This window comes from Thamnophis elegans, chromosome 1, assembly GCF_009769535.1.
Source record: "Thamnophis elegans isolate rThaEle1 chromosome 1, rThaEle1.pri, whole genome shotgun sequence".
Lineage (NCBI taxonomy): Eukaryota > Metazoa > Chordata > Lepidosauria > Squamata > Colubridae > Thamnophis > Thamnophis elegans.
Genome location: NC_045541.1, coordinates 67,945,404 through 68,003,485, shown reverse-complemented (window position 1 = coordinate 68,003,485; position 58,082 = coordinate 67,945,404). Strand labels below are relative to the sequence as shown.

The window sequence follows — 58,082 nt, the reverse complement described above, 5'->3', positions numbered from 1 at the left end:
GCATCATGAAAACCTCATCTAGAAGAACCTTGCATGTTTTTCAGAACCATCTCTTCATTTACCCCTTATACTTCTAAATAACCAAGTTCTTCTCTTCAGCAGAGTTTATCCATTGCACAGTGCCAAGGTTTATTTAATCAAGAGTTGTTGAAAAAGCTGTAATTGGCACTAAGTTGTAAATCACAGCAGTTGAGTATATGCAATATGCTGAGCCAAGACCAATGAAACTACACGTTGCCTTAATCTGATGGAATAGTAATCATACACTATATCAACCAGCTAGTTAGATCTTCTAAATGTTTAGCTGAGGCTTACTCATAGGTACAGTGGATTTGTATCTTTCCAAATGTTTTATTGTAATGTGCAACTTTATTCTGAGTAAACATAAGATTGAGATGTTTGGATGTTTTTCCTGCATACCCATTATGTGCGCGTTCTTAAATGTTGGACATTGAATTGGCTTCATTGTACAGCTGCTTTTAATCTCTTTCAAAATTAAATGTATGCATTGTCATTCTTAACCTACTTTGAATCTAAGCTGGCCATCTGTTTGTCTGGACAGATTGTGCATCAAGAGCTGAAGTCCAAAACAGTCCAGGTTTGGTGTGGAGGGGAAGAGAGGAATACAAGAAAGTGAAAGATTCTAGATCAGAGTGCATACTGCTTTTGATGTTACATTTTTATATCTTTCCCTTATTTAGGTGACCTCTATGTGACCCCAAGCATGAGGGTTTCTTTTTTTTACTTAATCGTGTTTATAAGGCTTTCAAATGCTGGTTGCTTCAGAGAAAAAGCCATTCCCTATTGCACATTCAAAATTTATTTAAACTGAAGTTCTCATTATGTTGTCTAACTATTATCTTCTGTGGAATTGATAATATATACAGTACTGTAAACTGTTATTACAAGAGCTACTTTTCAAACTAGAAACTAATGAAGTCACAGCTTCAGCCATACAAGCAGTTCAAAATATACCTAATTGTTTCTATAGAATTACTAATTTGGGACTATTTTGAAATATGATTTTGTCAGTTTGGGTATTTTGGTTTTAATTTAAAGTCAGTTTGGCTAACACAGTGGGCATGCTTGTTTATATCTATGTTACTTAATATGGTATTAATTAGTTCTCTGAATTAATATGTTTTCTGCCTAATATAATTTTAATGTGCAAACCGAAAGCAGATTCATGTATTCTAATAGTCTAGATGTGTACACCACCAATATAGAAAAGTACATGTTCTTTTAGAAGTTAACGACAGAATCTGCAAAACCTCTGAATAATATCCCAGCTAAGCACTCCTTTTCCAGATTGTCAAACAAATTATTACATTTGTTTGACTATAGCAATAATTTAGTGGGTTCTCTAGACCATGCTTACTATGCCCCACAACTGATTGATTCTTTACCCTTCCCAGCTAAACTGAGAAATTTCTATGATGGGCTTTTGCACACATGTGGTTTCCGTTGGCAGAACTTTCATCTGAACTTTGTTAAAAATCTGTTTAGTCTGATTTTTGTAAATAGTTCTTTTTGCCAATCTACTTGAAATACACACACACACGCACAATACACACACACACACACACAAGGTTCAGCAGACCACAACCCTTCTAAAGGCAGGACAAACTGGCTTTCAGGACACCAACTGATGACCTGGGTGTAGATAGAAAGGATTCTTGTTGCAGTCCACAGGAATCAATTAGAATGCAAATCTTTCATACCATTAAATAAAACACAGTAGGTGAACCAGAGAGCACTCCTTGAACTACCCCAATTTTTTTTTAAAGTTACATTTGATGCAGCAGAAAAAGATGTCTCCCTGCTTAGTTGGGGTCCTCAGAGTCGCCTGAACTGTGAGATGGCCAGCCAATAAACTTGATAAATAAAAAAGAAGAAAGCATCCTGTGTTCCTGACTCCAGGAGAATTTGGGGTTATCATTAAGAGAGCTGAGGTGGTGCAGTGGTTAAATGCAGCACTGCAGGCTACTTCAGCTGACTGCAGTTCTGCAGTTCGGCTGTTCAAATCTCACCGGCTCAGGGTTGACTCAGCCTTCCTTCCGAGGTGGGTAAAATGAGGGCCCGGTTTGTTGTTGGGGGCAATATGCTGACTCTGTAAACCGCTTAGAGAGGGCTGAAAGCCCTAGGAAGTGGTATATGTCTAACTGCTATTGCTATTAGATGCTGGGGCAAACTCTTCATGTGGTTTAGCTCTATACATAACCCATTGACTCATAATGGAATTAACAAATGATGCTTTGAAGCAATAGAAAGAAAAAAAGGTAGAAACAGGCAATAATTCCAGCTTTTTCTGGCCAAATTCCACAAAATCCAAACTAAAAAGCTTTAGTTTACCTTTTTCTGTTCTTGAAAGAGGCTAGTGAAGAGCACAGAGTCTGGAATAGCCTCAAGATACATTGTTTTGACATTTCTCCCACAAAACATCATGACTGCAAAACCCTAGTAAACTATTTACTTTGATTAGAAGCTAGCTCTTTCCATCAGCTGTAAACATTACATCCTTTTTTTCCACCCCTCCCTTCCACATTCTGGAATTTGGATTGATTTTTGCAGATGACACATGAATATATCTTTTTTAATTTCAAATCACTACTGTGTTTCCCCAAAAATAAGACAGGCTCATTTTCTTTTGACCCCCTAAATAAGCACTTGGTCTTATTTTGGGGGAGGTCTTATTATTTTTGAGGTGCAGGAGGCAGTGAGTGTGGTCACCTCATGGCTGCTGCTGCTGTGTTGCAGGGCTTATTTTAGCCCATGCAGTCAAAAGCCTGATTGAGCTTATTATCCGGGGAGATCTTATTTTGGGGGAAACAGGATAATTGTGAGAATACTGTTTTTTTAAGAGGACACCTGCTTAATTTTAAACATCTTCTGAATCTATCTGAATCATCCTCATCTAATTCTGGAAATAATTGAATCCACTGTGTACTTCTACTGCTCTGTATTTCTGCTTCTCTCGAAGCGAACATTTGGTGTCATGGATCAGTCTGCTGAAAGGACACTTCAAAACTCACAATGGACATGGTCAATGGAAGAATCCATACCTATTCTGTACAGTGAGAGTCCTGAGGCCATTTGGGAGACCAAAGAGCAAAAGAAAGCTAGAAAAGCTGGACCAGAAGCAGTACTGAGACTTGCAGGAATCTATACTGGTATTGTGGAGAAGAACCAGTTTCTCCATGTTTGCAAGCAAAAAAGTGTCAAGTTCAATGGCAGGGTTTTTTTCCCCCCCAGGGAAAGACCCATATTTTAAAATATTGGAAACTTATTGCTTGTCAGTGTGCAGTATGATTGAACAAGCTAGAAAGCTGTTTTCTGTATTCCTTTTGGATATCTGAGACTTAGATGCAGGACTCTGCTTTCTTTTGCTTTTATCTTTGTAAATCAAACAGAAGCCTGTGTGGAATTAGGGAATCTGTAACAACAGGGCCTGGGAACAAAGGCAAATGTCTGAATATTTACAAGATATATTAGCCATTTTTCCCTAGAGCCTGCCAGTTTGCAACGCAATGGAAAATTCAAAGCTCTTCTTCCCCATATGGCTTGTTTTCCTTCTCTACAGGGCAGTGTGTCATCTGATATAACTGAAAATGACCATTTGCCCCAGTGTGTGTGTGTGTGTGTGTGTGTGTATTTGTATGTCTGTGATTACAAATAGCAGCAGTTCATCCCAGCTGCCTCATTGATTTTTCTTAGGAGTGCAAGTTACACACTTTATATACAATTTGTTTTGGTTTATTAGCTGCTGCCTAGAACTTTCCTGGATTATGATTTCTTCAATTAATACATAGAGTGTATTAATATTTTGTTCAGATTTTACAATAGTCTCATTTTAGTAAATGGGTTAGTAACAGCTTTTGGTATTCCCCACGGCTTTCCAGAAGTCTGAAGAAGCAATGGGCTCTTCTGATTTTATAAGACATGACAGGTATTTGGTTAAGATGAGGAAAAAGACAAAGTGGGAAGAATAACAAGCACTTGATAAAAGAGTAAAAAGAAAGAAAAAAGTACCGTAAGCCATATCCTGAACCATAGGTTTTGAAAAGAAGACTCAAAGTGAAGGCTATATCGCAAGGCAATGTCCATGCAGGTGACCAGCACAGAGAATTTATTTGTGTCTGCTTCAAAGTTCCTATTTATTAGAGCCCAATTGAGTAGGCCCCTGAATCAGTTGATTGCTTCTCCTCACAACGGCCTCCCAACATATGGTCACTTCGATACGTAGAGCTTCTAGGAATGTTGGGACGCAGAACCGTCTCTGATACCTAGTAAGAAGGACATTGAGACCTGTTAAAGCTGATCAAATCTGAGCGTTTGTACCTTGCTTATTTTACCTGAATTTTACCTGAACCCCATAAATTTCTGACATTTGGACTTATTTGACCTTAATAGCTCATCCTTCCTCCAAAATGTTCAGGATAGTACATGTGCTTTTTCCACAATTCTTCCCCCCCTCCTTTTTCAAGTACCTTTTGAGTTGGTTTGGGATCAGGGACACTTGTCTCCATAGGGCAAAACAAGGATTTTAACCTGTTTCTCCCACTTCCTACTTTGATTTTTTTTTCAACTCTATGTTGCACGGAATTTTGAAAGACAGATCAAGGAGGTACCAGGTTATGGAGAACTACTCTAACCACTATGGAAAGTTCCCCCTTTTTATTTTGTATTTCATACATTTTGTTTGAAATTTAATAAAGTGGAAAATAGATTTAAGAAGACAAGGTCACACAAATCTTTTACTAAGGAAAGGGAGGCTTATTTTTTTTTACTTTTTTACCTACTTTTTATTTAAGTTCTTATGCAGATTCTTTGCTTCCTCTTATGAAGCAGAATAATTTTACATAATTCTCAACAAATTCAATGATTTAGCAGTGTTGGAAATTCTTGGAAAGGGGAAGCACTGCTTTAAATAGATTATGGTAAACTAAGCTGTCTTCTTGTGTCATCTGAAATTCTTTGGAGGAAGTATATGGAATGCTTTATGTATCTTATTTTTTCTTATCCTAACTAAATCTCCTCATTTAAAGATATTTCTTTCTGTTTTTTAAAGTAGTTTTATTATACTGAACCAATCAATAAAAGAAAGATTCCCTCTACACGATTCCTCTAAAAAATAACATGTTCTGTTAATATATTCAGTGTAATCCTGCATGTCTAATCAGATGTGAGATTTGCTTACTTAAGTAGCACTTACTCTCTGATAAATGAGTATAAAACTGTAATTTCCCCCTTGAATCTGTTCCTCTCTGATTTCTAATTCCATAAGAATTCAGCTATTGAATAATTCAGCATAAAGATTCGGTAAATATTTCTGAAAGGGTGTCTGATGGGAAGTTTTGTGATAAGATATATTTTGAAGGCATTTTTGCTTGCCTGAATTTGAAAGTTCCCATGCCCATTTCCTCCCTCATGTGACTTTTTTATTTTATTAAATGTTTAATTTCAAAGCTTAGGAACTGTTATGAAAAAGTACCAGTCTTCAGTAATATTTTTGTAAAGTTAAGCAAGGGCAAAGTCAAACAAAGACAACAGAATGCAGTAGCATTCTGTTAAATTGGTCCTTTCTAAGGGACGGTATATTCCAGGAGGTATGATACGTGAATGGCTCAAGCTTTGCAGCATCCCTGCCCAGAACAGGACCTCACTAGATCGCAAACATGGAGGATCCTTACTCTAGATTAAGAAAAATGGCATATGGTACTAGGCTTCCAAGCCTAAACTAGCTCATCATCTCTTGGTTTTCTACATTTGACAACTAATGGCAACAGGCTTTTTTTAGAGCATCCAGATCTGTTTTTTCTCACTATTATAGAAACTGGAATTAAGGATAGAACTGCAGGTGTTCTACTTAAATTAGGTTGCTTTGTGGAACACAGTGGAATGCAAACGAGAGACTCTCAGAAGCTGGTGCAAAACTCCAACTTTGATCCCTCAGAAGGTGCTGCCAAACTGAAAATTCTGCCGTGACTAGAGAAGAGATCATTTCGCACAGGGGGAACAACTATAAGTATAATGATCCTTTGTAATTTAATTTTAATTAGAGCTAAATGTCTGTTAAATGAAAGAAAGTGTCTAGTAGTTTTCACCTTGTCCACATTTACAGTATCCCTGGCACATCGTTCAAATGTTTTAATTGTTATTTCTAACAGCATTTTCGTTGCTATTCTCATTCTTATGCTTTGAGAGCCATTATGATAAGAAGCAGACATACATACAATGCATAAATGCCTAATCAGAACTGCCTCTGGCAGGAAGAGAGGGGAAATAGCCAAAGTAGGAAATGATGAGGAATTAATTAATTGGAAAAGAAAAAAAATTCCCCTTCGTGGAGAATAATTCTAGAGGAGGGACTGTCTTGCATACAGGAAGACGGGAATAGAAGATTTTTTTTGGTTAAATAAATAAAGGCAGAATATTTCGTCTTCAGTTGCTTGGCTGGGCTTCTTTATTGGATATCCTTGAAACTTTATTATGAGACTGCCAAAAATCCAAGTGGGAGCTTGGATAATGGCTGCTCATCAAGAGGATTACAGTTCCAAGTGTCTGAAATACGCCAAATTGCTTTCTTCTATAATAGCAGAATGAATTATAATAATAGCCTCAAGTGCACATTTCAGTTTAAAGGTTCCCCACACACACAAGTCTGGACTGGAGATGTTGTTGTGCCACATGCTGCCTCTTGTTTGCAGAGAGACCCCAGCAAGCCTAATGGTATATTTTGCATAGATTTACCTCTTCAAATTTCTTGGCCTTATACTGATCGGCACCTTTCAGGAAATTGAGGAGAATGATGTCACATAGGACTGTCCCCTGGGATGAGAAGGAAACAGGTAATATGGTTAGCCTAACTGCTATAGTGGAAGGTATAACTCTGATGTACGTGCTGATATTATACATTTTTTACACTTTGTAAAATGTTAAATTTCCTAAAAGTCAGAATACTTTCTGCCTAGGAAGAAATCCAATTATGTTGAGGGTTCTGCCAAAGCATGTTCTTTAATGCCCTACACAAAATTTATGGTGCAATCAGGATAAAAGATATATATGCATGCCAGAAAGATGCCAGAGCTGTAGTAAACTATTTTTAAAAGTTGGTTGCATAATTTGTTATTAATTTTTATCTATCTATGTATTTATTAAACTTCAATGCTGCGCAAAATATACATTGCAACGCTTATTGCAAAGCCTCTCAACTATCAAACGACAACCCGGCCTTCACGTGGTGCTCCCCGTTCCTACCAATCGGGCTCTGTCGACCCTTGGGACTGGCGTCCCCTTGGGTATATCCAGCCGAAACAGCTTCCATGGATCGCCGTATAATTTCCATGGAAGTCACCTATACCCACGATGGGTGAAGAGGCGTCAAGTACAAGTACAAGTACCATCTCACTGGAACAGTATTTCTGAACATCTAATATGTTATGTCACATGTTTAACTTCAAGGTATCAATGGATGCAAGTATAGGTAGTCCTCAACTTGCAACCACAATTAAGCCCAAAATTTATGTCGCTAAGTGAGTTTTGCCTCATTTTACAACTTTTCTGGCCACATTTTTATTTTGTTTATTTATTTATTATAAAATTTATATTGCCGCCTATTTGCACATAGTAACTCAAGGTGATGTACAGGGATTTAAAAACATCATATAAAAAAACCAATAAAAGAAAATAATAAAGTAATATATTAGCCCCCACCCCCACCCCATTCCGGTGACAACCCATCACACAAGCCATTTAATGGGCTCCCTCCAGCTCTGGGTTCCCCAGGCCCGCTGGCAGAACCAGGCCTTCAGCACCTTCCAGAAGAGTACTAGAGCGGGGGCCATTCTAATTTCTGGGGGAATAATGTTCCAGAGAGAGAGGGAGCCACCACGGAAAAGGCTCTTCTGGGTCCGACCAGGGTGTATCTCCCTAGGTGATGACGCATTTCTTGCCTCCCCACTTTAGTGGGTCGGGTAAATGTGACCGGCAGGAGACAGTCCCTTAGATAACCTGGTCCCAAGCCATGAAGGGCTTTAAATGTTTGTTAAATGATTCACTGTAGTTGTTAAATTACGTGAATCTGGTTTTCCCATTGACTTTGCTTGTCAAAAGATTGCAAATCGTGATCACATGACTACTCCCCCCCCCCGGACACCGCAGCTCTCATAAATGTGAGTCAGTTGTCAAGCATCCAAATGTAAATTATGTGACCATGGGGATGCTGCAATGATGTTAAGTGTAAAAATTGGTCACAGATCACTTTTTTCAGTGCCTTTGTAACTTCAAATGGTCACTAAGCAAAGTATTGTAAGTGGAGAACTACCCATAATCAGAAAGTTAGTACTGATTATTTTTAGTTCTAATGACTTAAGAATTCAGAAATAACAATAGCGCTTTAAACCACTTAGAGAGGGCTGGAAAGCACTGTGAACAAGCTGTTCAAGTGGCTGACACCACTTCTAGTGGTCTCCTCTTTTAGTTGATACTGATGAGCCAGCTGCCACTCACCAGGTTTGTTGGTCCACGGGAGGTATTTGATTCCCTCCAACCCACCATTACAGCATAAAAGCCATACTGGGTAGGGCTCCCCAATCCGCCACTCAGGGATGCACTCTGTGGCTGTTCCAGGCTCCCCCTAAGAGGATTCATAGACACTCAATCTTCACAGTGCTTTCCAGCCACTCTGTTGCATTGAGTACATTCTTTATATGTAAAGTCATTCCAAGTAGCAAATGCCCAAACATCCCCCCCCCCCAAGTTGTGTTTTCTCAAGGTTTAAGGAAACTTTCTTGGAGATGCCTGCTTAGCTTTGAAAATCAGACTCAGTTTAACAGTGGGATTTTCTGATCCGAACTTATGGAATAAACAACGGAGAGAAAAAGCTGAGTTAGACCAAAACACTTACCACCCCGACAGACGTGAAAGCAGCCACACAGTTGATTAGTGTTGGTATGATATTAAACTTTCCAGCCTGAGGGAAGATAAGGCAGAGTAAGCAAATAGAAACAGGTTCACTTAAGTGAATGGGGGATGGGAGTGCAGGGGATAAGGGAGTTGATAAGCAACTGTGGCTGAATACTGCCTCTTGTTCTGTCTTTTGTGAAATGGCTTTTCTGTCCAGTCATGGAAATACAGGTAATCCTCGGCTTACAACCATTTCTTTAGTGGCTGCTCAAAGTTCTAACAGCACTGAAAAAAGTGGCTTAGGACCAGTTTTTCACCCTTAACGACCATTGCAACATCCCCAAGGTCACATGATCAAAATTTGGGTACTTGGCAACTGGCATATATTTACCATGCCAAGGTCATGGGGCTGCCATTGCAACCTTACCAGATAGCTTCTGATAAGCAAAGTCAATGGGCTAAGATGGATTTGCTTAACAACCATGTGGTGTGCTTAATAATCATGACAGGAAAGGTCATAAAATCGGGCACCACTCATTTAACAATCACCCTCTGGAACGAGCTCCCCGTGGAGATCCGGACCCTTACTATCCTCCCGGCCTTCCGTAAAGCCACTAAGTCCTGGCTGTTCCGGCAGGCCGGGGGCTGTTGAAGTATCCAGCCCCACTGTAACTATGAATGCTGTTGTATTTTAAATTGTTGTATTGTCTTATTTATCCCCTTTCCCTTTTTATTCTAAGCCGCCCAGAGTCCTTCGGGAGTGGGCGGCATACAAAACTAATAAACTAAACTAAACTAAACTAAACCTTGCTTAGCAATGGAAATTCAGCCCTCTATGATCATAAGCTGAGGACGACCTGTATTTCCAGATTGCCAGGAAATGGCACTCATTTCCTATTACTCCTCAATAATCTACCCTTTGTAAATAGCAGAATCGTTTTGTGCTGTGAGGGAAGTGTTCATTTCCTTCTGAACCTGCAATTAGGAGACTGGAAAGCCTATCTTCTTACAAAGATTGTCAGTTAATCCCACTGCAAGATGATAACTCCCACATGCAGGTGATATGGTCCTAGTGCTTGTAAGGTGCTGTCATATTTCAGAACACAAACAAGTCCAGTGTCTGACTATCTGCAAAAAAAAGCAGTTTTTTTCCTTTTCCCTTTACTCAAGAAACCCCAAGATCATTTTTCTTTTGCAAGACATCGATTTGGGGTATTAGCCTTGATGGCTGATTTTTGTCATGAAACTGTTTACCACGATTGCAATGGATGCCTTTCTGCAAGGATGAAATCATGATTCTTTCCTTGGAACAGAGTTATGGCAACATAGGTGACTGTTTTCAGAAAGTAAGTTTGGATTCACAGTAATTCAGCAGCACGGATTTCTTATGAAATCCGTGGAACCAGAAATTAGAAGTTATGACATATTAATTTTTATAGCACTTTAGATCTAGACGTAAACCGTAAACCTTTTGTGTAAATCAAATTCTTTAAGTCTTCCTCTGATGAGGAATCCGGCCACCCATGATCAGGGAAGATTGTGGCTGGGCATGCCCACTTGAAGGTGAATTCTGCAGTGGAGAATATCAGTCTACAACTTGGATTGCCCAGGCAAATTCTTAATGATGAAACTTATGGATATTAAATTAATTTATCTCATTGAGATATTTTGCCTTGCTAAGGTGCCTCGCTTGGTTTGATGAAGCAGAAGGCTCTTGCAGAAGGAGATGCTCAGTCTATCTGTTAGATATAGGGAGGATGAACTTACTTATTAGGGTCTACAATGGAAATAAGGGATGCGGTGGCTCAGTGGCTAAGAAGCTGAACTTGTCGATCAGAAAGGTCGGCAGTTCCGTGGTTTGAATCCCTAGTGTCGCGTAATGGAGTGAGCTCCCGTTACTTGTCCCAGCTTCTGCCAACCTAGCAGTTTGAAAGCACATAAAAATGCAAGTAGAAAAATAGGGAGCACGTTTGGTGGGAAGGTAACAGTGTTCTGTGTGCCTTCAGCATTTAGTCTTCCCAGCCACATGACCATGGAAACATCTTCAGACAGCGCTGGCTCTTCAGCTTTGAAACGGAGATGACCCCCCCCCTAATGTTGGGAACGACTAGCACATATGTGCGAAGGGAATGTTTACCTTTACGTTTACAATGGAAATAGCACCTGTGAAAATAAGCTCTGCCATATTCCATGGCTTAAAAGTGAACATAGTGCTTTGTGGAAAACTTTTGATGGGAGAATGTCTATGGAGATTCTCAATCATCCAAGTCATGGTTGTCCCAAAGATGCTGTTTAAAAGGCAACTGGACTTTCTTGAAAGCATTTCACTTCTCATCCAAGAGGAGGAGGAGGAGGAGGAGGAGGAGGTGGTCAGAACCAACTAATGTGTCATATATGATGAAGGAGGCAGGCCCAGTGAGGGTGGCTCTACATTTCACATACATGGTTCTAATGCTTTGCAATCTAGGACACTCAAGAACAAACACCTTTCCAAAAGCCAAAGAACCAGGACTTCTTCCGCCTCCAGATATTTCCTAATTCCCTCTTTTATGTTTGCATTCCTCCCCCACTAGATTTCAGCAGCCCCATGATCCAAGATGTGCAGGTCTGACCTGCCTCACTTACATTTCCATATACTAGAACATCAAAGCGAATGCCGTATGCCTTCATCAGGGTGCGAAACTCTGTGCCATTCTCTTGCTTGTAATATTTAGCATATCTGTGGGCGAGGAAAAGGGTGTGTGTGTGCATGTATATACAGTACGTACAAACAGAAATATACACAAAGACCTGGCCTAGGTGCTCTGAGAACAACCATGGGCACATTTGCCATGCAACAGAATGGCAATGAAGAAATTTTACAAGTGACTATGGCTTGGGAAGGTACACGTATCCAGCTTTGGCATAATAATCAGGGAGGAAAAATGGAGCTTTCTGTCATGTTAGCTTTGTGACAATTGGGCTGACTCAGGGCTGGGCTGCTGCGGGTTCGCAGGGATTTGGGAGAACCTCTAACTAAGATTGTGTGCAGTTTGGAGAACCCCCAAATCCCACTCCTGGCTGGCTCTGCCCATCATGCCCCTCCCCTTTCAGGAGGCCCCACACAGCCCGTTTTGGATGCAGGTAAGTGCAGGGCGCACACTGAGACTTGGGGAGGGTGAAAAACAGGCCTACCGCAAGTTCAGGAAGTCTGGAAACGGGTCTGTTTCTGGCCTCCAGAGAGCCTTCGGAGCCTGGAGAAGCTGTTTTCGCCCTTCCAGAGGCTCAAGGAAAGCCTCTGGAGCCCGGGAAGGGCAAAAATGACCCTCTACCATGGTGCAGGAGGCCGACTAGGCCACACCCATGCAGCAACCGGGCAGAGAACCCCTTGCTAAAACTTTTGAACCCCACCCCTGGGCTGACTGGATACCTGAATATCTTAGAGTGCTGCAAGGAAACCACCAGTATATCAGAAAGGAATTAATGAAAAGCTCCTAGGCCCAAAGTACACTAAATCAACCCATTAGTCCATAAGTCCAGGAACATTCTGCTTATCAGAGATCCTTCGGACCTTCAGGCTGGAAAAATTTCCCTACAAGGGTGTTTCCCCCCCCCCCCCTAGAAATGTCCCAAGACTGAATGGGAAAAGCAAATGGTCCAGGCCTAAACAAGCCACTCTCCCATACATTCCCTGTTTCTGGATAGAAGACAGGTCTTTTTATGTTGTGCAGCTTATTTTATGTTTTGCCTATTGTGAAAAATGGCCTCCTTGTAAGAAATGTCTCTGGGGTATCTACACAGAAGAAAAACTTGTTGGTAGATGGGATCTGAAGGCTCGTATATTTGTAAATCAAAAGCTACTTCAACGGCAGAGAGAAATCTTAGTTCATCAATACTGGAAAGGGAGGATTTCTGTCTATTGCTTCTCTACAGGACTTGCCTGAAATTGTAGCCACTTGAAACTTTGCTCTTTTCGGAGACGCTGTCGAGCCGGCTGAAAGAATAACTGGGAATGCAGTGCTCCCAAGAATGATCCAGATCACACACCCATCCAATCTTGATCCCTATTATCCCACCCTGCATAGAAAAGCACAGCTTTAGGAGAAATCTCAGGAGATCCTAGCAATTAAGCCAAAGAAAAAAAATCAGAGCTGCTTCGAAAGGTACAATTTACTCATTAATCACTTTCTAATCCACTGACCGTTTGATCAAACAATCCAGGTCAGTGGCAAATAGAAAAAGGGACATTTCCTCTAAGATGTGGGGTTATGCTTCTTACTAATAACTGGTTAAGAATGGGGGGTAATTATTTCACACCAATTAAGGCAACATACACTTCTGTATATTAAAAAAATTATCTATGGCTTCCCATATAATCCTGTTTTATCTGCCATCTCTAATTGCAATGCTATTCTCTTGGTCTCATTTTGGTACATGGCTCTCCTATTTCACTATTTATATCAGTGATAATTGCATTTATACTACTAAATTACCATAGAGATTAGAGACTAGTATTTTAGAATTTCAACCATCCTGTCATTTTAGCCTGACAATGACTTTTCAAGAACCCCAAGCAATCTCTATAGCTAACAGGGGATTTGAAAACAAATTTCCAGGCAAATAAATAAAACCCAAATGTTGCTGGCTGGTCCAGTATGATCACTGTGCAACTGGCATTCTCACCGTCTTTGCCAGTGATGTAAAATTTTGCCCTGCAAATTTTACAATGTCCCCAAGGCGCAGGATTGGACAGAAGGGTTGCTTTAAAGGATGGAAGTGGCATTTCTGGATATCTTCTGCTGTGATGTTGGGTAGCAGGTTTCCCCTGTGAAAGAAGCAAAGAAAACTATCCCAAGAGCAAACCATCCATCTCCAAAGAAGTGGTTGTGGCCAGAGGGTAGGGTCGAGAATGACAATTCTGAACTTGGCACAATGCATTTTATGTTATGGTGTTTTCAAGGCCACCTCCTTATCTAGACTCAATTAGAGATAATGCAAAAGTTAAGAGCTACAGCTATTAAAAAGTACCAGCAGCTGCTTGATATTTGCTAGAAGAATGCATAAACTTGTTTTCTGGTTCACTTATAAGTAACATGTTGGTGAGAAGTATTGGAAGAGTAGATCACCTCATTTGGGGGAGAAGCAGGTCAAAAAAGACTGGTGTAAACAATTAGGATTCCACATCAGAGTGAATTTGTGGTTGCTTTCTGTCTCTTTACACAAAGACACATAACCATATACACACATGCCCATTATCCAACAACTGATAGGTATGTTGGCGCATGCTATTTACTGATTTTATGGTCCGAGGGACTTGTGGAAGTCAGTCTCTATCCATGTTTCTTTATCAAGGGACCTCCTGAAATTCACAAGGCCAGGTGGTATTGATCAGGCAAAATCTCTGCATTAGGGAAGTAATTCTCAATTCAAGTCCACCTAATATGTATTGAGAAGTAAGTTCCAAGGTGCAACCTTGGTCTGGGTTGATGTTACCTTACTCACTTTTCAAAATCAAACAGTGGAAAGCGAATACTATTCTTAATGAAGAGAGTGAAGTTTTCAGCTTCTAGCATTACAGGTCTGCAGAAAGAAAAATACCCACTGAAATCAAATTGAAATCAGGAGTGAATTAAAGAAAGGAAGAAAAACAATTAAAGAATCATTTGCCAACCTCTGGAAATCTGTATCAAACTGGAGAACCATAAACAGGAAAATCTTAATTTCTCTTTTTGGTAAAATATGTGGATTGAAAGCAAAGAGTTAATACTCCTTTTGGAGAGGGAATTCCCCTCCCTCTTTACCAAGACTCTCATTTCAGATCTTTGAACTTCCCCACTTTCTGAACTTATATTGTCCTGTCTTCTTCTAACTTAGCATCAATCATTTGTGATGCTAACTTAGCATCAATCAATGACCGAGATGTCATTGTAGAGGTCCATGGTCCTTACTGACAAGTAAGAGGGACAATAGACAGGCATACAAATCCAACAACAGAATAGGAGGGAGGACCTTTGGCAATACTGAACTTGATTCCTGTTTCAAACCTTTAGTTTTCTTCAGAAGAGAACCTGATGTATTGAATGAGGATCTATCGTCTGTGTGATGGCCTACATAAAACTCAACACAGATACAGTTGACTCTTCAAAATTAAAAAAAAATCTTCAAGCAAAATCATCATTTTTGCCCAAAAAGTATTGACACATGATTAACTCTATATAATTTTTACAACTAGCTATTGCATTCCACAATTTGTCCAGTCACATATCAATAACATCAACTTTCAACTTTTAATAAGATTTGTATGCCGCCCACTCCCTTGGGACTCTGGGCGGCTCACAACAAAAGTAAAAACATCCCCTTAGTGATAGATAACAATGCTAATGTCCCATCCATAGCTTTCCATGTGCATAGGCCATTACCACCCAAGTCCCTTAAAAAAAAAAAAAACTAATAAAACCTATAAATCAACCCTTCCAAAAGGAACTCTAGATTTCGTCAACTAATTTTGCATTCTGGAACTATGTTCCCAACTACAGTATGCCTATGTTCCCTTCCTGTGAAATAACATAGACTGCTATAGGTAAGTGCTTACACATCCACATTGTCCATTTCTGATGGGCACCAGCCCTGGATCTGACAGGTCCGAAAAGTAGCATTGAAATTGACACATCGGCCTGTTAATATTCCTGCAGAAGAAGAAAAACCCCATCATTTCAATCACTAGAAGCCCAATTCAGCCCAACTCTTGGGATTCATTTTGACAGGTTATCTGGGGGCAATTCTGCTTCTGTCTGCCTCATCAGTAGAAGTTAAAAGACTTATAATTTTTATGCCCTTTTTTCCCCTAGACAAAGCACCCCAGCAAAAGGGCAATAATATAGCAATAGCATTTAAGGCTTACATACTACTTCACAGTGCTTTACGGCACTCTCTAAACAGTTTACAGAATCAGCCTATTGCCCCAAACAATCTGGGTTTCATTTTACTGACCTTGGAAGAATGGAAGACTGAGTCAACCTTGAACCAGTAGAGATCGAACTGCCGACAGTCAGCAGAATTAGCCTGCAATACTGCATTCTAACCACTGCACCACCATAGTTCTCATATATCCGTATACTCATCAATAGTGGTACCCAGAAGCCATATTTTTTCTGCACAATTTAATTTTCGTTTCTATCAGATTTATCTTTCACCAATATAATGATAACATCACCCAGGTTTTGGAAAATAAATTGTGCCAGAGAGAGAGACAATGGAGGAGACAATTTGAAGCCAAAATAGAATTGGATTGGAAGGGAATTCTGTACATTAGCTTATTGTGGATCAGGTGCCTTCTGGATGCATAGAGAGAATATAGTCTGCAGCCCTTAGGAATCAGAGGGTAAAGATGGGCCACACACCCTCTTAAAATCCCTGAATACTCCTAATGGTCATTTTCTTTTGCTGGCTGAAAAAATATCAAATTGCCATGATCTTGATGCTATTTCAGTGTTCTTTCTGTACCAATGCAACAATCTTAGAGCTCTGTTGTCTTTAGTCTCTTAATACAATATACCAATAGAAGCTACTCATCAATATTATATAAAGCAGAGAAAAGTTATAAGAAATAGGAAGCCAAGTAAATTAAAGACCCGTAATAATAAAAAAGAAAAAGCAATATAATTAATTTGATTTACATTCACATATAATCATTCACTGTATTTCTCTATAGTTTTGTATCCTTGCAAACTATCATTGCTTATTCCATGTCCATATGTTACTTGTTCTTTCAACTTTTTACTCTCTCTCACTTTGAGAATTTCATTAGTTCCAGCCAGCTACAATTTTCACAATTTTCTTATCCCTCTCACTATTATATTCACTATTATATCTTTTGTGATTCAATACAGGATTAGACTACCACAAAGTACTTCTTTTTTCATACTGGCCACTAAGTTTTATACTTGATCCATATTTATTCGGCACCCATTCATTCTTGACTCTATTTCTTCTTGACCTACCATAGGATAACTCTATGTAAGTACCATATTCCTACTAGATTCAACTTACTTTTATATTCTGCTTCATGCTTCCACGCAACTATCTTATACATAGCTTTTTTTTTCATTCTTTCAACAAATATTTGTTTCTTGCTAACAGACTACATGCCATCTACTGCTGTTGGAATTTCTTAAATTTTCTCCATTCATTTCAACCTCTTTACAATACAATACAATACAATACAATACAATACAATACAATATAATACAATACAATACAATACAATACAATACAATAGCAGAGTTGGAAGGGATCTTGGAGGTCTTCTAGTCCAACCCCCTGCCTAGGCAGGAAACCCTATACCGTTTCAGACAAATGGCTATCCAGCATCTTTAGTAAACATTCTGCTGAGGAACACAAATTTATCTATTTGCTAAAGTCTTTTTGCCCTTTATATATGAATAACCATTCAATTTTTCCTGTAGTCTAATTGCTGCCTCTGTATTTTTTGACCGTGAAGGATGCAATATCCAGTTCGTGTACAGATTTTTAGCCACTCTGTTAAGACAGAACATTGCCTGGAGTATATCATCATGGAATTTATTAAACTAAATTTATTTAAACTTAATTTAAAACCAAATTTGTATATCAGTGATTGCATGACCTCTGTAGATAAATAATTTTTTAAAAAAAATATTTTTCCCTGTCAAACATAACCTCTTTGCAACACAGTACATTAATTTTGATATGCATGCTTCCCATTGCATTATACAGGCCATCTAACATTCACTGCAAATCATTTGGGTCCTTAGACCATAACATGGTACTTTTGTATTGCATACAAAAGTGCAGTATATGCATATTGTTACTAACAACTTACTTCTACTATCACCACAAGGATTCCTTGCACGTTTACTCATAAATACATCATTGTCATGCCCCTGACTTTGCAATGTACCATTTGCTGAGTATTTATTGTCATGCATCCTTTTTTCCATAATATACTGTGCTTATCACACTAAGCAGCCAACCTCCATCTGTATATTTATGCAAAACAATTCCATAATTCAAGCCTATTGTGCTTTCTCTAAAGGAATAAATACACAATAAACTTTCTCACATTTTTAGATTTCTTACTAATTTGCTGAAGTGCAAAAGTCTGGTCTGCATACCCTTTGCCTGGCATAAAGCTGCACTGCTCTTCCCAGCTTTTGCTGTCACCTCTTGTCCTCTTTCAGTCAGAAGTCTGCCAAGCCTTTCCCCAGGCACACTTCAACCAATCCTCCTGCAATGTTTGCATTCACTTTTCCTACCATCCGGTTTCTATCAGGAAACAGTGTCATTCTAGCAATAGTCAGGCATGTGGTCTTCGCCCGCATGTTAAACAAGTCTCTTAGTCTCCATAAGCCCCTCCATAATCAGGCTGGCAATTAACAGACAGGCAGATTGTCTATGATGAGCATTCCCCACCCCCCTACTCTGTGTGAGATATCTGGCTTACCACCTCCGGTGACGGAGACAGGCTTCTTGCACTCACGGTCTGAGGTACACTGGTATCGAAGATTATTCTAAAAAGGGAAGACAAAGGGAAGGGAAGAAAGCATGGGAAGCAGAAATTACTGGTCCGCTTTCAGGTTCCCCACCACCCCAATTAATGTATATATTATGAGGCAAGAAGGGAGAAGCACACTGTTTTGGAAGTCAAAAGTCCACCACTTAATTTTAGCTCGGTGGGAAACATACCCAGTGCATGCAAAATGTTCCCACGTGAGACTTTCACTTCTTCAGGTATATGGCTGTTAGAAACCTCTGTCTGGAATGCCAGAAAGCTGCTACCTTATTATTAAAAATAAGGCAGCTTGCTATAATGCAGCTTCACTCAAGTCAGGGATCTCTGCAGCTTTCTATAAACAATCCCTTGCCGACATGAAACAAAACACTAAAGTTTTGAGTCTTCTACCTGTTATTTGGAAACGGCTCAAAGTCTGCGCAAAGCAGAAGACAGCTACAATCACCCCTAGCTCCCAATCTCTGGTTTAATCTCACTTCCTACCCTCTCAGTTTAGTAACATACCTCAGGGCAGAAGCCTTGCACCTGGTTCTCCGTCACAATGAGTTTGGTAATGATGACAAAGACTGATGTCCCCTGCCAGGTAGACGGATCCAAAAGATGTAGGCAGAAGAGGGGGGAAGAAATAGTATGTCAAATATCTTGAATGTAAGAGCACAGAGAAGGCATGTCAACTCCTGGTTAGTTCTATCTGCCTGCTCATCTAGAGGGGATCATAATAGACCCACCAGCCTCATAACTAAGATTTAGAATTAGAATTTTTTTTTGGGGGGGGGAGGGAAGCAAAATGTATTTAATAATAAAAAAGTTCAACAGTGAATAGGATTATCAATAGAGATATGAGCTCTCCTTTACTCGATGTTCTCTAGCAAAGACCACAGCTTGAGAATCATTTCTCTGAGATACTGAAGTTTGGATGCTTTCACTGAAGAGAAGCTTAGACTCAATGTCCTACATGGAATTCTGTGATTCTATCCAGTGGTGGGATTCAATTTTTTTTACTATCAATTCTGTGGGTGTGGCTTAGTGGGCGTGGCATGGCTTCATGGGTTTGGTTTGGTGGGTGTGCCAGGCGAAGGATACTGCAAAATCTCTGCTCCCTCCTCACTCCAGGGGAAGGTTACTGCAAAATCCCCATTTCGTCTTAATCAGCTGGGACTCGGGAGGCAGAGAATAGATGTGGCGGGGCCAGTCAGAGGTGGTATTTACCAGTTCTCCGAATTACCCAAATTTACGCTACCGGTTCTCCAGAACTGGTCAGAACCTGCTGAATACCACCTCTGATTTTATCTCCACAAATCAGTGGTGGGATTCAAATAATTTAACAACCGGTTCCCTGCCCTAATGACTATCTGGGTAGGTGGGGCTCGGCGGTCATGTGACCGGGTAGGCTTGGCCAACTCAAGGTCACTCAGGTCGATGGGGGCTTTGCCTTAGCTGTTACAATGTAATAAGGGTTAACCGGAGAGGCAGTTTCTGTAAGCAGGTCAATAAAGATTAGGCTAGAAACAACACTAGAATGTTTCCTTCCTGCCTTCTTTACAGGATTAGCCCTGTAAAGTGGAAAAAAACAAAAGATTTGTTCTCTGAACTACTTAGAAAGTTACCAACCAGTTCTCCTGAATAGGTGAGAACTGGATGAATCCCACCACTACCACAAATGTCCATATTATCCCCCCAATATTTTTCAACATTGAAACATAAGAAGGAACATTTCTAAGATACACCACGTTCCTAACCTTGCTTGAGTCATTTCCATATTGCAACAGGAAGCTTTTCTTTTCTTTATTGCACTCCTGCAAAATGTTTCACAATGTTACAAGTGTGCACAAAGAAAAACTTCCGATTTCCTAACACGTATTTCATGTGCTCCAGAAGCTGAGACCTATTATAGTTCCTGACAATGAACTGGCCAAAGCAAGAAGAGGAGATGGAAGAACAGCTTCCATCGGGATAGCTAGGAGTCAGAATGCTGGATTATGACTATCAATGGATCCTAGCCTTAATTAGAGGAATCCTTTTTCTTAATTCCACGAGTTAGGAAACCTTTGGCTATTAGATAATCTTTGCAGTTGATTACTACGGTAGCTAATCTTATGCCTATCCTACTGAATTAAATGGGATTTATTCCCAGGCAATTGGGAAATTGTGATTGGTCTGCAGTGAGAATTACCTTTCAGGAAAGAAGACATCCAGAATTGTTCATTGGGTCCTTTATGAACTTGCACTTAACAAAAATCAGCAATTATTTTATTGTCAGTCTCTTAAATTATTCAGCTGGTTCTGCAGTTTACCCTCAGCTGCTACTTCATTTGCCATTTTCTTCTTATTCTATTGTCTAAATGCATCCGTGTTGTTCAGGGAACAGTGTCTTTCCTAATAAGAGATCTGGCATTGGTTTCACATACAATAACTGAATTAACATAAATTTCTGTGATTTCAGAAAAAAAGTACAATACCAGCTCTTTCCCCCAAATCTGCAACAAATGTGTTGAAAGAAGAACAAGGAAGGGTTTGTGTGGCAGTTAGATACTAGACAGTGTTCCTGGATTGGTCAACTTGTGGGAGGATTGACTAGCTCAAAGAGGAGATCAGGCCAAGCTCCAAGCAGGGAAGCAACAATTCTACTAGCAGTTGGGAATCCAGTGCAGAGGGGAAGGGTAGGGTGAAAAAAAGGCCAGGTGGTGACTACAATCACACAATTGAGACCCTGTTTATTTTTATGTGCAAGAAATGCAAGACACCTTGATTCTTTGGACATACCCCTCTCCTCTGCAAACACCCATGGGAAAAGGATGAAGCCGTTGGTTATGTTGAACCCGCCTCATTCATTACTATAGATGTGATTCAGGATTGGGCTGGAAAAATAATGAGTTGACATTTTGTTCTTGTCTTCAGTTAGCAGTCGTTCTAATTATGCCACAATTTTTGAATATATATTTCCCTCTTTGTAGTTAAGCAAGACTGTCAGTGTTCTTTGTGAATATGTTCCCGTTTTGCACTTTTCAGCAATCAAAATGAATAAATGAAGATACGTTCTCTAACTTTTAGAAAAACAAGTGGGATTTGCAACCCCATGCAGCATGAAAAATTTGTTAGGCATTCTCTATTCTTGTTCTCTTTCCCCAACCCACTCACCCATCCCTTTTCTTTTGAACAGGGACTAGTTTTGTGCATTGTACAAAATTGTTTGTTTACCTATGGCTAATTCAATAAATTGTAATTAGGTTGCAACAGCATGCTAAGCCATAAAACATGGTTTAGAAATCACAACAGCTAAACCGAGCCTAGAGAGATACCATTATGAGTCAGTTCACTATAAGAACTCCTTATTAGAGTATTTATTCCCTAGTACAATGATGGCGAATGTTTTTCTGCTCAGGTGTCAAAAGGGCCTGCATGCGTGCCCACACCCATAATGCAATGCCCTCCCCAGTGCATGCACACACAACCCCCCCCCCATAGTCCCCCCTTGCACATGCGCACAGGCCTCACTGAAGCCTCCGGACTTCCAGTAGCCCTATTGGGTCGTTTTTCATCAGGAACGAACTTCAGATAGGCCCGTTGGGCCCATTTTTCATCATCCACAGGCCCTGGAGGCTTTCCTGAAGCCCGGGAAGGGTGAAAACAGCCTCCCACCACCACCCGGAATGCCAAAAATCAGCTGGCCAGCTGGCCAATATAATTGGTATTATATTGCATTTCCCCTTATTTTGGTGGTCGATAGGTGCAACCTAAGGAGCCTGTGTAATTGGTTCTTTGTTGTGATGGTAGTACAGGTAGTCCTTGACTTATGACCACAATTGAGCCCAAAATTTCTGTTGCTAAGTGAAACATTTGTTAAGTGAGTTTCTCTTCATTTTGTGACTTATCTTGCCACAGTTGTTTAGTTAATTGCTGCAGTTGTTAAGTTAGTAACATGATTGTTAAGTGAATCGGGTTTCCCCATTGACTCTGCTTGTAAGAATTTTGCAAAAGGCAATGACATGAGCCTGGGACACTGCAACATTAATAAATATGAACCAGCCGTCAAAGATCTGAATTTTGATTGGATGATCACAGGGATGCTGCAATGGTTGTAAGTGTGAAAAATGGTCCTAGGTCACTTCTTCAGTGCCGCTGTAAATTCAAACGGTCACTGAATGGCCTGTGATAAGTCATGGACTACCTGTATAAGCAAAACATTGTGCTAGTTATCAAGCAACATAGATTCCCTCCCTTGAAATTCTCACATAATGCTCCTGCCGCAAATATGGGTACTTGTAGAGGGAGAGAAACAAATGAAAAGCCACACATTTGCAATATTATCATCTTGCTAATGCCAGGAATGAAATACCCGGATTAAATGTCATGATATTAATAAGTACGTGTGAGATTTGTGGAATGAGGTTATTATCATTCTGCTGTCATCATGCTTTATTATGGAACCTGTTACCCCTGCAATTGCATCGTTCTAGAATATGACAGAGATTTTTAAAGACATTAAAATAATAGAACACCATTACTGTGTTGAGCTTCCTCGATTGGCTGCTGTATAAGCTGCAAAAACACTCAAGCTATTAATGGGGCACCGCTTGTGGTGCATTGCACACCAGACTGAAACCAGTTTGGTTAGCTGATTGCCCTTGGCCCAAATGAGGGTCCCATTCATTTTTACACCATCTGCTGTTTAAGCTCACCTCTCCTTTCTTCTGCCTTTCTCATGGCTTATTTGACAACATATGAAACCAGATGGCTACTGTTATTAGCAGTTGGTTATGGAATTTCCTATCCCAGAAAACTTTAGCCCTCCCGCACAACACATATTCCCAAACGGGGCAAAGAAAAAATAGGAGTTGCCCAACTGAGTGAAGCAGAGGAACCAGATCCTGGATTACCAGTAGTCACTTAATGAACTATGCCTTGATGGTGGAGTTATTTGGGAATACGATGTGTTTTATTACATGCTTTTAGACTTATTTGAAACAACTGGTTTTGAAGGATGTCAATCTGTCTAATCTATCACTGAGCAAACAATCTTATGATGCTTAGACACCACACCAAGCTATAATGTAGTTTGTTTAATTTGGGTTTAACTCAATGTATGAACTCAGACATGGGAAATTGTGTTTTCCAAGTTTTAATTTTTGCTAATATTGTTTTTTTATTGTCTCGTTGTGTTGTGAATTGGGTGGATACACACACAGGTTATATCTATCGTTTTATTTCACTAAAATTGCTGTGCTTTTTGTCCTATTTTTCAAGGGCAGATTGCATTCCTGCATCAAGGAGGCACTTACATTATTGTTTTTAATAGCCATGGAAATAATGAAGTAATGTAATAAAATTAACAGACGGGGCAGGGAAGAATTTTCACTTGGTTTTCTCCCATTTTGGCAGCATGTGTGCGTTTGTGTGGGAGGTGGGATTTTACTTTTATAGATGTGTTAAGCTGATCAGAGGCTTCGCATGCTGATTTCCCTTTGTTTCCCACAGGAAAATCATTCTGCAGCTGATATTTGGTGGCATGATCCTGGGGGAGTTCTATGGACCCCCAAATGTGACGAAGGCTGCCTGTGGCCTATACTAAAGTTACAGGGCTTAGCGGAGGAGATATTGAAGGCTGCTGTTTGAAGGGGCTGGTGAACATTCTCCAAGAGTAGCCTTGCTCATTTATTTTTATTTGTATTTTGCAGCAAACATAATCTTGTGAGTCTCTCTGCTATCCCTACCCGCTTGGACAGCATTACCTGTGGAGGTGTGACGTAATCTGCTGTATCCATAATGCGGTTGCTGTAGTTGCCAAACCCCTTCACTTTTGTCACGACAGATGATTCAATGGAGGTGTCCCTTATCTGGTAGGCCTTCTCATGCAGGAACACCCACCTGTGGAAAAAAGATCTTTCAATACTCTTCTATGACTAATGGAAGGTACAACTTCTGTCCAGTTCCCATTGGTGTTGAATTGCAGAGCATACTGTCCCCCTTGCCTGAAGCTAATCTGTTGGGCACTTCAGTTCAGCTGCATTCAGAAGTCCACAGACCTCCGCTGCGTTATAGGACAATGCAACAGGGCAAAAACCCTGCTCTAATTATTATGAGCAGCCTTCATGAAATGGCTCCTTAGACAAACAGGATCTGTAGCTTCTCACCCTTCTCCTTGGCTTTGATTGACCACTCTAGCTGTTCTCAATTAATAGCCTCTTGATGGCATCCTCTGCTCACTAGCTTCCATCATGGCTTATTTGGACCTATTTTAATTGTGGCCAACTCATTTATCTACTGCAGGGGTGTCAAACTTGCAGCTTGCAGGCCAGATGCGTCACGTGCCAGCTACACCCACCCCCGGCTTAGCAAAGGGGGGGGGGGAAGTTGCGATACGTCATGGCAACGTGATGCCCTAAGTTTAACACCCCTGATCTAGTGCAGTGTTTCTCAATCTTGGCAACATTAAGACATGTGAACTTCAATTTCCGGAGGAACACTGATCTGGAAATATCATTTTGATGGAACATATCCTAGGTTTCATTAAGGTATTATGTCTCCCAACCCTTCATACAGCATTAATAATGATGAAATGCCTTTTGCTTTCAATTTTTATCTGCTAAGATGTTTTAGACATCTATGACCTGACTGCTGTAAGCCCACTCTTGTCTAATTTCAGGAAACTAGCATTCAAGAGTAAACTAGATTCATCCTGGTTTGTAATTCAGCCACCAAGCAAGCCTATACAAAATCTTGTTTTGTTGTAATATAGGTAAATTGATTCTACCATTAGACTGATAGACTATCACCTAGAATTGGCCATTAAAGGATGTTAAAATTACACTTTTGTTAATCTAATCAGGCCTTTCTGCACATTCACCCTAATTCTTGATGCGCAGTGCCCTCTAGCGTACAGAAATAACTTAGTTTATTACCACAATTCATTGGGCTCAATTAAAAACTCAGCATTGATTTCCACAAGAACAAGCACATGGAGATTGTCAGCATTGATAAAATTATCCCTTGAACTCAGGTACTGAAGAGTAAGCTCCCCTGGTTTTAATTAAACTTACTTCTGACTAAGAACAGGCGTTTAGGAATGGAAAGTGTAACATGATTAACCAAATTGCAGATTATAGAAGCAACCCTCTGATAATTAGTCTGATTTCTCACAGGCAACGGGGTGCATTGTGCTGATAATGTATAAGCATTTAGGACATGTTTTTTTAATGGAATGTGAGATGTCTAATTCTGATTCCGTCACTTCCTCTGGCAGAGCATTCCAATTGCCAATTATTTCTTCTATGAAATATTTATATCAAACTCCTAATTCAAATGCTTCATTCTCACTGCTGGATTTCACTCTGCCTGTCTAGATTTAAAAACAAAAAACAAAAAAAACTATGAGACGTCTTGCAGAACTTGTGAGGAAATGTAGTTGATGCTATCCAGTTTGCATTGGAAGAATTTTTGAGCATCGTAAGAGGGAACAAAATCCCCATGAAGTATCAGATACCATACATTCAAGGCTGGAAGACCACTAATGGAACAAATTCAATTACAGCCTTTTTTTTTCTTCCTACCTCCAGATCCACCGAGAACTTGGTAAAATGCTAAACACCATTAACCATAATTATCTTGAAATCAAGCTACCCTTTCAGCTAAATGTTCCTGCGTTTACTACTCTCTTTGGTCATCATGGGAGAACATAATCCATATAGGCCATACCTTTTCTTATTCCAATTAATGCTTATCATTTAGTTGCTGATATGCTAATTTTTGTCTTCATGGGCAAGGTAGTTAAATGCCAAGAAAAAAAAGGAAAGATGAAAAACATGACAATAGTTTGAGCTTTATTTACACTACGCCATTTTCTAGCTAATGATTTATATAGGGCTTTTTCATAGCTGTGTGAAAGTACTTCCCTCCAAATTTCAGTAGTGAAATTCATTTTTTTTTTACTACTGGTTCTGTGGACGTGGTTTGGTGGGCATGGTGCGGCTTGGTGGGCGTGGCAGGGGAAAGATACTGCAACATCTCCATTCCCACCCCACTCTGGGGCCAGAGGTGGCATTTGTCAGTTCTCCAAATACTCAAAATTTCTGCTACTGGTTCTCCGGACTACTTAAAATTTCTCCAGAACCTGTTGGATTTCACCCTGCCTTCAACCCTTGAAGTGACTGGAAACTCTGCCAGTCTACTTTGCCTTGTCCCACCACTGAAGCCTATTCAGTAACTAGTCAGGAAATGGTTGTGTCCCTGCAGAGAAATCCTCCCAGCAAGTATTGCCAGTAGGCAGGCAGAAGTGTCTCTTGTGTTAGATGTTAGATGTTGTGTTAGAAGTGTTAAGATTTTAATGTAATTGGACCCCACATGTATACTGTTTTTTTTCTTATATTTTCATTACTACTATTATTTTTCTTTAAAAATAGGATATGTTAAGCATATTGACATGTAGCGGAAATACACCAAGGAGAGGAGGAGTGGGAAATAGAAGGGAGAAGAAAGATGGGAAGAGAAGGATAGGAGAGAGGGTAAGGGGGGAAGACGAGAAGGATAAGGAGGAGTGGATTGTAGAGAGAGGAGCAGTAGAAAGGGAGGGGAAGTAGAGTAGAAAAGGATGATGGAGGGAAAATAGAAAGTTGGAGGGTGGTAGAAGAAAGAGGTGTATGGAGAGCAGAAGAGCTATAATGGGTTTTTACTTTTTTGGGCATTGTTGACAAGAGAAACTGATGTAATTATTATTTAATACTATATGATTTGGGCTATGTATAGTATACATGTGAGTGTGTGTTATGAAAATGGAAATGGAAATAAAAAATATTCATTAGAAGTGTCAACCAACTGCTGCCCTTGATATGAGATTGGGGTTGTAAGGAAGTGAGCATTGCTCTGGTTTTATGCAATGTGGTTCCCAAAAGAGCTTTTTAGATTCTTTTGGGGACTTTGGTTTTAACACTGTTCTGGAATAGTGCTCTATCACAAATTCTGGAGCAGCACCATTCTTGAACAGCATTACATCTGAGTTTATAAATAGCCCAAAACTGGCTAACTGGCAAGTTGAGAGGTGTAGTGGGAAGGAGTATTGGGTGGGATGAGGAAGGGCTGGTGGTAAATTGCAGTGGCAAAGAAATGCAGAGTGCTTTTTAAAAAAAAAGATGGGGAGAGAAACCGAGGTTGAGGTACCATAATGGCAATTCTCATCAAGATGACTTGGGTGTACTAGTGTTTGTGTTTTACATTTAAATGTAAATTGGTTCTTCCTTTCCCCTTTGGAACCAAAGGTGATGGAGTGGGGAGGAGTTCCCTACAGTAATGGATTTTAATCAGGGAGGGGAAGAATTTTAGAGAGTTTCCTAATTGATTAGAGTAAATGCTCAAGAGAGTGAAGTTGGCTGGGAACAGCATCCCCTTGTTTACCAGCCAAGATATTGCAGTACTAATGATTGCTCTGGTCAGTTATTCCACTTGACAAACTCATCAGCATACAATGTCTTGTTTTCCTTTTGTTTATTTCTTTAAAGATGGCTTTACTGTTCTTTCAAAATCTCAGCTCCTGAACACATTATCACTAGCATTGTCAATGAAGCATCTGAGATTGTGTCAAGACTTTATTTAGTATGTATTTATTTGTTAAATATATTTGTTGCCTGTCTCACTGTGGGGCCACTCTAGGTGGCTCATGATAATAAAAAGGAAGGAAAAGAAAGGAATGCAAACAAAACAGAGGTAAAATAATAGAACCATAAAATAAGCAATGAAAAAGGCACACCATGAGAATACATCACTATGATAAGCAAAAAGATGGATGGGTGGAAAGCTGAGAGCAAGGGGGAAGAGAGGTGGAGTCATCAATCCAGCAGCCACCTCCAGTGTGGAACTCACCCTTTTGGTCCCCAGGACAACCAGCAGAGCCAAGTCTGCAAGTCTTTTGTCAGAAGAGGGAAAACACTACTTTTCAACTGGAACAGCTAAAGCTAAGCATAAACTGCTTTTCTTTTCTAGTGAGCAAGGATTGAGGCATGACGTTTAGCTCAATCGGTGAAATATCTTCATGCAGTGGCTAGAAGAATATGGGGAGAAGCCTAGAGCACATCAATCCAGACTGCATTGATCTAATGGGAGCTGCCCTTGAAGAATATCCAGAAGCTTCCATTGGTGCAAAATGCCGTAGCACGGGCAGTTATGCCGGCACCTAGATGTGTGTATGTTACACACCTGCTCCATGATCTGCATAGGTTACCAATTTGCTTCTGATTCCAAGATTCTGATGGTTACCTATAAAGCCCTTTGGGCTGGGTTATTTGAGAGATCACATTTCCCCAGTGACATCTACCCTTCCCATCAGGTTCTATACAAGAGACTTGTTTTGGGTCCCTCTACTAGAGAATGTCATTCGGCATTTATTTTGTTGTAAACTACTGAGAATCTGAATGATTTATTGGCATGCTATTGTTACTACTATTACAGGTTAATAACAAGATATATTACTGAGCATGCAAGGCACAAGCAAGGTATCCTTTTTGGCTCTTTCTCAACAACCTGGGGTCCTACAGAAGAACTCAACTATGACTCCTATCATTCAATTAGCAGATTTATCAGGGACGATGGGACTTAAAATTCATCCCCAAACTGGCATACATGTTCTAAACTCTCACATTAGGTTATCTTGATTTAAAGCTTTGGCATGGGGACAAAGATATAGATTTGTTTTTCTTGGGAAGAAACTGGTTTCTCTGGATATAGAGCCACGAGATAGAGAGGGCTGGGCATCTGGGTCATCAGATGCCTCACTCTTTACATTAGGGTTGTTAAACTCATTTTCATTGAGGGCATTCAGGGTTGTGTTTGACTTGGGGGGCGTGGCCAGCTCAATGTCATTGTGGTAGCCTGAGCACTCTGCTCCCAAGCTCCATTTTCAGCTGTGACGGCCTTCTGCAACCCTCTGTAGATTGTAGATTGTAGAAGTTTATTTATATGCTGCCCTTTTCCCTGGGGGGACTCAGGGCGGCTCACAACCCAAGGGGGAGGGGGAGACAAACTTTTAACATCACTCTGCCAGTGAAAGTGGAGCTCAGGAGACAATGTGCGGCCCTCCCGAGCTCCATTTTTGCTGGCAGAGGCACAACGGGCTGGTCCCTCGTTGTTTCCAGGGAGGCCCTGCAGGCCAGATTCAGGCACTCCTCAGGCAGTATCCAGCCTGCGAGTTTGACATCCTTACATTATTCCTCAGTCCTCTTGTTTTTGTTTGTTTTTAATATTTAGCTCATATTAATATCTAGTGTTTGATTTCACACCGTAACAGTTATAACACTGATTCTATAAAAAATGGAAGCTGAACAACTGCCCCCCCCGCCCCCGGTAAAACCAAATGATCTGGCTTCTTCCAATGTTCTGCAGTCCAGTCAGTGTCAAGCACCAGATGCCAGAGGCAAATATTCTCTGAGGCTTAGAGCTGAACTAAAGAGCATTTCCAGATGACCCACCTTTCCATCTCACGGCATCCCAACACAGACATGCCTGGGATTGATCCAAGGGGGTTTGATTGTTTGTGAATCTATTAACCAGGTGAAGTGAGCAGAGGGAAATTGACTAGAAACTCACCAGGCCTAATTAGCAATAGACAGTAATTGGAAATAGTCTGTTCTGAGATGGCTAGAGAGAAAAAAACTGGTTAATAGGGAATGAACATGTCACGCTATTTGTGGTTGTTCTTGTGTGGTTAGTTGATTTTTAAAAAAAGAGCAACTGCTTTGAAATAAAAAGATTCTTGTTCTCAGAAATAACAGACATATATTGGGATTTCATGCAGGTTCATGATTTTGTTTGGTCACCAGTATGTTCATCTCACAATGAAATTGAAACTGATTGTTTTCTAGCCACCCCTAACTCTATCAAGATTAGCTCCTTCTGAATCAAGAGACTTCTCAGTCTGGCTTACTCTATGAATGATGGGTTGTGGTGGCAGATACTATCCCAATTCTACATGAGTTCATACAAGGGTCTGCATAGAATCCGTAATTATGTTTTTCAATATGGGTTGGTAACAACTTTGGGCTACAAATCCAATCCCAATCTTATTTTTGCAGCCCCCAGAACTGTGCTGCTGAAAGTCAGCAGCAAAATGACAATTTTTCAGCATTGCAGTTTTTTAAATTTTTATTTACAAGCAAAACAAAGCCATTTAAATTACAAAATAGGTGTATTTAGCCTTGGGAGACTTGATGTACCTGACTTCTATAAACACTCTAATATTTCTAAGAGTGCAGAGGGACCCCCAGATCAGCATTACCTATTCCTCAGAAACAGCATATAATAAGAAAAAAAAATATAGAGTTCCCCTCCAGGTGAAGAAAAGTGCTATCCTCTTTTATAGCTACAAGTTAGGCTATACATTTCTTTGAGCAGGAGCCAATTCTCCGGTGCTTTACTGAATAATAAGATAGTATTGTTTTCTCCATGCAATTCAAAATTCTGCAAAATGTACTTTCTGGCACCGCAGACGGAGACATGTTTCCAACACAGTGCATCCCCTTTTCAAGGTTTTCAGTTAGACATAAGTGTGTACTTCTCTGCTTTCATTACTTCTCGTATGGGGCAAACCAGGATGACTTTTCCTGTTTGTGTAGCTGTAGGAACTTATCACCCAGCCCCCTCCCAGAAAAATGAAATATCCTAGAAAATATTGAAAAGGCAGAATATTTCTCTGGATGTGAAAAGGAAGAAACATGTTTTAAAAGACAGAATAGCTCCCTGTAGCTTCCTGCCCATCCCCACTTTGTCAATGGGCCATTAAGAAGGCCAAGCTAGTCCACTTTACATAATAAAGAGTTCTCCCCTTCAGTTCCAGGGGATGAGATTAAGGCATGATAATATTGGACCTTTACCCAACTCGCCACATGGCATCGGAGAATTCAACCAAACCTGGATTCAAAACACAGCCTAGAGAGTTGCCCTGCATGGCCCCATGGGAGTCTTACAACCAATCAGAATTCAAGATCAAAGGCCAGAGGGGGATAAAACCAGGAACTTTCACCATCTCAGTCCTTTCTTCTCTTTTCTCCACCAACATTGAAGCATGTGATCATCTTTTCAGTTCAGGACTCAAGCCATGTGGTCCTGTCCACCATTAAAACCATATTTCCAAGCAGCCTCCATGTCTCCAGTGTCTTTTTCCCCACTTGGAGCCGAACGCAGAAAGACATTTCTTTCATCACAGCAATGTTGTGCGATACTCAACTATCATTGGATTTACAAGGAACACTTGGGGCAAGGAGCATCTGTGTACAATTACAATTATTATGCCAACTACAAAATAAAATATAAAATAAACTATAAAATAGGAAGTTCAACCTATTTTCCAAAGCACCAGAAGCAAGACAAGAAGCAATAGGTGGAAACTGAACAAAGAGAGAAGCAACCTAGAACTAAGGAGAAACTTCCTGACAGTAAGAACAATTAACCAGTGGAACAGTTTGCCTTCAGAAATTTTGGGTGCTCCAACACCAGAAAGGTTTTTTAGTACATATTAAGTTTTTTTTATTTTCCATTTTCATTGTGCTTTTAAACACCAGAAGTTTTTAAAGAAGATATTTGTCTAAATAGTATAAGGTCTCCTGCTTGAGCAGGGGGTTGGACTAGAAGACCTTCAACATCCCTTCTAACTCCATTTGGTTAATACAAGTGCTACCTTTCCTAAGATGTATTTGGTGACTGTTTCTTTACATCTTCTCAATTTCTCACAATAATGCACTTCCCCTAAGGCTACTCTTGAAGGTTGTCCTGAAACTGGACCTGGTATAAAACACAATAGCTGGATTGCTAACCACTAAGTATAGGGATTATATGATACCTATAGTGAGATAATCAACACTGGTAACTACAGTAATTGTTTACCAACATCCATCTGAGGCAGCGGTGGGATTCAAAATATTTTACTACCAGTTCTATGGGTGTGACTTGGTGGGCGTAGCAGGGGAAGGCTACTGCAAAATCCCCATTCCCTCCTGATCAGCTGGGACTCAGGAGGCAGAGCATAGATGGGGGCGGGGCCAGTCACAGGTAGTATTTACCAGTTCTCCGAAGTACTCAAAATTTCCGCTACCGGTTCTCCAGAACTGGTCAGAACCTGCTGAATACCACTGACCTTCAAAGATGGTCTGATTCTCCAAGGCAGTGTTTCTCAATCATGGCAATGCGTGGGTTCTCAATCATGGCAATGCGTGGGTTTCAACATCCAGAATTTCCCAGTCAGAAAATGCCCATGTCTTAAAATTGAGAAGGGGCAGCTTTCCTATTACAAAAGTTCTTTAGAGCTGTAGAAGAGGACCTTCTGAAGATGCCTCTGCTGTCAGAGTCTGGGTGTTTTTTCTTCTTCCAGCAAGTGGTAAAGAGCCTTTCCTGTGTGGCTATTCCCTAGATATGGAATGCATTCCCTCAGGGCCTGCATTTGGCCTCCTCTCTCTCTCTTTGCACTCAGAAAATCTGTAAAGACGCTTCTCTTTCACTAGGCTTTTAATAGCGGAATTATTTTAGTGCCTATTTTAGTGTCAGTTTTGGACAGTATTTTTAGCCTGTTATATTTTTGTGTGTTAGCTTTTGTGAATTGCTTTTAATACTTAGCAGGCTGGAAAGATAGAAAATCCACCCATCCATCCCTCCCATATAAAGAACACAATAGAATAAAATCAGTGAATTATCTGAACTAGTGGAGGTGATTTTGGGTGCGTTTATATTCATTCTCCAGATCAGTTGACTAATATAGCAATCGTTGGATTTGGGCTGTTGTTTTGCTCTTCTTCCAAAATATAATGGATGCATTTAAGCCTTTTGGTTCGGAAAAGCAGAATGATATGGGTAACTGAATTCCAATATAAAAGCCTAGGCAAAGCTAAGGAGCAGCGAGAAGTCTCCAAGGGGAGCAGGAGCGGGAAAGTAGGCCAACTGAATGAAAATGCCAAGACAGAATAAGCAGCATAGCAAAACAAAGCTCCAGCACACATCACTTTCTAGATATAAGAGCAGAGAGAATGTCACATTGCAAGCAGCAATCCTCTTCATGTCGTTGGAGATGGCATGAGTTATAACTGGGGAGCTGGCGTTATAACCCATCATTATACAGAGGGCACCAGGCTGGAAAAAGAGAGATCTGTTGCTAATCCAAAACTCTGTCACAGTAATGAAGCAAGATGATTGTGCTGCTTGTCACTTGAGTGGTTTCAACTTTTGAAGTCTCTGGTTGACTTTACAATGCTGACAAAAAAAAAACAACCCAAAAAATCATTTTAACCAGGACTTTTCTGTGGATATTTATGGGTTTGTGTGTGCGTGAGAGAGAGGAAAGTCTCCTTTTATCCATGACCAATTATTGCAATTCAAGCATTTGAAAAATGCACTTAAAAATTCCACACATAGAAAGACAATTTTATCCAGTTATGACGAGCAGCCTCCTCGTTTGCATCCTGAGCAAATGCTAATGCATTCAATGGAACTTGACACACATAGGTAGGAATGTCTCCTAAATCCAGTGACGTGCGGTGAAGCTTCTGGCTGGTGAGGCAAAAAGAAAGAAAGCAGTCCCCCCACCCCGCAGCAGGCTGGAGCGAGAGCCGCGGTCTCCCAGCCAGCAGCTCCAGGAGGAAACGGCAAAGAGGGGTGGGGGTGGGGGTGTTCCAAGAAGCCCCCTCCCCTTTTGGCATTCCGCAAGGCCTGCCGGAGCTCTGGGAGAAAGCGGTGGGAGCGGAATGCTGTCCTCTATTGCCGGAAAGTCCGGCGAGGGAAGCGGGGCTCGTGGAGACTCGCTCGCAGTCGGCTTCTCTGGAGCGGAGGAGGGGGCGATAGAAGCGGAGCGGATCCTCTTGCCGCTGCGATCTGCTCCGTTTCTATCACCACCCCCCTCCGCTCCAGAGAAGCCGGCTGCGAGCGAGTCTCCACAAGCCCCACTTCCCTCGCCGGACTTTCCGGCAATAGAGGACAGCATTCCGCTCCTGCCGCTTTCTCCCAGAGCTCCGGCAGGCCTTGCGGAGTGCCAAAAGGGGAGGGGGCTTCTTGGAACACCCCCACCCCTCTTCGCCGTTTCCTCCTGGAGCTGCTGGCTGGGAGACAGAACCAGGGCTGCAAACATCCTCCCCACCCCTCTTCGCCTTTCGCCTCCGCGGTTCCTCCTCGCCCCCGACCTCCTCCATCCCCAAGTCTGTGTCCGCCAGGCATCTCACGTTTATGCCCGCCATAAACGCGAGATGCCTGGCGGACACAGCGGGGGGGACGGAGGAGGTGGAGGGGGGCGAGGTGGCAGCCGGCGAAGAAAGGGGAGAGGAGGAGGAGGAAAGGAAGAGGGGAGCAGGATGGGGGGGAGAGGGCTGCCCCTCTCTTCTCAAACAAACAAGGCTCCCCTCCCTGCGTCTGCTCCTTCCCTCTCTTCTCAAGCAAACTCTCTCTCAAATTGAGTGAAGTTAAGAAACACACACACACGCACACACACACACACACACACACACAGAGACAATAAAAACAAATGACAATTACTTAAATTACAAATAAATTGAATTCCTCCCCCCTGCCTCCTCCCTCTGACAAACATACCTTCCAGCTACACCAAAATTCCAGATTCGGTCTAGCTAGGCTCCAGGGCCAGGCAGGCTAGGATAGTGGCTCCTAGAGCCACCACGTGCCCTCTGCAGGAAGAGGCCCGAGAACTATGGGCCTCATTTGCATACTAATTTTTTTTGCTTTTTAACCCTTGGTTAACCCTTAAAAGGCAAAAAAAAAAAATCCTTATTCAAAGGAGGCCCCAAGTTCTCTGGCCTCCTCCTATACTTAAACACTATGTACACTTCAAATCACTGTGAGTTGAAGTCTGGTAGCAACTAGCTTGGCCTTAATTATTTTAGAAAAAATCTTTAAAATTCCTTCCTTTTCCTGAGGAGACTGGTGAGGCCTCACCTCCCCTGCCTCTAGTGAGTGCACATCCCTGCCTAAATCACACTGAAACCAATGGAAGAAACTATTAATAATTGAAGCCTTGTTGCTTTCAATGGGAGATGCAGGATAATGTTGCCTCTTGACTCAGAAGTGATTCACCCTATGATTAATGAGTCTTACGGGTAGCCCTTGGTGGGTGTGGCATGGCTTGGTGGGCGTGGCTTGGTGGGTGTGGCAGGGGAAGGATACTGTAAAATCTCCATTCCTTTTCCAGTCTCCACTCCAGGGGAAGGTTACTGCAAAATCCTCATTTCCTCCTGATCAGCTGGGACCTGGGAGAATAGATGGGGGTGGGGCCAGTCAGAGGTGGTAATTACTGGTTCTTCGAACTACTCAAAATTTCCGCTACCGATTCTCCAGAACTGGTCAGAACCTGCTGAATTCCACCTCTGATATACACCCCCCCCCCAAAAAAAAGTGCTTGTCACCTGGATTCAAGTTCTGATGGCTGCCCTCCCCCACGGTCATATGGCTACATTTTGGTGCTTAGCTACTGGCTTGCATTGATGGCCATTTGTAGCATCCCATGGTTACATGACCACTATTTATGACATTTTTGTTAGAAATCAGCATTTAGTTCTGGTTTTTGGCAAAAAAAAACCCACCATCCCATAGTGAAGAATAGGTTTGTTTAAAACCCATATTTTTCACTTTATAACCATTGCATTTGCTTTACGACCGCCACAAAAATGTCACAAAATCAGGTACAACCATGTGATGACCTGCTTCATGGCCGTCATGACTCATGATCCTAATTACAGGCTCAAATACAATTGTAAGTCAAGGAAGTAACTGTATTCTCTAATAATTATGCTCGGAATCTTAGCTACAAATATCTTTAGCTAGAATTGGGTCAAATGCATTTCCGGCAGTAGGAAATAATCTGCCTAAGAAGAACAAAATTGTTCATCATCTTGATAGACTCCAGGGAAAAGAGCAAGGTTTAATCATCTGGTTCTTGCCAGCAACACTGTATTTGAGCAGAACCAAATTCCCTTTTTGCAAGGGGGAGGGAGAATTGATAGGGGGTGCTGGCAAGGCTGAAGCGCCTGTTGTTGATAATGAAATTTTGTTTTAACAACTTTAAAGGGAAGAGGAAATCGACTGTGGCACTGAAACAGTGCTTGGAGGGAAGTGGATGATGGGACTCAGTGGTGGGTTCTGGATCCCATTCCAACCGGTATGTCTGGAACGGGCCGGCGGCATCCACATGAATGTGTGCACTGTGCACGCCCACGCATGCAGCAAGCATATGGGTGTTAGCGCCTCCCCGAGCCTCCATGATGCTCCAGCTGCTCAGCGGAGCGTAGTGCAGGCGCTGTGAATGCTGTGTGCATGCACGGAAGCGCCAAAGACTTAAAAGACCAGTAAGGAGCTTGGGCAGCTGGGTAGGCCCTCCGGAGCACTGTACCGGAACGGTATCCGGTGCTCCGGGCAGGCTCCGGTACGCCCATACCAGAGCAACCCACTACTGACAGGACTCCAGTTATTTCCTGCCATGAACCCCTTTTCCCATCCATATTCATCTGGAATAATGCCTAGGAAGGAAGTTTACACCAGGTAAGGGAGACAGACTCATCTTTCCTCTGACATGAATGCAGTTTCCACATATTGCATCAGTTCTACAGCTACTGACTCAGGGGTGAAATCAACTTACCTTTGCTATCGGTTTGCAAATGTGAGCGCGTGCATGTGCTCCTCCACCTTTGCACATGCACATTACCTTCCACACATGCGCAGAGCATAAAAAATGGGACATGATGACATCCTGGTGTGTGAGCGGAGCCTCCCGCCACCACCGCTACCGGTTCACCTGAACCGGATACAACCAGCTGAATAGCACCACTGTACTGACTGTATCACCCCTTTTACAATGCAGAAAGTGGCTTTTCACTTTGCTTATGTTATACTTCTGTAGCTACATGGCTTTTTCAGCCCACTTTACAGATCAGAAAGGCTGCAAACCTACAGCCAGCCTCTCTAATTACTGGGCCAAGATTTTTATTTTAACTTTAACTATAACTTAAGTTAAACTTCTGCAGAGGGATTTGCAAGACATTTTGAAGAATACTGTCTTTATCAGAAATATCATAATATTTTCACTTACGTGATGTGTTTTCCAGACCAATGCTTCCATTTGTTTTGAATTCATATTCTACCCTATAGCTCACTGAGCTATCTTTCTTTCTTTCCAACCAACCGTTATCTTGATTATATAGTCAATTCAAAAAGATTAAAATAATAAGGCTTATCATAAAATGGGAAACTTTAAAAACATGCTGCTAAATTGTTTCCAGTTCTCCAATAGGTCAACCTCACCTAAAGCTTTCTTCAGAGTAGACAACATGGAGATTTGAAGAATTTTTGCAATATTTGTTTTGTAGGTGAGACTGGAGGTTGGGGCGGGGAGGAAGAGGAAAGGGCTAATCCCCAGAGATGGGTTGCCAATTTTTTTACTACCGGTTTGGGCACCTTTGCACGTAAGCTTGCACTCGCGCTCACATGCGCATACAACACTTTTCCCACCACCGCTATGTGATCTGGGCCAAACCAGCAGCAACCCACCTCTGCTAATCAGCATCATGCCAAGAATATTTCCATATACAATGAGTCACCACTTAGATAAGCAAATAAATAGGAAAAATCAGCAGATCTGCTTCCTTATAGTATATCTCAGAATTTCCCTGCCTGCTGTGATCTCTCCAGCTTTCCTGTGCACCCATGTTGGAGTGGCTGCAAAACACTCTAGAAATAACCATAGCTGTCCCAGCTGCCAATCTCTATCATTCCTCAATTTTATCTGTTCTGGGTCATTGCAGAGAGTGCTGTCCAGATTGGTAACTGCTCCACTCATAACTGGAAGGTGATTAGGGTTTGTTTTTCCCACTGACCTTGCTGCCATCCCCTTGCCATACATCACTGGTAAATGGGGAAAATGTCCACCAATCAATGCCCTGCAGCAGGAATGGAGGAGAACTCACTTCAAGACTCTGCCTGGGCTTCTGTAGGTTCATTATCTGCCTCTCTTCTCACATCCTATTTGGGCATCTCTCAAGTTTAAGTAATATGGAATAATAAGAATAATATTAATGAATGTAGAAATCACCTCAGAAAGGAAGGAAGCAGATTGCTTGCAATGTTCGCCTAATTAAATAGATTTTGTAAAACAGGAGAAGTAAAACTGACTAGCCCACCTCTCTTACTTCATGGGAGGGGAAAGTGATTGATATTGAAAAATACAGGGAAAGCTGCAGATATGATACTAAAGCCCACTTTGACATCTCTCGTTATTTTCTGGGCACAACAAAAAATTAAAATGAGGTTGCTGCACTTTAAAATAAAGATATGCCTTCAACCACTACATTGTTAAAACAAAAGAGCACCCCCCTCTTCCTAGCACAGCATAGCATAGCATAACATGGCAAAACATAGCATTAGCATAGTTTTCACTTCCCTCTTTAAAAGCCTGGAGGGGAGGAGCCAACGTCGGAACAATACGGACGTGCGGTCTCGATGCTCCGAGACCGCAGCTGATACTTTTGCTGCTGGGTGGTCCAATTGGACCTAAACCATCCCGCAGAGATGGTGAACAGGAAGAATATGTCTTGCTGATCTCAGGGACATTGCAAAGTCCCTGATGGATCCAAGAGACGTTCTTCAACCCAGCGACAAAAAATCCAGCCATTAGGCTGATGAAGTCGGGGCGGCTCCAAAATGGAAGGATATGGAAAGAGAAAATGTTTCCAGCTGGTGAGGCACAACTTCAACAGCAGAAAGAAATTTTAAGCCTGCAAAAGATATTGTTAGAAATTCAGAAATTATCAAATACATTTGAGAGAACGGGGAAGAAGTTGGAAAACCTAGAGCATCTAACAGTAAAATATGATGAAGAAGTTGGAGATGTTTATCAAGTGGAAAAAGTGGAGGTTAGAATCTTAAAAACCAAAGAGGAAAATGACCATAAAGAAATTAAATCTGCTGATATCTATGGTGATTGGTTTGTGTCTGGAAATGGAAAGAGTGGAACACTGAAAGAGGAATTAAATGGAGGGGAACTCTACGCCAGATGGCAAGATACAGAAGAAGAAAAAACTAAAGTATTTATGAATTTAAAGAGAGAAATTTTATTAGCAACATCATTGATAACACCACTGGCAATTAAAGATAAGCTGATTAAGGAAACAGAAGAAGTGTATCGAAATTACATGAGAGACTTAATAAACAATGAGTTGCTAAGAGGAGTCCATACAAATTTGATTAAGGAGATGATTAGAGAACTGATACCACAAATGGCAGAAGACATGACACTGTTTTGCTACTGGAAAGATACAGGTTGATAGATGGAAGTGCATAATTTAAAACTAGTTAAACTTAGTGAAATTTAGTGACAATAAATATAGTCAAATAAATAATTGATAATGATAATAATATATACATATATATTGTTATGATAAGTAATAATTGAATATGAATATTTGAATGATACCCATGAAAGGAAGGTTAGAAATCTATTTGGTTATATATAAAGGCTAATAAAAAAGTTAAATTTAGTTACATTTTCATTATCAGGGGGAAAATGTTATGATACAGGATACAGTTAAATAAAGGAGGGATAATGATACAAAGGAAAATATATACGCATGTGTACAACATAAGGAAACTGGATGTAAATTGTAAGCAGTGATTTGGTAAGGAGGATTAGAAATTTTTGTTACTAGATATTATGGATATTTAGCTAGAATAGGCCATAAGAATTCAGTGTTATTGGAGGATTTTAGAAATAGCAAATGAAATGCCAGTATGTGGTTATGTTTTAAATCTTGATATATTTTATGATGAAGGACGTTTAAACAATTGTAGTCAGAAAATGGAGGTATGATGATGGTAATATGTATAAATATCTGAGCTAAAATACTTGAGTTAATATGAATTATGATTGATGACTGTGGAAGAGATGCACGAAGGTTTTTTGTAACCAACTGATACACTTTCTACAATATGTAAAAAAGGAAGATTTTATATGTTGTGTTTGTTTTGAAAATTAAAAATATTTTTTTATAAAAAAATAAAAAATAAAAGCCTGGAGGGAACTTGGTTTCAAGTGTACTGGAGAGAGAAGATAATGGATGTTAAAGGAACTCAGAAAATAAAGTGGGAATGGAATGGGGGAACATTAGGAAAGAAGGAGTTGTGATGGAATTTGACTAAGTGGCCAGGGTAGAGAGGATATAGCCTCAACTCCTGACATTCCCAAAATTTATCTGCAACCACATTGCAAATGTTGATTAACCTCACCTCCAAAATAAGGGATGACCTCGAAACTGTGATGGAGTATAGTGTTGGCTTGTAGGGTGAGGGAGAGTATTATTTTAAAACAGGCAACCTAATGATCATTTAAAGATGTTTTGTTCCATATTCAGTGATGATACAACCCGTGGAGCACATTGTTATAGTCTGAGTAAAATTGTATCATTGTAAGTGAAGGGAGGGTCTCCCTCTCCTATATATCCTTCTTATTGTTGGAAGAGGTGTTGTAATATATCACCTTTTCCAAACTCTGATGACTTATGTGTTCCAAATACTCCAGAAAATATCTACAACATTAAGATATATATATATATTTTACAGAAGAGTTACATGGACCACCAGGAGGTACCACATTACTAGTTTCATTTTTACTGGGACTTTTCAGATGCAAGTAGCATCTGAACCCTGAATATTATTCTATGTGGTTCAAGCCCTCTACACGAAATTGAACTCACATATATTCATATTTTAGATGACTGCATTACCTACAATGCATTGCCTTAGGAGTTTTCTTCATCCTGATATTCAGCAGCTGCAATAGCAATAGCAATAGCAGTAGACTTATATACCGCTTCATAGGCCTTTCAGGCCTCTCTAAGCGGTTTACAGAGAGTCAGCATATTGCCCCCAACAATCTGGGTCCTCATTTTACCCACCTCGGAAGGATGGAAGGCTGAGTCAACCCTGAGCCGGTGAGATTTGAACCGCTGAACTGCTGATCTAGCAGTAGCCTGCAGTGCTGCATTTAACCACTGCGCCACCTTGACTCTGCAGGCAGAGTTACCATCTATAATCTATTTGTAGACGTAATGAAACATTCTTTTGTTAACTTTCAGATTCTAAACAGACTTTACTAGGAAAGACTGAAGGATGTCTCAATTGATCCATAGCAGAAATTCAGATACCCATCTGAATGATTTACCATAGAATATCAAGTGTTTCAGATTCCCCTTTAAAAAATAAAAAAGCAATAACAAAATAGCACACATAGAAACTCACTCTAATATATTGAGCGTGCAGAAAATCCAAAGTACAAGGGAATTTGTGTGTGAGTGTTTGTGTGTGTGTGTTTGTGTTTGTCTGTGTGTGAAGAAAGATTCTGAGCTTTGTTCAATTGTGGCGCTCACAATAAATACTGAGGCACAGAATTGATCCAACCAAGCATGTAATTTTTGTCTTGGAAGCCAGCTAGTGGATTTTAGAACTTAGTAAAAGCCTGAGTAGATACAGTAAGCCAGTAATTTGCCCATCCCTGCTGTGAGATAGATTCAGAATGATGTTATCCTATTCACAATAATAATAGCAATAGCAATAGAACTTAGACTTATATACTGCTTCATAGTGCTTTGCAGCACTATCTGAGCTGTTTACAGAGTTCCCCCCAATAATCTGGGTCTTCATTTTACCGACATTGGAAGGATGGAAGGCTGATCAACCTTGAGTTGGTTAAGGTCGGACTCCTGGCAGTGAGCAGAGTCAACCTCCAATATTGAATTTTAACCACTGTACCACCACAGCTGTCGTAACTATTCCAGCACACTTAACTGGATTCTTCCAGCAACTATGTTAACACAATGTCTTAGTAGAAGTGGCTTTGTAACTACTGCTTCCTCTTCTGGTTAGTTACAGACTTTCATCAGTTTCCTCATCACTCATGTCCCCGTAGCTGATAATCACATTAATAGCTTCCTTTCCTCATGACCTTTCTGCTTATGTTATCTTAAAATGGGTTAAATAACTTCCAATTTCCTAACATGACTTCCAACACAATTCTCATCTCATACAGTAATCCCATATGCCTTTTTCTCCCTCACACATAATCATAAGTAACATTTTCTATGGAATGCTACAATACTCCAATATTATTTCAAAGAATCCTCCAGAGGTGCTTATAGCTAAGGCTTTGAATAATACCATTGTGCCTCCTTGCTTTAAAAAAAATTCTATTGGTGGCCAATACTTTCCCATCATTTCTTTCATCTTTTCCTTAGCATTCACATTTTTTTAAAAAGAATTAATGAGAGGGGAAGAATGGCTTCACAATTCTTTTTCATTGGCACTGAGCCAGAAGACTTTAGTCTGGAAGTATCCTTAGGATTAGGGAATTCCTCCAATACATTCAGACTGAGGCAAAATATCATCCCATCAGGAAAAAAAATATTACTGAATGTTTGCTCCTTCCTGCCTACATAGTCTTCCATGAAGCACTGAAAAACTATCATAAACCAGAGGCAGTCTGCTTGTTTATCTACCCAATATTCTTTCCTCTGTTTAGGTTGAGACTTTCAGGCAGAGCATTTTCAAATTGTTTACAGCTGGAACATTTTTATCAGAGATACCCAAGTTTGAACAAAAAACCCTCCCATATACAAAGCAAGGATTTTATCACTGAGCTGTGATTGAAATAATTGTACTATTCTTCCATTCCCCCTCAAAACTTCTCCCTTATTCAGAATAGGCACAGGTTACCATATGGAATGATAAACTGCCACCAATGTCTTTCCCTGTTGTCTGCCTCTCTGCTAAAGTCCACAAAGCACACGCAGCATGGATTCACACAATTATTGGTAACATCTGGCCATAAAGTGATATGAATGTTATCGCAGCACCACAAACTGATATATGGGAGCATGGTAAAGTAAGCCTTGGTCTGTGGCAGATTATAAGGCTGTTGCTATTGTTTTTGATAGCAAACCGGGAGGTTCAAATCTGAGGTAATGGTGAAATAATTGTTCAAAAATGTCCACTCATTTTCACTCATAACTTCATTTCATTAATTCCTTTGCCTTCAAATGTCCAAAAGTTCTAACTGTCTCTACATGATGCATAACAACAACAAAAAAGACAAAATATTTGCACAGGAAAGTGAAAACAAATACTGACAGCCCTTTTTTACTTCTCAAAATAATTGCCTCTAAATTAACAATAGGCAGAAATCCCAGATTTGCGCAGCTTTCACTTAGATGATTACTAGCTGAGGAATCTAGATCTTTCAGATAAAAAGGGGTCTGAATCCATTCTTCTACTTCAAAAAAATGTCCAGTCTTCATCACTGCAGAAAGGAGCAATTTGCAGCTTGTTACCTAAGTCCCTACCTGTAGGAGGAGACATTGGCAAGCAACCTCATGAGACATGAGCTTCCTTCCACACACTCCTTTTTCACACCTGGCAGTCACAGAAATGTGGATTTCTGAAAGCTTAAAGATAATCAAGATGCAAATTCTTACCTCTCTCAAATCTTCTCCATGCTTATGACCCCATGCACTTGAAGCTGCACTGAGGACTCCACATGGTCAGTCAAGCAACCTACCATACCTTGTTTTTCACATTTTCACAATCGATATTTAGATATTTTTCCACCATTACATTCTTCCCACCCCGTCTATTAAACTTTCTCCAATAAAGACATCTTTTTTGAAAAGTTATATCTGAGGGATAGACTCCTACCTGATAGTTACATCCTCCCCCCTCCAGTTTAGGAGATGTCACCCCCAATTGCATCTGCCTTCCCTCACCCAATGAAGTACGAAATGATGAGCAGCTGGACAGCCCGGTTGATCACGCCGACGGTCCAGCTCTTTACCACCACCGATTTGGTGGTTTCATAGGTGAAGAAGTTTGCTATGCACGACATGCTGGAGGAAAGCATGGCTCCTGAGGAGCAATTCCAGGATTCCCTGCAAGCCAGAGGAGGAGGCCAAGGGTTGCAATGATGAGGGCAGGAACAGACACCAGTGGTACAAGCAGTGCTGGCAGAATGCACAGAAGACACTTCCAATGGATATCAAGTTGGCTCCTTCCAGCTCTTCTCTGCTGCAACTCTGGGCCAGTCTGAAGTGCAGGGACCCCTTTAATAAGATCTTACTCCCGTCCCCACTGAACACTATAATGATGCTGTCAGAGAAAGGTGGGGCTTCCCAGCTCATCAGTTACAAATTGGATTCTAGCAAGTATGTAGATGGAAGATATCTTAGCATTAAATAATGAATCCGCAAGTGCTGCATTTTCTTGAGTGGTGTTCCAGCCCTACAGACGCTGCTTCCGTGAGTGCTGGGAACTTCACACAGTCGGAAAATGGGGGAAGGGATCACAAACAAAAGAGGAAGGCTGAAGAACAGTTTTCCTTGGAGACCAAGTTGAAAAATGGGAGGGGGTCCTAACACAATCCTGTCTCCACTACCCTCCCAAGAGTCTCAGATCAATGATAGCGAGAAGAGCTAAGTAACTGGATATCCGGTGAGAATATCTGTCTCCAGGTACATCTTTCAGACTCCTTTCCGAAGCTCTTTCTAAAGAGCAGTGGTGGGTTCAGACTTATTCATGTACTGGAGATGAGAGTGTATGTACATGTGCTTTTTAAATATTAATGTTCACCATTTCCACAAAAGCAATTTCTATGGCAGTCACTTTGGTGATATATCTGTAATGAAAGCAGTTTCGTATGGCCCTCACAATGGCTTGGTGATGCTATAAATCACGAGTGTATAAATGTTGGGATAGGGACACTTAACTCATCCTTGCAATTGAGAGGCAGCAGCAAAGTGCTAGCATTCAGGAGATGATCTTGTGGAAAAATGCTGATTTCAGAGAATGCTGATTGTACTTGTAGTCCTTGTTATGTCTTGATGCCAAAGGAAAATAGGGGATGAGATCTGCATGAGAAGCAGGAGGAAAAGAGAAGTAGAGTGGAATGCTACCTCTGCGGCAAATAACTGACAGCAGACAGCCCATCGGTTTTCTGCTGTTAATTCTCTTATCCAATGATCATTCCATGGAATCAGAGAATTGGCAGCCAAGGAGTCTTTGCTTCCTTCCTTTTAGTCACCCTTTCTATGGTGGAAAGTAGCAAAAATGAGAAAAAGGGGAAGCAAATCTTAGAAGTGCCAGTTCTGCTAGCCATAAAAAAATTGCAATGGTCCTTTCCCCCATGAAGAGCTTTTTCATACATGTCTTGTCCCTTGCCTCCTCACTTATTTCTGTATGTGAAGACCACTGGACCCAATGGTGAGATTCAGCCAGTTTGCACCTATTCGGGAAAACTGGTTGGTAACTTTCTAAGCAGTTTAGAGAACCGGTTGTTGGAAGAAATCTCCTTTTGTTTTTTTCCACTTTACAGGCCTAATCTTGTAAGGAAGGCAGGAAGGAAACATTCTAGTGTTGTTTCTAGCCTAATCTTTATTGCCTTGCTTGCAGAAACTGCCTCTCTGGTTAACCCTTATTACGTTGTAACAGCTAAGGCGAAGCGCCCATCAACCTGAGTGACCTTGAGTTGGCCAAGCCCACCCAGTCACATGACTACCAAGCTCCACCTACCCAGATAGTCATTAGGGCAGAGAACCGGTTGTTAAATTATTTGAATCCCACCACTGCACTGGACCCAATGGTGGGATTCAGTCAGTTTGCACCTATTCGGGAGAACTGCTTATTAACTTTCTAAGCAGTTCAGAGAACCGGTTTTGGAAGAAATCTCATTTTGTTTTTTCCCACTTTACAGGGCTAATCCTGTAAGGAAGACAGGAAGGAAACATTCTAGTGTTGCTTCTAGCCTAATCTTTATTGCCTTGCTTGCAGAAACTGCCTCTCTGGTTAACCCTTATTACATTATAATAGCTAAGGTGAAGCGCCCATCGACGTGAGTGATGTTGAGTTGGCCATGCCTGCCTAGTCACATGTCCACAAAGCCACATCTACCCAGCTGGTCATTAGGGCAGAGAACCGGTTGTTAAATTATTTGAATCCCACCACTGATTGGACATGAGGGAAAACAAATACTCTGAGGCTTTAGCACTGTAGCAACAAAATGATGGGGGCAAAAAGATTTACTTTAGTAGGAGATGCCACTGTTGATAGCACCCCTACAATAAAACAAACCCACAATCTGGGCACTGTCTCTTTTTTTTAGTTATTTTTTTTATTTTTTCATTTTCATAACATATAATCACATGTATACTATTACATATCCAGCATTGCCTTGTATTATTAAATGTCTACATTAATTCATCTTACTATCAACTCCCGAACACAATTAGCTCTTCTGCTCTCCATAGACCATATTTGTCCTTATCCATCACTTTCTTCTCCCTCTCTCTCCTCCTCCTCCCTACCTCCTTTCTTCCCTCTGTCATCCTTCCCTACTCTACTTTCTGTTCCTCTCTCTCCTCCTCCTCTCCCCCTTTTCCGCTCCTCATTTCTCTCCTTCTCTTCCCCTCTCCTTGCCTTTTCTCCCATACCTCCCTTCTTCCCTTATCTCTCTCCTTTTCTTCCCACACTTCATCTCATTTACTTGGTGTATTTCAGCTCCTGAGCAAGCTCCATTTTATGTTGATGGTATTTATAGTTCCTTTTCGATATACATATTTGATTTTAACATATATTCTCCTCCTTTCTTAAACAAAAAATAGAACAAAAAAGTATACATATATAGTCATTGTACTTTTAACCTACCCCCACCTCCTGCCTAATTTTGGCCAAGATGTAGACCTGGTTACCGTTCCCAGATATTCTCATCATTATCTTTATATAATTATACATCCTTACACGCCTCCAATTTGTGGTCTGTCTTTAAGTCTCAGTAGTTTCCCATTGTAGATATATTCCATGTTCCCTCTCTATTTTTCCGTATCTTGGATTAGATTACCCTTAAATTGTCTATAAATGACAAACTTCAATGTTCAATGTTCATTACAATTCCCTTAATTTATTATATAAAATGACAAGTTATAAACATCTCACTTTGTTCATCATTTTGAAAGATATATATCCATGTTTCATACATTTTAACCCATGTTTGGTTATCCTTCTGTTGTCATTTTCAGTCAATTTGCAACTCAATTTAATTATCATGTATAAAAGTGAAACACAAACCTCTGCTTTACAACCTCTCCATATCAGTTTCATATTTATCCATATTCCATATATTTTGGTCTTTTTTCGTTATCTTTCCATTATGATGTTCAACCAGTTAGCAACTCCATTTTATTATCGTATTTAGGAATAAAACCCTTATCATCTTGCTTTATATTTTCCCACATCTAGGTGTCTGATTTTTTTCCTAGTAAGTCTTTTGTCCCACTTCTCTGTTCCTGTCTTTTCTCTTTTCTTTATTTTTATTTTAACACCTCCATTCCCATCATTTTTCCCCCAGCCACGCTCACAAGCATATTTTAAATTTCTCTTTGTTGGGGCATCATCTCCTAGTTCAATTTTCCTTATACCACTAGAAACCTTCAAAGCCACTTTTGTCTGCTTTTTATTCCCTTTGGGACACCTCTTCTTTTTACTGTTTTCCCTATACTGCTGCCAAGACTGATGGTGTTTTTTGTTGCTTTTGATTTCCCTCTGTTTCTCCCACTTCATTGCCTTGCCCCACTTCTTCTTCTTTGAATTCTTCTTTAGATCTCTGCTTTCCTGGGTTCAAGATTCTATTTAGGCTTGATTTTAATTATTTATGCATATTTTTTATAATTTCAAGTAGTTCTTCTAATTCCCAGTTTTCTATGATGTCCAGTTCCAAAGTTATAGTTAATTATAGAATTCTTGTTTCAGAGTTCTAATGCACCTTAAGTTTATCTACTTCAACTGCTATGGAGAAACACAATGGGAGCCACCTTAGTCTTTTGTTCTTCCTTAATATCCAGTTCCAAATTGCAGTTAATTATACAAATCTTATTTCAAAATTTCTGGTCCACCTTAAATTTAGTTAATCCAGGTAATTTGAAACTGGAAGAGAAGCTGACGCCATTTTAATCTTTCACAGAAGAGAGAAAAAAAGAGAAGAAAAAAGAAACCTTCATATTTCCCAGTTCTTGAGTGCGATGTTTTATTCTTTCCTTTAATAACTGCTCAAAATAAATCACTTGTAGCAAGCTTGTAATCAGCCAAGAGTTTCTCTTGCCTCCTTCTAATTTATGGCAGTTGGTTAATTAAAACTTCCCACACAGTCAAGGTTAAGATTCCGTTATGGGTAAGAAGACATGCTTTTTTTCTTGTTTATATTAGCTGGGAGGAATTCAAACAAAGTAAAAGTAAAACCCTTCAGGATCCAAAACCAAATTTAAAGTTTATAGTTGCGTGGGTTTGCCACTTCTCTGTTTTCTATACTTCTGTCTGAAAGCCTTACAAACAAAGAGCTGCTGGGGGGCTGGTGTTACAACCCTCCACCTTCCTTTCTTCCTTTTCTTTTGGAGAAAGAAAGTCCCAATCTGACCATCAATATTATTTATGTTCTCAAAATTTCTTTGCCTTTTCCAGGTTTATAGTTGTGGGTTAAATAAATTTCCGTACCCGGCCTTTCATCTCTTCCATTTCCCTTCTGCTCCAAAATTATTTTGACAAAAAGTCAGGACCTTGTCAGCCATGTTGAAGGCTGCCACCCCGACTCCAATTCATAGGCAAATCTCTAACCTACAAGGGATCTGTTGCTTCCCCCAGTCTGATGAGACACTGCCCTTCTTCGCCCCCACCTCCAGTGGGGGTTCTGATTCAAAAGAGTCCATCAACACCAGTTCCATCTCGGAGATGGTTTGTCACACAGGGTTCATGTGAGACTCTTAAGAGCCTACATCCCTGACGTCTGTCCAGCTGGAGAACTTCCTGTCGACTCCCCTCTGGGCACTGTCTTGACTATGGAGTACTGACTGAAGAACTGAATCCATCTCCCTTTGCATTGCCACTGGAAAGGCAATTATTACTCTTTGCTGGTAGTGGCTCTTTTTGATTCTATGAGAACCAGTACTAAAAAGCCAAGTTCTCCTGCTTCTCCTACCAACTCTTCACTGCGTGTTCTTTAATTCCACATTATTATCACCGACAACAGAAAACCCACTTCTCTGGTTCTCTCTTCTGCTGACAGAACTGGTGTTGAAGGACATGCTTTTTGTCTTCTTACTTCTGGTGCCATCTATGGGTTAGCAAGAGAAATGGGTGAGAGAGCTATTGGCAATCTCTCTGTCTCTCTTCTGATTCTCTTGCTGCCAACAGACCCAGTTTGTTCTGAGCTTTAAACAGCCCAGGTTCTATTTTCATTCCACTCACATTTGGGTAATCAGGTTCCCTACTTTTACAGACTCAGTTTACATGCAGACATTCTGGACATTGTGTTCACCTTTAACCCTAAGTAGGAAAAGATCTCTATTTTCAGAATTGCAAAGCAAGGATCAAGACACTTATAAGAGCAATAGCAGGACTGTGCAAGTCTCAGTGCATTCTGCATTCACTGCAGACGGGTACTTGAAGGATAACAGGCAATAGCAATGTGGGGCACAAAATTAAAATGACATTAGGCAGGCTCTATTTTCATAATTTGATGGCTTTTGTACATGCCCACCCTTTGAATTTATACAAAAATTACAGGATACATCAACATCCAAGTTTGATTCCCCCACACAACAAAGTTTGAATACTGGTAAAACAAATGTGACAAGAAGGGTATGTGTGTTGAGCACCTTAAAAGAATGACGTATTTCACATGATCCAAAAATATAAGTGCCCCCCCCTCCCCGAACGTGATGCTATTCCACTGTTGAAAGAAATGTCCTCCTGGGTTCAGCTCCAAGTGGGGAAGAAGACACTGGAGACATGGAGGCTGCTTGGAAAGATGGTTTATTGTTGGACAGGGCCACATGGCTTGAGCCTTGAACAGAAAAGGTGATCACATGCTTCAATGTTGGTGGAGAAGAAGAGAGAAGGGCTGAGGAAGGGGCTTGCTAGGCTTTTTATATCCTGTTTAGTCCCACCTCTCTGTTTCCTGTTCCTGTGTAAGAAATGTATTCTGATTGGTTGTCAGACTCCCATGGTGCCATGCATGGGGCTACTCTCTAGGCTGTTTTGAATCCAGGTATAGATGAGTTCTCAGATGCTATGTGGAGAGTTGAGTAATATCCCTTTCCTCTGCAGCTGCAGTGGAAGTCTTTATTATGTAAAGTGGGCTAGCCTGGCTTTCTCAATGGCCTATTGACAAAGTGTGGATGGGCAGGAAGCTACAGGAAAATATTCTGTCTTTTAAAGCATGTTTCTTTCTTTTCACATCCGGAGAAATATTCTGCCTTTTCAATATTTCCTAGGATATTTCATTTTTCTGGGAGAGGGCTGGGTGATAACTTCCCACACTACCAAGCCCAGAAAGGATAGAAAAAAGTATACAGTATCAAGAATCGTGCCCAAATTTCCTGGTTATATCATTGGAAACTGCCCAATATACAGTAGCTGAATCAGCACATGAAAGAGAGATACATTTCAGAAAAGTGACTTCTCTTCCTTCTATTACTATGTCATTGAAGTCTCTGTAGGAAGTTATCACCCAGCCCTCTCCCAGAAAAATGAAATATCCTAGAAAATATTGAAAAGGCAGAATATTATATTTCCCTGGATGTGAAAAGGAAGAAACATGTTTTAAATTGAGAATAGCTCCCTGTAGCTTCCTGCCTCCACCCACTTTGTCAATGGGCCATTAAGAAGGCCAAGCCAGTCCCTTTACATAATAAAGAGTTTTTCCTTTCAGCTCCAGGGGGATGGGATTAAGACATGATAATATTGGCCCTTTACCCAACTCACTACATGGCATCTGAGAACTCAACCAAACCTGGATTCAAAACGCAGCCTAGAGAGTTGCCCCTGCATGGCTCTCACAACAAATCAGAATACAAGCTCAAGATCAAAGGCTAGAGAGGGCATAAAACCAGGGACTCAGCATCTCAGCCCTTCCTTCTCTTTTTCTCCATCAACATTGAAGCATGTGATAACCTTTTCTGTTCAGGACTCAAGCCATGTGGTCCTGTCCACCATTAAACCATCTTTCAAAGCAGCTTCCATGTTTCCAGTGTCTTTTTCCCCACTTGGAGCCGAACTCAGAAGGACATTTCTTTCATCATCTCAAAGAAGATGGAATCTAATGCTGGGATATTGGTTCTGTTGTATTCCCCAAGAGAAAAGATTTCTGAAATATTGTTATCAATGACTTTTTTTGTACAAAGAAAGTGTCCTATGTCCTGTGATCATGCTTTTTTAGCTGTGGCAACTGCTTGTTCCTGCAGTTTTCTTGGCAAGATTTCAGAAGTGGTTTGCTCTTGGGCTGAGAGTGTGTGATTTGCCCAAGATCATTCAGTTAGTTCTCTGCCTAAGGGAGGATCAGAACTCATGGTTTCTTGCTTTCTAGTCCCATGGGCTTAACAACTAGGCCAAACTGGTTCTCTAGAATTAATAATATCTATATTATTTGGATAATTCATCACTCCAGGATGTGGGAATTACAGAGCAATCTTTAATTAATAAGTGGAACTGTATAGCAGGTGAACAAGTGATTTTTGGAAAAGATTCTAATTTCCATATGCCAGGTGCAGGGTTTTGCTCTATCTCCCCAATTTTTTAGAAACTGTTTTTTGCTATAGCAATTATATTGCAGTCTAAAAATGTTCTATAACTGCTGAAACAAATGTCAGAATATACCAAATTGGGGTTTTTTTCCACACTGTTCTATCATCTTCATGTCTCAAGATCTTCAATCTGATCTACTCAATGGTTTTTATAGCAGATTTAGGACTCTTTTAGATAGTTCTAGGTATCAGCAAATTAAGAAATACTAAGCAGTATAAGGGAAATGTAAGAGATGCTTTTCATGGCTATTTCAAATATATGTTAAATGTGGAACTGTTGTTAAAGACTCTCCCTAGGAAGAAATGTAGATTGAGGAGCTGTAGCAGAATCAGTGAAAGGGATCTTTCTTATACGATATAGCTTTAAGGGCACCTCTAACAAACACTTCCTTGTAGAAAGAAGAATCCTAGCAAACAGATTCACTCTAAGGAGAAATATGTAGAGCATCACAGAGAAAGATGTGAAACAACTAAGAGAGATTGAGTCATTTGTACAGTGATTTAACACATCATCTCTGTCAAAAACTGTATTGGCAACTTAGCAGTTGTGTTTGCCTAATTTGTTGCACAAGTGTAATAAAGTGTCAATTACGTATAACTGACAGCAAGAAATAGGAAAAGCCAAATTAAGGTTTAAGCTGAAATGGTTGAATCAATTGATTAAAAATATTACATAAAATAATATTTATATTAATTAGAAAATATAACTGTTTAGGTCTTAAATTGACTGGCTTTTTTTCAGTAATATTGGATGTAAATTAAACATTTGTGACTGTCAACAACTGAGACACCACAAGATTGAAGAAGAAAAAGTGAATGAACCAATGGCTTTTATGTTGTTATATGAATGGTTTTTTTTAAGCTAAGGAAAAACATGAGGGAAAAGTGTTTTAAACCGAACATTTTAAATCAAATTCAAAGAACAACCTTGTCTCTTTAATAATCAACAAAAATCCAACCTGAATGATTAAAGGTATATTCCCCAACCCCTAATATTGTTACCCGGGAGAACTATTTCCCAATGTTTTCACAGCTCAGCAATTATTTATCTATTGCAGTTGAGATTTACTGTTAAGAGTGAGCAAAAATTAAGCAGTGGTACCTCCTCTATAATATATTTCTACCCTGATCTAAAAGAGGGAAGTTAAGAGCAATTCCATGGAGAGTAACTGCGGTGAATCTCCCCTCTGGAAAGTTACTTTAAGCTGGTAAAACATTTATGCTCCAGATCTCTTTTGTCAGCTTGAGAATTACTGCCCCAGGGACAAATAAGAGATAGTATGCGTGGAAAGAAAACAAACAATATATTTTTCTTCTTCTGCAAGTTCAGACAAAGATTGAGTCTGGGAAAAAATAAAGACCCCAAAATGACTTTATATGGAACTGTATTTTGAAGAAGCCCTGCACAAAAGGGCTATTCATGTTTGAAAAATTTGGAATTGGTGCCAGCACAGATCCACTTGCCAATTCGATATGAAGCCCCACTTTTTTTCAGGCTTCCTCATAGGGATGGGAGGAAAGCACAGCCTCTGAACTCCATGAATTAGGCCCAATTCATGATTTAGTTGACCTTGGGTTATTAAATAAACCACATTGGATTTGGTAATCGGTCCAATCATAAAGCACACAATATCACAAGCATAAAGCTTACAATAATACAATAAGGCAAAACAAAAGAAACCATACTTTTGTATGAGATGAACCTTCGGTAAAAAGTAGAAGACCCATCAGGGAAGGCAAGAATCTTTGGGATGAGCTTGTCTTCTGAACATTGCCTGGAAGTGCAGTAAACCTGTACAAACTTTGCATGGAGGGTCCAATGTGAGGGCACTCTTTTATGTGGTTCTCTTCTTCCCTTTCTTACAATGGAGAAGTTGCTCCCTAAGGCCCTCCTTTGAGGGAGACCATAGGGCTCGGCACTTTTCTGTCCTATTCAACATCTACATGAGATCACTGGGTAAAGCTATTCACTGGTTTGTGATTTGGTGTCATAGTATGTTGATGGTATCCAATTATATCTTTTGACCTCCAGACTAGCTGGATGAGGCTCTTGAAGTTTTATCTCTGTGCCTGGAGACTGTGGTGATCTGTGTAGGAAGGAACCATCCTACCAAGAATGAATGGCTGTAGTGGTAACCTGGTAAAACCTTAAACATCAAATGTTTAATGTGGGTATACATTAAATAAATGAATAAATAGATCTGCTTAAGTAATTGCTCTTTTCAGACCATCAATAAAATCAATAAACCATTGATTTTTTAAAATGAATGGATCCAGACATTGTTTTCTAATTATGCTGAACATATTCTGATCTCCAATATAAATTCTTGAAAGATGCCTTTGAGACCAATTTCTTTTAGACTTTACATGAAATTATTTTTGTTAAAAACACTACTTCAAGGAGGCAGAGACACTATAAAGTGATTTTGATTGAAATTTTAAAACTGTTTTGAAAACGAGGAATAACGGCATTTGTATTAAAATGAATACTGTAGAATTAACATTAAAATAGTGAAATAATTTGGGGTGAAATATGTTACTGTCCAAGAAAAATGTATAAATGCCTTGTATTCAGTACTGTCAGTGTGACAGTACTGAATAAAAGGACAAACCCAGTTTTAACATCTGGTTGACTGTCCGACTAACCATAGTAATACTAATAATTTTTATATATATTTGAATCTCAACAAGGGTATGGATAGCTGATGAGAGCTAAATAGCTTGAAATAGATCTATACTAGACTCGCTTCATTTATATATCAGCAAAAATGCAACACAAAATGGTTTTTCTGCCTGGAAGACTCCTGGAGTGGGGCTGAAAGGCAAAAGGGAAGCAGTATGCTCTCTCCCATATTTAGGCATCAGGTACTTTGACAAAACACTGTGTGTGTGTGTGTGTGTGTGTGTGTGAGAGAGAGAGAGAGAGAGAGAGAGAGAATAGTATATAATGTAACAAAATATATTTTAATATATTTTCAATATATCAATATATATCAAAAAATAACAACAATAACAATAACAAGCATAGCAGATAACAACAAGACCTCACAATGGTTAAGAGCAGATAAGCTGAAGAAAGAGACAGAGGAGCTCTTCTAGCTGCATGAGACTAAGTCTTAAGAACAAATGCATACAAAGTCAGAACTGAAAGACAGCAACAGAAAGCAATATCTGCAGAAAATACCATTTGCCTGCAAACAAGAACCACAGAATATACAAATTAATAGGAATGTAGAAGCTAAAGTGCTCTGGGACATTAGAATTCAAGCAGACAAGCATCTGCCATATTAAGACCCAAGACTTAACAACTGTTGATAAAAAAGACAAAAAAGTCTGGCTAGCAGTAGGTAAAGAAAGCAGACTAGAACAAAAAAAAATTGTACAAAGTCACCAAATACAAAGACCTACAAATACATGTAAGATGAAACGAAAGCAAAGATAATACTAATAGTGGTAGATATGATGAATGATTGTTGCCTTAGAGAAAAAGTATAATAAAGACTTGGATTATAGAATTTTTTGCCAAAATGGAGTTGGAGGTTAGTGATAAGAGCAGCATATGTGGGGAAATATATAATGCAGGAGAATAAATGGAATACTTCAGTGAATTGATCTATTCTGAAGGAGGAATAAGACAGGAATGTGTGATGTCTCCTAGAGTCTTAGCCTGTTTAATGTACTGATGGATAAATATATACTGTAATGATGTTAAAAGTGTGTTGGTTGGATATATAAATTGTACTGTAATGTACCTTTGTATGCAGGCAATTTTCTATTGTTGGCTGAAACTGTATAGGAGTAGCCAACCTTAAATAGACTGTCTTATGCAACAAGGAGTTTGAATATGAAAATTGACAGATCAATTACTAGCATATATCCATATCTCACTTTTACTATTTGTATTTAACAGGAACATGTGACTGATTGCAAGTGTTACATAAATGGCAAAAGGACTTCAAAATGCTTGAATTTGAGTACCTTGGTTGAATGTTTTCTAAAAATGGAAAACTGAATGTAAAGATTCTAAGATGTGCAAATCTTGGTAAAAAGTAATGGATTGTATATGGTCTATTGAGAATAATTTTTTCTTAAAAAAGGAAAAATGTGTCTCTGCCCATGTTGTTTATAGAAATGAAAGTCTGGCACATCAGGAATAAAAGAACAATTGAATGCAGTAGAATGGGATTTGAATTTTGAATTTGAATTTGTGTTTATTTGTATGCCGCCCTTTTCCCTGGGGGGGACTCAGGGCGGCTCACAATCAAAAGGAAGGGGGGAAACAGACTTTTACATATAGACAGTACATGATTAAAACGCAACATTCATACCATTCGGGCGGGTTACAATCTTTAGCCCCAGGCCTGACGGGATAGCCAGATTCTAAGGGCTGTGCGGAAGGTCTGGAGGGTGGTGAGCAGAGGTGGGTTTCAACCGGTTCGCGGCGGTCCCTGCGATCCGGTTGGTCGCCGAACCCGGAAGTAAGTAACTTCCGGGAACGGCGAAGCCCCCCCCGCGCCCGCGCGCGCCCGCTCCTTACCCGGTTTTGCCGAATTCTGTGCTTCCACGCATGCGCAGGACGCATACAGCGCCTACGCGATCCTCCAGGAGCAGCTGCAGCATGCACAGACGCTAGTACGCATGCGTGCGCTGCATGCGTGCACACGCGCGCCGCGCACGTGCACGAGGATGCCGCCGGCCTCGTTTCAACCGAACCGGTTGGAACGGGGCGAGAAACCCACCCCTGGTGGTGAGGGTACGAAGCTCCACGGGGAGATCGTTCCATTGGGTCGGAGCTACCACCGAGAAGGCTCTCCTCCGCGTGGTGGCCAGTCGGCATTGGCCAGCGGATGGAACTCGGAGGAGGCCTAAACGATGAGATCTAATGGGTCGTGTGGAGGTGATCGGCAGTAGGCGGTCTCTCAAGTACCCAGATCCACTACGATGAAGGGCTTTATAGGTGGCAAGTAGCACCTTGAAGCGTATCCGGAGATCGACAGGTAGCCAGCGCATCTCGTGGAGGATAGGTGTTACGTGGGTGAAGCGAGGTACACCCACAATCACTCGCGCGGCTGCATTCTGGACTAGCTGAAGTCGCCGAATACTCCTCAAGGGCAGCCCCATGTAGAGCACATTGCAGTACTCCAGCCTAGAGGTCACTAGAGGGATAGTTATGAAGAAGAGTGGGTCAAGAATGAATGAAGGAATAGGTGATGAATGAATATGAACTGAATGAGAAAGTATGGAAGAAATATCTTAAAGTAGTTTAGCCTTAGAGAGCCTAAATCAGAACTGACAGAAAAATATATAAAGGTAAGGGGAAGGGGGGCAAGAAGAAGGGGAAAATTGACAAGACAGTTATAGATGGATGGAATTAGTAAAATACTGAAAATGAGAAACAAGACATTGAAAGACAAAACAAGCATTGTAGCAAGTAGAGATGTATGGGTGTGATGTCAGCATGTTGATTTGTAATGAAGAGCTACAGCAAAAGATGTTGATGCAAATTATATCTTCCTCTATTCTACTCATGTGTGAATGCTGTTTGTTGATTTTAATTCAGCTTTTAACACAATCATTCCTCAGCATTTGATGAACAAACTATTTGTTTTAATACTTCTTTATGTAACTGGATACTTCATTTCCTTATTGATAGGCTCCAGATTGTGCGAGTTGGAAGAAGCCTCCAACTCCATCTCCTTGAGTAAGAGTTCCCCAGAGGGCTATGTCTTGAGTCTGCTACTGTTCACCTTGATGACCCATGACTGCAGTCCCAAGCCTGCTATGAATCATATTGTGAAGTATGAGGATGATATGGCAGTGGTGGGTCTTATCCAGGATGACAATGAAGATTCTTATAGGGAGGAGGTGAAGGCTTTGGTGGACTGATGCAATAAAAACATGGTTTTGAACAATAAAACAAAGATCACTGTTGTTTTTAGAAAGAGCCAGCGTAATCATACTCCACTTTGTATCAAGGCTGCAGCTGTGGAGGTGGTCAACAGTATTAAGTATTTGTAGGTGCAGATAAC

The 58,082-nt window shown here is 40.5% G+C and overlaps 1 protein-coding gene across 1 annotated transcript; it reads right to left on the bottom strand.

The window, feature by feature from the left end:
• Positions 1–3,835: 3,835 nt before the first annotated feature.
• On the bottom strand, positions 3,836–44,318 carry P2RX3 (purinergic receptor P2X 3). The gene is made up of 16 exons (XM_032212332.1): positions 44,200–44,318; positions 44,000–44,078; positions 43,780–43,881; positions 36,834–36,915; positions 34,979–35,012; positions 24,163–24,298; positions 18,938–19,009; positions 18,365–18,431; positions 15,476–15,569; positions 14,386–14,463; positions 13,567–13,708; positions 12,824–12,960; positions 11,530–11,623; positions 8,906–8,971; positions 6,751–6,828; positions 3,836–4,283 (listed from the first exon to the last, which is right to left on the bottom strand). Exons 1-16 carry the CDS (start codon positions 44,316–44,318, stop codon positions 4,158–4,160), a joined length of 1,506 nt encoding a protein of 501 aa, XP_032068223.1. The 3' UTR covers positions 3,836–4,157.
• Positions 44,319–58,082: the final 13,764 nt, after the last annotated feature.

What these genes read in the sequence shown, in the direction of transcription:
- P2RX3 (XM_032212332.1), bottom strand. Translation starts at nt 44,318, where the DNA reads ATGTCGTGCATAGCAAACTTCTTCACCTATGAAACCACCAAATCGGTG. An exon ending in ATCATTTCGTACTTCATTGG is followed by an intron (nt 44,079 to 44,199) that starts GTGAGGGAAGGC and finishes TCTTTATTGGAG; the next exon opens with AAAGTTTAATAGACGGGGTG. An exon ending in GTGAAAATGTGAAAAACAAG is followed by an intron (nt 43,882 to 43,999) that starts GTATGGTAGGTT and finishes ATTATCTTTAAG; the next exon opens with CTTTCAGAAATCCACATTTC.